Raw genomic sequence first — 72,089 nt, forward strand, 5'->3', positions numbered from 1 at the left:
TTGTATGGCGGGTGTCGTCGTGACCTAGATTTTTATGGCAGGTGTTGTCGTGACCTATATTTGTATGACGGGTGTCGTCGTGACATAGATTTGTATGGCGGGTGTCGTCGTGACCTAGATATGTAAAGCGGGTGTCGTTGTGACCTAGATTTGTATGGTGGGTGCCGTCGTGACCTAGATTTGTATAGCGGATGTCGTCGTGACCTAGATTTGTATATGTTCCTTTATTGTCATTAAAATACTTTTATGTCTGCTCGAAAATCTATTGCTTGTTTCTTTATAGTCCTCGTTTTAACGATTTTAGTTACGATTTTATTTGTATAATGGTGTTGTCTATTTTTTTTGTTTGTTTTGTTTTTTACATAAACCAACAAAACTGCTCAGTTTTTGTTTTTATTGATAGTTGTGTCAGCAGTAATCATAAAACATATATAGCACATAGATAAAAATAAACATTTTTTGGGGATTATCTCCCCTTATTTAAGGCACTATATGAGAACACTGAAATGAGTTATCTCCCTTGCCATGTTATCTGGCAGTCAGGTCACTATATGAACATTTTATATATAAATAATACATAACAGTATGATAAAACCACCACATATAATGATATGTAATACGACATCGAGTGACGTCATCACATACATGCGCACATCATTATAACCTTAGTAACGAATGAGTTTTCGTACAAAAATAATCCATCATTATTGCTATGTAGAATTCTTATCTCGAACAATTTTATAATAACAGAGAAAAAAAACCCATCGAATTACAAATATTTACACGTTTCTCATAGCTTTTTGCCTTAAGAATGATATACATAGAGTTAAAAAAATCAATTTGTATCACAATAACAACATCTTATAATTTCGAGACCAGTATGTGCGCTTTAATTAGTCTCATCGTAGAATTTCAAAAGCATGATTACACAACTTTAAATGAATCAAATTATATTGCATATAGATATACAATGTAGTTGTAAGTTTTAGCAGCTACTGAACACAGCTAGGTATTCCAGGCTCAAAATAAAAACTGTTAATGCACCGAATGAATATCATTTCTATATCTTAACTATAAGTCTAAAAATCAAGGTTGGAAAATATAATCATCCTTTCTCTTAATAACGAAAATTGAAAGTGTCCACAACGGCAAATTTTACATAAAAATGCATTTAAAAACTCGTCAAAATAAATTGAGGGCAGAGATTTACGGTATAGGCCCTTGCTTCGCTTTATTTCACATCTATTTCACATAAGAAGAAATCAGCTCTTAGTAAGTATAAGATTTAGAGTTATTGACGCTTTAATCGAAAAGAATCAGTTCAAGGAAAGTACGGCATCGCAGAAAATTATGCAACATGACTGTATTAACACATGGCTTATTAATCTTTGGAAAACAATTTAAGCACTTTCAATATATAGAAATCTATAAAGAAAACAAAATCAATAAATATCTACAGTGTCAAATTGGCAAGTTAAAACATGCCAGCGTACTGATTACCTCCCTTAGTATACATATATGTTATATAATCCCGATGGATTACCTCCCCTAGTATATCTATTATCCGGATGGATTACCTCCCCTAGTATATCTTTAATCTGGATGGATTACCTCCCCTCGTATATTTATAATCCGGATGGATTACCTCCCCTAGTATATCTATAATCTGGATGGATTACCTCCCTAGTATATCTTTAATCTGGATAGATTACCTCCCCCTTGTATATCTATAATCTGGATGGATTACCTCCACTAGTATATCTATAATCCGGATGGATTACTTCCCCTAGTATATCTTTGATACGGATGGATTACTTACCCTAGTATATCTATAATCTGGATGGATGACCTCCACTAGTATATCTTTAATCTGGATAGATTACCTCCCCTAGTATATCTATAATCCCGATGGATTACCTCCCCTAGTATATCTATTATCCCGATGGATTACCTCCCCTTGTATATCTATAATCTGGATGGATTACCTCCACTAGTATATCTATAATCCGGATGGATTACTTCCCCTAGTATATCTTTGATACGGATGGATTACCTCCCCTTGTATATCTATAATCTGGATGGATGACCTCCACTAGTATATCTTTAATCTGGATAGATTACCTCCCCCTAGTATATCTATAATCCGGATGGATTACCTCCCCTAGTATATCTATAATCCGGATGGATTACCTCCCCTAGTATATCTTTAATCTGGATAGATTACCTCCCCTAGTATATCTATAATCCGGATGGATTAACTCCCCTAGTATATCTATAATCCGGATGGATTACATGTACCTCGCTTGTACAAAGATGATCCGGATGGATTACCTCCCCTGATAAATCTATATCTTGTAAAATTGGACATTATTATATTTAGTAGTTTTTGAAAACTCGAAAAAACATAATTATTTAAAGGAGGCGTGGCTGTGTTACGTCACAGGAAGGCGTAGTTTAGAACAATGCTCAGAATGCCGTCTGCTTACTATCATCAAGCATGCGCCGATAGGTCTGGTAAATCTTCATAAAATTGTCACGTTCCATGCCATTCATCTCCCTGAAACAGATGAGAGGATAGTGTTAGCTGGATAGACAGGAAAGATCGTACAAATATCACATATATAAATAACGACTTTTGATATCAATTATGTCATCAAACAGCTGTTTCGATATTTCAGCACTCTTCAATGATACAAGTAGCCAAAAGTGTAGTAAATCGGGGTAGGATGTTTGGAAAAGCAAAATAGGCCGAAAAATGTTTATAATTTTCAGCAAAATAATTTGGATACATCTCTTTATACGTTTCATATGATATTACTGTCAATGGTCAGACTAAATTTATGAATCGTGAATTTCGGTTTTAACTCATTCACCCCTGAAGACACATTTGAACTCTTCCAATTCAAACATTGGAATAGTTCATTATGACACTTCAGGGGTGAATGAGTTAAATGATGAGTAGCTTTTGTTTGCTGCTGTATGGTATATCTTGATAACTGTAGTAAGTAATTTCATTATAGGTGGATGTAAATATACCCGTGCTTTTTGGATAAGTGCATTTAGGGTATTTTAAGTCAGAGTTCTGTGTGGTTTGAGCCTGAATTGTGGGTACCAGTAACCGGAGTCCGAATTTTAAGTAATTCAAGTTTGAATTCTGGGTATTTTCAAAGAAACAAGTACCGGTTCAGATTTGTTATGAATACTTGTATATACAGTAGACAACAAGGCCGTGTTCCGGAAATATTAAAGTAAAATCATATATGTACAAAGGCAGGGAAACAACTAATACATACACTGCCATGCCCTATACTTACTGACGAAACTCCCGCTCATAGATGTACTCCTGTTCCGGAAGTTCTGATGCCGCAATATTGATCTGACGAGTTGTCTCCCATTCCAACACCTGTCCACCATCCCGACCGGAAGTAGATGTGGAATAAATATGGCCGTTCCCGCCGCCAGTTCCGTAACCCCCGCCGCCAGTTCCGTAACCCCCGCCGCCAGTTCCGTAACCACCTGACGACTCCATGGTCATATTCCTTTCCAAAGTCTGCATGTCTCGTCCCTCGTCATATCCGCCGTGACGACCTTCACTACTCCTATGCATATCAGTTCCCTGCCAATTCGTGGCTTCTAGTTCCTGCAGGCGGCCATCAATTTGATCATCTGGGACGCTGGGGAGGCAAACAGGCATATTTATCACATCGCTAACATCAAGGGAGGTAATTACTACAAAATATAACAGAAAATTGTAAAAAGGTCCAGTGTAACATTATATATATATATTCATGGTGTGATATTTGCATAAGAAAATTTCTTGAAATTTTAAGTTAGTACGATCATTTGTCAAAATAGAACTGTATATGAAGCATTGACGAACAGTAATCAGCCATATATTTCGCGCATGCGCAGACACTCGATACTCACCCCCTCAACGTCTCCAGCCAGACACGTGGTAATTTCATATCCCTAAAACGATAATGGAAAAGGGCAAATAAACCAACCTTTATGTTTGATGTCATATTGACTAAGTATTAGTTCCACTCACCAAGTGTTGTGTCGTGATCAAATCCACAATTTCAAAACCATTAAAACAATTATCATAATAATTATGGTAAACCACAAATGTAAACTGTCTCACAAAGCCATTCTGATCACAGGGACCTGAGAATTTGTTACAGTCTACGTAAAGTCTCAGGTCCCTGTGTTACACACTAGGGGAGGTCCAAATACACGGAAACAACTATAACAAATTCTCAGGTTCCTGTGATATCGATAGGTTATAATGCTATTTTTGTATGATACATTATTGACAGGAAAATAATCTTCCAGTCACGCCCATACATCAACAAACTTATCTAATTCTTATAATAATATGTATGCTTATTTACAAAATATATTTACTTTACAACAATTGCGAAACTAATTGATAACCTTATTCGCTCTTGTTGGCCCGGATGAAAGCGCGCGAGGAGTCTTGCTGTCGATGGAAACAACAGTACGTGGGGAAAACCCAGGTGGACGGGCAGGTGACCCAATCCCGTTTCATGTCCGATTCGGGAATCGAACCCCGGTCGCCTAGGTTAAAGGCGAGAGTGCTACCACTACACCATCCGACCAACCTCATGACTAATTCTGGGATATGTTGTCATGGTTACGAGGTATTAGTTTACTTATATATACATACACTTCATACAAGTTGTCGTAATCCACTTTGTCCAGTTTGTCCCAATTCTTGTCAAATGACCGGAAACTCATGATGGACTCCACATCAGTACTTCGTCCACTACAATAGGAAAACGGTATTTCATAATATTCCAACAATGCAGATAATGTTTAGAAACATTTACCTCACAAAGACTTCAATTTACTTTGTTACATGTTTAAAAGAAAACAAAGAATGCAACGTTTTTACAATGGTCATACAATTTAATGGCACCTTTTATATAATTTTATAATTTTGAAATTCAATCGATGGTTCATGGAAATTAAAATGGGTCTACACATATATATTGAAATAAAGATAGGGATGGGCCATGAACCTAGGATTATTAAAAAACAGCATCAATGACATATCTAGATTTGGATTTAATATTTCTGGGGTTTCACTTAGCCATGTAACACCATTTTTGACAATCAAACAATTTTGGCACGTTCCTTACAATGATCACGATGCCATTGCGTTCCCTTAAGACCACAAGGATTCGATCCTATGCCCCTCCAATCCCCCCACCAACCACCCTACCCCCTCCCCCTCAACCCCCCACCCCCTCACCTAGGATTTACTCAAATCGAGGTGATCATATACCGTATATTGTTTTTTTTTGTACATCATGGCTGAATATACGAACCGAACATTTCGAACCAGTGTGAAAGAACAAGGGGAAAATACATTCATGCCGAGTGTCCCGACAGGAATCGAACCCGGATCTCCGACGTGATAATCCGTGGCCCTACCTCCTGAGCGAGAGAACGTAATTAACTACGTATATACAAATGTAGAAACCAAACCAACCCGTTTCTTTTACACAGTAGATGGAAAAAAGGAAAATAACGTTGCACTATACAGCATACATGATGTCGTTATAATTTCATTCTTAATCAGTTCCATGTTAGATAGTAAGCCTACCTTATGCCATCATGCATGTGTTTCTCCTTCCGCTTGGTGGCGCCACCAGCAGCTGCCGCCATGGCTTTGCTACTTTTCCCACCAGCTCCTCCGCAGCAAAGACAAGGGAAGGGACAAAGGCAACAGAGAATAGGGATGGCCAGAAAGAGAAAGGTGGCCAGACCTGTGAGGACTCCAGCCAAAATGGCAGTGTCCTGGTGACTAAGACCCGGAAGGACGCCCATTCCTGCCCCGTAAAAAAGCGGGCTTTTGACAATGCTAGTTACCTCCCCTGAAAAAAAAGAACCCCCCATCTTGGATTAAGAATTTGCAACAGTACAGAATGCTGTAAAGTTTGTTCAGATGAGACGTGATCTCTAGAAATGGTGTTGCTGTTGATATAACTGGAATCAATTCCATGAGATGGGATTTAACTCGTCCTGAATCCACGTCGGTTTGTGATTCTCGAGAAGCTGAGAAATGGGTTGTAATGATTGTTTTGAGAATAATGCAGAATATTTTGACCTTGTGTGGATGATGTGAATAATTTTGTCACTGTTTGTGGAATATTTTGTCATTTTCTATGAATTATTTTTTGATTGAGTATGGATGATGTGGATTACTTTGTCATTGTTGATGATGTGGATTATTTTGTCATTGTTGATGATGTGGATTATTTTGTCATTGTTTGCGGATTATTTTTTGATTGAGTATGGATAATGTGGATTACTTTGTCAGTGTTGCTGATGTGGATCATTTTGTCTTTACTTGTCGTTGTTACAGATTATTTTGTAATTGTGTGTGGATGCCGTAGTCGACTTTATCTTCGCATGAGTTATTTTTCTATAAAATGATACTGTGGTATATTTTCATGCTCATTTTACATTTCCTTAACCTGGATATGATATACAAATGTAAAAGATATATAAGAAATAACCTGTAACTAAAACGATTTGGGTTTAAACTAAGATATGCACTGTATGGATGTATATATTTCACATCAAAGTAATATAAGTTGGTACAATCCAAAAGTGTGGCGAATTAACTTCCTGGTAGTAATATAGAGTTTGTAAAACCCAATAATGGGACGAAATGACTTCGTGATATAGGGTGACTTCCAGGTCTCCTCGGCCTGGTCTACTTACCAAATCCCCCCTCACAGACGCAGTTTGGGTCAGCTGACATGCTCTGCCACGCGCCAATACCTGATAAAACAATACGTGATTAGTATCAAAACATATTCAATCAATAGGTGGTCATACACCGAGGCGACTAGGGTTCGATTCCTGGATCCTTCATACAACTTTAATCGAATTTAATGACGTAGTATGATATAAGTTACGCTGAGGCAAAAATAACACAATCTTTTTAGTTAATGATGCTAGATTAAGTGCGCATGTCTAAGTTAGGTGACGTCATATAATCAAACGGATATGTGCATACATAGAATTTGAAAGTTGAAAAAGCAGTAGCATTTAATGCATTAAGCTAACGTATACAGATGGATAAGACGTACGTCTTTATCCAAGAAAGGCAGGATCCTATCAAAAATGAAAAAAAGGACTATATATTATAATTTTGCATTATATCGGGGTTTTAAAGAAACTTTCGTTAATTTATTTCACCAGCAGTTTTACATTATAGCCACCAGCATTAAAATTAGTTTTTGTTTACTGTAAAATATAAATGCATATATTTTATGTATGCTTTATCTATTTATACGTGACACTTTGATAAAAATATATGTATCTGCATAACATGCTAACTTGTAGTTAAATTCGTGGTTTTGTCCCAGATTTGGAAATACAGAAAAATGTGTGATCAGTATACGTAGTATCCAATCAGATTTGACGTTACAAAAACAGGTATCGATATCAATATCACTTTGATTCTGCCTGAAGCGGAGTTATGACTGTAGTGGTCATATAAGTTTTCATTCGGATCATCCTCGGGTTAGTTGCTCCTGTGTGTGTTTTGAATAGAAAGCACCCGAGGAGTTCCGGATGATAGTTTAATCACTGTCTTGATAGTTATGTCCCCGGGACGACACTCGTATGATCAAATCTCGGTGTTTGATTTGTCTGTCTGAGAGGGTGTGTGTGTCCATCTGTCTGTGATGTTTGTCCGTGCGTCTGTTTGTACGTCTGTCCGTGTATCTGTCTATATGTGATGTCTGTAAGTCTATGTGTCTGTCTATACGTCTGTCTGAGGTATTTGTCCGTCCTCACTACGATATACTTGTGGGGTGAATAAACGAATATTTTCGTCTCCTATAGAAAATGAAATTTAATGTATTTTTTGTTTGTTATCCCATAATTCATCATTTAACCTCACAGCGCATGCGCTTTTTAGCGACGGAATGAACGGAAAATAAATGTGATGTCCATAGCTCATTAAAGCTTGTGCGTTGCACCCCACAAGTTCACAGACAAAAGACTGCACCCCACAAATCAATATTGTCTGTACGTCCGTCTGTCTGCGGCGTTTGTCCGTGTGTCTGTGTGTTGTTTAGCGTAGCCCTTTAGACGAAATCTGATGATCACGTTTCTCTGGTAATATTTCAATATTTCTTCTCCTTCATTCTCTCATTCTCTGGGATAAAAATAAATAAAACGCCAGGTTTATCAGTTAGGTTCCGAGTGACTGAAGCATGTGATATCAACGATGATTTTACTGTGACGCCATCTTGTTTTCGTATGACAACATATCTATTTACCTTTTATTATAACACCACGGTTCGATGCTTCTCGCTGCACATGATTAACTTCATAAAAACAAAAACATCACTTTCATACGACGCTGACCATAAATTATAAAATATTGTATTCTGTGATACACCATCAGTCAGTCAAGGGGTAAGGCCATGTCTAAATGTTGTTTTTTCTCTATTTTTATTTCATTTTTCTTTTTGATCATTTTTGTCCTTTCTTGTTCTTTGTTGTTGTTGTTTTCATTTTTGTTATTTCTGTTGTTGTTGTTTTGGATAAAAGCTGAATAATAATAATAGGTCATTTTGTAAGATTTGATTTTTATTGGTATGGTTCAAGATATCATTTACGGGCTTTGTAAGATAGTTTTTCGCACCTCTTCCAGCCAATCAAAAACGTCGTTACTTTTCTTATGTTTCTAGCTGATATATAGTTTCGCATTTGATGTAAATAAATAAATCTTATTTTCATTCTAATGACGTCATGTGTATCCCTATCCCCGTTCTGATCTATGATATATAATATGTATCTATATATATACATTCATTATACTGGTATGTTCATCTAAACACGCGCATTTTCTTATGTACATAAAATGCTGTTGTTAATTGATATATCATCGGTCAATACACCCTACTGTTGTATATTTCTACATTCTATTGTGTCAGAGTGTAATAAACATCTTGAATCTACATGTTCAATAATACCTCAGTAATATTGTCTAAAGCATGTTTCCATATCGTGTGACAGAACGCAGTTTGATGCATACCTGTACAGGTACGTATATATATATATACCATACATGTACTTCTGGTTATAAAGACGGCCGTATACAGATACTACACCGTAAAACAATGTCAGTTTACCTGTATAAGTTACCTGTATATGTTACCTGTGTATGTTACCTGTGGTGTAACTGTACGTACAGGGACCTATCACCTGTCTGTGATGTGCTGTAACGCTTCCGGACGGACCTAACGGGCCAGAGAAATATGTCGTTAACGCATGTAACCCCGGGGGACAGGCGCGGGGCTCTCTACCGGGATCTACCTCGCGCAGTTAAATAATTATTTATAGATATATTTTACAGTTACTCTAAATTACTAAGTTTGTGTATTCGAAATTGCGGTTAAGTAGCAGGGGTCTCTCAAACTTATGGTGAATATTAATAATTCTTTGTTTAATGCATACTTACTAAGTGTGCTGTAGTGTCTGACTTTAATAAGTCACCATATTGTGATGTAATATCAAGAATTAATTATGTTTTCCTTCGTGAATAATTAACATTCTTCCCTTTCATTTTATGGAAGGTTTGACACAATTTGATTTGTGTTAATAACCTTTTTTTTATAGATTTAATTATTAAATGAATGCATTTATGAAAAACTGATACATAAAATCCTAAAACTAGGTAAGTATTAAACAAATAAAAATTTCATTTTAATCAACTTTTGTAATTCATGTATAACTAGTATGTCAATGAAATGTTTTGAGACAAGTTTACATTGGAATATATTTCACACGCCAACGGTATATTCATCCCTTCTTCCTTCAAACATCTCTGTCTTTAATTTTAGCTCTGAAGGACTTCTTTTTCAACGATACCTCAAATGGCTGGTGTAAACAAACTGCACGTGCGAATTGTGATGTCACAAAAATCGTTTGCCAAATATTGTAATAAATTCAATGATTCCCCCCTAATACGGTTAAGAAGAAGCAGATTGGTCAATCCATTCATTTAAATATAGTTATTAAAATGCACTAGACATTAACAGTCCCTTTCCCAGCATTGCGATATAAAAATACTATAATTTATGGATATAAACTTTACGGATTTGACAAAAAGTGCAATACAAGTTATATCAAATTTATGAATCACTTGTGTTTGCCTAGATGGAAGCGTTTGAGCGGCGTGCTAGTATGGGAGGAGGCTGGCCGTACCCAGAGAAACCCACGTAGTCGGACAGGTGACCTGTACCTTTTTGACAGGTTATAGAACTCATGAAGGCTTGAACAAATATGCACTATTTGCTATAAATTCAATTTAAATTTAGGAAGGAAGGAAGGAATCTTTTTCACTAGCTGCCTATAAACGTATTTCAATCTTTAAGTTTTTTTTATTTCGGATGTATGTACAGTAGGAAGTGCTATTGGTTTGTAGGTGAAGCGGTTTAAGAAGGGCAGAGGACCCGGGTTCGATCCTTAGCGGATGCTTTGAAATAAATATAATCTATCATGGTAAATACTACTAGCAATATACGGCTCGTCGAGGGAGAAATATCTAAACTCAATCGGTTCAGCACAGTCAAAATAAACCCTTGACAACCATTTTAATCCGTGCCAAACGGACTGAAAGATATCTGTTGACAACATTTAAAGCGGCTATAACTGTACACATAAGTGTTGGAAATATTATCATGCGTAATATCTTTTTAAAATGCATCATTGGACTAAGACTTTCCATTAATTAGGTAAATGAAAAATGTCTGCAACAGTGTTTTGTAAATACTTAAAACAGTGCAAAACATTAGTACTAAAATTCGGTAAACTTCGGTAAACTTCGGTAAAATTCGGTTAACTTCAGTGAAATTCGGTAGGTCCTACAAGAAGCCAGGACTCGTCACTCGCACCCACGTGACAACTTTCGGCTTTCTCTTGTATCATTGTTTACAAACATCAACGGAGATAAACTGTGTTTTAAAACAAAATATATTTACATAACATTTCTACGGTATAGACTCGCGTATTACCATAGATTAAACCTATTTAACTATTCTAGAAAAAATCGCAGATTAATGAGTATGGACTCCAGAGCTACATTGTTACTCAAAGTTTTCACGTTGGTGGAACAGAGGATGATGCCTGATAAATCAGAGTCTAAAAAACTGTGATGTCCATGTTCATTCTCTTTAGTCGTGTTTATTACTAACGCTGATGTGACCGAGTTATTTTGTTTTCAAGGTTCTAAGCAAAATATTTCAGGGAAAAACGAAGCGAGGGCATTGGTAGCTATAGTAGACTCCGGAGAAACAGTTTTCGTGCACGTGGGATTAAAAAATAAAGTTTCAAGTCGAGTACCACAACGAGTGAAAATGAATTATTACAGGTTAATGAAGAAGAGCAACCACTTCATTGAAGATTAAACAAGTCATTCATTCAGTTCATTTAACCGGCTGTCGACCTTAATTGGTCACAATACGAATGATTGAAATGCTTGATTGGTTTTGTTGACAAAATTTTTTCTGATTGGTTGGCTTGAATTTTCTTTATTTCTAATAAGATTGGTGGACTTGTATAACAATCATTTTCAATTGGTTGACTGGAATATACATAATATCTAACTGTTTTTCTTAAATTTCGTCATTTCTGATTGGCCCTCTTGAACATTTATTATTAGTTTATTATTATAACTTTAATATTCCTCAATTCTAATAAAAGCAAACTTATTACACAGCGCCAATATTACTGTTACATATATTTTAAATTATACCGCACAAAAAAGGTTAAATATGAAAATGAAGCTTCTTTGTCCTTGGGTACGATTGGGAGATTTCGTGATTAGATTTCACCTCGCGTAATATCGGGATATTTCGTAAGTTTGTGTGCACCTCGGGTAAGATCGGGAAATTTCGTGATTTTAGTTCACCTCGGATAGGATCGGGAGATTTCGTGATTTTAGGAGATTTTCACTTTTATTTTAAATTTCAAATTCAGGGAGTAAATTATTCATTAAGATGTGGAGTCATTGAGGTGGTGACTTCAAATATATTTGGATAATTATGACCTAAAAGAATAAGGGTACCTCTGAACCAAACATAAAACTCTGTGACAACAGTTATTGAAATAGGTTACCTTATCTTATTGTAAAGTTAATATTCGTTGCTGCTAAATTATCATCAGTCAAAGGGACAAGACATGGTCTCTTTTTAGAAACAATTGGCGGCCATCTTGTTTTCTATTAACTTGCCCTTTTAACCTCGATGGTCGTTTCATTTTCAGATCGATCACCTTACCGTCATGGTAGATATATATCAAATCTCTCAAAAGTTCAGTTTTCAATTTCTAGATGTATGGATGTCTACCAGTTGTAGTATATCCCCCCTCAGGGGCCCCGCACTCTCTCACAGGGAGATACACATCTTCAGATCTGGGTGCGACAAAACCTTGATAGCCGCGAGCGGTCAGCGTGACGGACAATCAGAGTCATAACAAAGCTTAACGGTGAATCACAAAAAAAACCCTATACATCCCAAGTTACACAAACACACGATTTATTAATCACCGAAATCTCGTGTACATGTAACTGGTAAATAACAAAAATATCCAGATTTGTTTTGTCTTCAATGTTATAGGATTTATCATAAATAAAGGTTATTTATAAGTCATTTCCTAGATGGACCACATGTATGTAAACATTCTAGCAGATTTTTGAAACAGTTGTAAGTTTTTTATTGCAGGAGAAATTTTAACGTTAAGATTTCTTTTGTTCCCAAAACGTTCGGCATCAATTGTGATCACTGTCGATCACGTGACTTTTTCATAGCCGTAGATTTTGTAAAGTTTCTCAATGTTCGGTGAAATGTTAAATTGTTTAATTATTTATCATCACACAGCGTTATAGCTAAAGAGTTTTTTAATCCTCATAATCACTCAACATTTTATCAGCGTTCTAAAATGTTTTATAAAAGTTTACAATTTTAGTCAATCGGCGTTTTAAAAGCGTATGTGTACATCAAAAACACTACCTGTAGGCAGATACCAAAATAGTAATATACAATTGTCTCGGTTAAAGGCAAATTAAAATTGGAATACTTTTGACATGCTTAGAATTTACTTATGTTGATGGTCTAGATTTGCAACTATGTGGCAAATAATCAAAGGACAAGCAGAAAGCGATTCCGGAATTTCGGACGATCTTAGTTTGTCCTTTTTAGCCCGTTTCCTGACCATTGGTGACATTAACTGTTTGTGAGAATAAAACGCGACCCTGGGACATAATGTGGCGTTCAATAGGTCCATTTTTTTTAATCCAATTTGACCAGAACTTTATGTCCGTAATATTTATATTTTGTACTTACCCCCAGTGGCCATGTTGGTATATTATCCGATAGAGTCCAATCTGGACGCGAAATTCTCACACACAATCTACAGCGAGTTTAAACAATGGCGGACAGAGATTCGTGACAGACGTAGATCGCCTCTGGTCATCTGGCGCGCAGAGATATGATTGGCTGATGTGACAGTCAATATTTCTCCGTGACGTCACCAGGTGAAGGGATAGCCGCCCGTGCCCGGGGATGCTGTGGATGTTCTGGGGTCAAAGGTTACGGTGTGATGCCATAGGGAAACAGAAAGATTCATATATTGGAGCTACCTGTAACGTTAATTTATGCAAACGCACGTGAGGTAAAGTTGGCGAAGGATCTGGTGTCAAGGGCGACGAGATCAAAGGCAACCTTATAGGTATAGGTATATATATATATATACTGTACATCTCTTTCTTACATGATGACGAGCTCGAGAAAAAAAAACAGTTTTCACGTCGTTTATACACAAGTTTCCTGCCAAAAACGAACCCTGAGTAATCTGGGAAAATAAATCGTAAAAATCTACGTCAGGTTTGAAAGGGTCAAACACATTATTATGGATTATTTGTGTAATTAAAGAGTCTATTATATTATAGTCCTTCATAAACTTGCCAGAAAATACAACTACATGTATATTCAAGCATCAAAACGGTCAACAATCGTAACTCCTCGGGTTTTATAGGCGTCTGGATATGTAAGTCATTCAAACATTTTATTAAAAATGAAATTATGTACTCCCGACAGTTGTGGAATATTTCCAAAGTAAGTAGATTTTAAAGCTGCTACAAGACCCAAGTACATGTTTCATCGTCCGTTATCGAAGAAACAATGTTTTGAAAAGTAGTTGCCCGGTAACAAAATTGAAAGATCATGAATGACTGTGTCAATGGAAGCAGACATTTTCAAAACACGCGTCTTGGTCATCCAGTTTAATATCATTCCGTTCAGAACAAATCAATTTTTTCTTTGAGAATTTTTAGGAATCAAGTTATTCAGAAGTTCCCGAATATGTTTAATGAAGTTATTATTGTAGAAAAATATTAATTAATGGATACGGGTTCCTTCTCTATAATCAAAAGGGACAACGATAGAATTTTTAAACAAATATTTCAAAATTAAAGTTCTATCGTTTTGCATATTTTTTTTTGTCTACAACAAAGTTACAGTTGTTAAGCATTTCTCTGATTACGATTTGTATTTGCGCATGCGTAAAAATGTCTCTGTTTTAGAATGCATTTCTAAAAAGATTCGATCTATATGGCAGGAAGTGAATAAACTCTGTAACATTCTCAACGATAACATCTTCTAGGATCTTCTAGAGCGGTAAATTTTTCGAGTCTTTCCGCCATATCTTCGGAATTGACGGAAAGGCCCGAGTGTTTTGTTTCAATTGCGATTTTCTATCGATATAAAAAAAAACCTTTTCATTTTGTTGCTGTATACATGCATGTACATGGCTGATTTGTGCAATTTCGTTATTTCGACTTATCGCCCCGAAAATACGCAAATTAAATATTTTAATTCTCGTCCTCAAATTTCGTCTTTTCGCCCCGAAAAAACGAAAATTAACAAAACTTATTTTCATCTTTTCGCCCGATAAGACAAAATTAACAAAACTCAAATTTTGTCTTTTCAGCCTGAAAGGACGAAACTGAAAAACCTTAAATTTCGTCTTGAGACGAAAATTAGTAGGTTTAATTTTCGTCTTTTCGGGACGAAATATCGAAATAACGAAATAGCACAAATCAGCCATCGTAGCTATATAATTGGTCATACTGACACGGACTGTAGCTATCCAAATATATCAGGGACTCTAGATTTCCTGAAATAGCAGCCAGTATGTTCTTCAATTTTTTTGCGGGGCAACCAATTCACAACGTAATTTCTTTATATCGAATGCATGCCATTTTGGTTTAGTTTCGTATCATGTTAGTTTCGTATTCGATCATTTCCTTCAAAAGAAACTTTGTCTCCCTCTCTCTCTTTGCCGAATTGTGTTTTGCTTACATGAGACTGATTTCAATGAAAAGGGTATGACATGTTAAAGAGACCTTACAAAATACTCCAATTTCATTTTTCTGTATGATGCGTTGTCTTTTTAAGATACCAAAATATCTGGCGATCGGAAATTTAGGGCACAAAATATACAAACTCTCCAATATCAGCCGTCTTTCTCGATCTTTACCCAGCATGATAAGCATGACACTACTACACCTGCGTCCCAAACATAAGGTGTTAATATGTCCCAGGTAATTTGAATATACATTTCTTGTTCCGAATATCACAATTCTCGTAATTGATATAGACTTTGAAAAAAAAGTAAAATATGAATTTTGGACACGCAGACAATTTATAGCCGAAATCATGATGTCATTACCCTACACAAGTTAAACGTCCCTTGAAATGTCTTGTGGTCCAGTTAATAAGTTAAACGTCCGTTGGGATGTCTCGTGGGTCCAATAATAAGTTTAAAGTCCGTTGGAATGACTAGTGGTCCCTTTAATACCACCCCTGTTATCATATTGAGGCCGTGACATCAGCTACGTTTTACTGGTATAGGTCGCTTATGAAGCAGAGTACGCTTTCCCTTCCCGAACACCAGGGTCAGTATTCATGGAATTATTTTTATGTTCGAGTACAAAGTCTGTGCTCAATCCAAATTCTTTTTAACACGTTTAGATCATGAGAATCGTTTAAAAGAAAACCCCAACGACAAAAACAATATCAAAATTAATTAATATAATTAAAAAAAATATTAATGAAGATATCAGATTTTTCACCCAAAATATTGGAATATTGATAAAAATTGTGTATATGTATTTAAGCAAGAGCACGTCCTCATTTATAGCAATAGCAGTTAACGGCCTTTTATAAGCGTATATTCTCTTCTTGGCCTCCTGTTTAAGGTCAATGAAATTAATTTCAGCGCATGCGCTCCTTGGTATTATCTTATTGTTTTAACATATTTAAATTTTCTATGAATAATATATACACAGAATGGGTCAAGCAGGTACTATTATCGTTTCATTTCTCATGGATATTGTGTTTTTTGTTGTTGTTGGTATTTTGCCTTCATTTTGTTAATTTTCAGAATTACCGAGTTGCTTACACGTCGGTTATCTCTTTTTTTTTTGAGTTAAACATTTGTTTCGTATTTGCCTGAAAAATGATGATTTAACGGCCGTTTTGTATCATCAAACAGATAATCCGGGAACTAATATATAAATCGAACACTTCCCATGTCATAATTCAAACGAAAAAAAATCTTTCCACGTGTAGTTTAGGGTAGTCTCCCTTCCCTTAGCACAGCGACGCTTGACAATCTGCTTATACTACCGAAAACACATATAAAACGTTTATTTTGATTATCACGATATACATGTACCTCTCATTATGTTTGCTACTGAATATATTTAAATTGAATCTTATTTACGAAACGTTTTGTAAAAATTAATTGAACAAGTCAATAAAGAGTTGCTTTATAACGCAGAATTATAAACATGTTCATATTTTACATGAAGAGCTTTAAGAAATCATAATCATCTAAATGATTGACGGAAAGCTATAATGTGTGTTAACTGAGGCGGTGTGCAAAGCGTCGACGTAACGTACATTTGTAGGTAAACATGGCGCCTAATGTCGTCATGTGACCACAAGGTATCCATACTTCTGTGATTATAAACTAAGAATTTATTTAAGTATTGAGAATACTTATTTTTCTGTTTTCTTTCTTTCTTTCCTTCTTTTGTTTTTTTTTACTTCGTCGTCCTATGATTATCATAGGATCATAAGGTATCCGTACTTCTGTGAATACAAAAGACTTTGTTTTTCATCCCCCCCCCCCCCCCCCCCTTCGTCTTCGTTACTACAATATTAGTATGTTGCGTGACAAATTTTGTATACACCCTTGTTACAGAAAGGACGTAAGTAAGTTGTATACTTTTTGACCAATCAATTTGCTTTTATCTGCAATACAATTGTTTTAAACTAAACTTTACCTTTTTTCCCCCTTTATTTTTTATTTTTATTTTTTTTTTGTCTTTTTTTGTCCTTCGTCTTCCTGTGATTAAAAATTATCGGTTAAGAATAGATTTAATGGGAGACAGGAATTATACCTGTGACATACATCAACTGGTGACTTGTATCAAAAACAACTTTATTACAGACAAACATGTCAAATATTTTATTATAAAACAAGGCGTATAATGACATTACTACGACATAAACAGATATTATGGTGACACCCATATAGCGACGATTAGAAATTCTGGTAAAGACCCGGGGTAAGTATAATGCTATATTCCCATTACCAGAATTGATATAATTTATAACAATGTACAAACAACTGATAATGGATTACCTATGTCAACATATATATACAGTATCTTAAACGAGGTTTAGTTGCGTATACGATTTTTTATTTATTTATTTTTCACAAAAAGAGTCTTGGATGTGTTTTTTCCCATTTTTGTAATATTTTGTCTTGTTTCCGTTTTTAAATTTTAATTTTTTTTGTTTGCGAGATTTGGTGAGCAAAAATGAAAACGTTAAGACAAGTTTCATAAGCCTCATAAAACTAAGACCAAATTTAAGATGTTTTTTTTATCACATAACTCATAAAACTTGTACATTTTGACAGATTTAAAATTCAAAATGTGCAGGACATAATCAAAAGAAGCAGCCACTTTTTTGCACCATTTCAATTCATGACGTATTATGAGGTCATCATCGATTTTTGACTGCCGTAGCCAATGACAACCACTCCATGATATATTACACAGACGAAGTCAGTGGAGAACAGGATGATTGTGTGATTAAAAGAACTTCGTATCAATGACGCTACTTTAGCTAATGCAATTCTTTATAAAAGACTTTCTTTGACGCATTCCAAGAAATACCATGTCTCCATTTAAGAGACGGCTGTGCTGTAGCTATGACAACGAGTACCATCGTCTTATACAAGTGACAGATATCTGTCTTCATCCACGATACTTCCGCTCCCGACCCCTGGAATACGCCCATCCTTGATACTCCAGGGGTTACGTTCTATTTCTCTCTCTGTACCCCTGGAATACGCCCATCCTTGATACTCCAGGGGTTACGTTCTATTTCTCTCTCTGTACCCCTGAAATATGTCCATCCTTGATACTCCATGGGTTACATTCACTTTCGCTATCTGTACCCCTGGGGTATGTCCATCCTCGATACTCCATGGGTTACATTCACTTTCGCTCTCTGTACCCCTGGAATATGTCCATTCTCGATACTCCATGGGTTACATTCACTTTCGCTCTCTGTACCCCAGGGGTATGTCCATCCTCGATACTCCATGGGTTACATTCACTTTCGCTATCTGTACCCCTGGGGTATGTCCATCCTCGATACTCCATGGGTTACATTCACTTTCGCTCTCTGTACCCCTGGGGTATGTCCATCCTCGATACTCCATGGGTTACATTCACTTTCGCTATCTGTACCCCTGGGGTATGTCCATCCTCGATACTCCATGGGTTACATTCACTTTCGCTATCTGTACCCCTGGGGTATGTCCATCCTCGATACTCCATGGGTTACATTCACTTTCGCTATCTGTACCCCTGGGGTATGTCCATCCTCGATACTCCATGGGTTACATTCACTTTCGCTATCTGTACCCCTGGGGTATGTCCATCCTCGATACTCCATGGGTTACATTCACTTTCGCTATCTGTACCCCTGGGGTATGTCCATCCTCGATACTCCATGGGTTACATTCACTTTCGCTATCTGTACCCCTGGGGTATGTCCATCCTCGATACTCCATGGGTTACACTCACTTTCGCTATCTGTACCCCTGGGGTATGTCTATCCTCGATACTCCATGGGTTACATTCACTTTCGCTATCTGTACCCCTGGGGTATGTCCATCCTCGATACTCCATGGGTTACATTCACTTTCGCTATCTGTACCCCTGGGGTATGTCCATCCTCGATACTCCAGGGGTTACATTCACTTTCGCGTCTATCGTTATAGCACTTTCTATAACACCAAATCTTACAGATTAAGCAATTTACATGACAGTTGTAACAAAAAAAGAAAACAAACAGAAGAAAAAATCAAATACCTATATATGTGAGAAATGGAAAGAAAGCAGAAACGAAGCATAGAAAGGAGGGAAGGAGAAAACGAAGGAATCCCCCCCCCAAATACTCCAGCTTTAAACATTTTACTCTCTACAATGAAAGTGTTGACACACTGAAAACTAATACAGTTTTATAACCTTTTATCAAATTGAACACTTGAGTCGAGTACAACATGATTATTATAAAAATGAAATGTGTCGTTACATTTATGACGTGATGGAATGTAGAAATATCATATAAACCAATGAAATGTGTCGTTACATTTATGACGTGATGGAATGTAGAATCATCATATAAACCAATGAAATGTGTCGTTACATCTATGACGTTATGGAATGTAGAAATATCATATAAACCAATAAAATGTGTCGTTACATCTATGACGTGATGGAATGTAGAGTCATCATATAAACCAATGAAATGTGTCGTTACATCTATGACGTGATAAAATATGAACACATCATATAAACCAATGGAATTTGTTGTTACAGCTATGACGTGATGGAATGTCGAAATATTATATAACGAAATACAAATAATATGTGTAACAAATATATGCACTATCCGCTGGTCTGAGTATATCGTAAAATACCATTATGCTTCTAATACATCTCAACAACACTATACGTCACGTTGCCATAGCAATAACTCTTAATTAACGTAAAGCAAAACATATGACGTAAAGCTCCTTCCTATAAGAGAATCATTCAAAATACCACTAATACTCCAACAAGTATAAGATAAATCTGTTACCACACATCTAGATGGCTCCTTCAGAAATCTCACGAAATGATCAAACTTTTCGTTGGCTTCCTCATATTGACCAAGTCGTAAATTTACGAATCGCTCTGAAATTTCACCAAAAAACAGCAGCACTAAAACGAATATCAGTATTCATTTACTAAGCGTCGGCGTCCAAATGTTGGTTACCGTTTGGGGACAACCTGTTTAACGGAACAGCTTCTGGGGAATTGTCTTTACTTCCGGTTGTCCCTCTTGTCATTATATCTAACAATCCCCCACCAGCTTCCTTTTCCGCTTTTTCTTTGGCCCGGATCTTTTTGTTGTGGTCCTCCTCCAGCGCAAACTGGACATGTTTGTAGTACATGATAAAGTTATTGACGAGAACTGGTACCGAAAACCCTATCATGAGAAGACCCGACAGGGCACAAAATGACCCTACCAGATAACCCATGTTTGTAGTTGGATACATATCACCATAACCCACTGTCGTCATGGTTACGATCGCCCACCAGAAGGCGTGTGGGATTGAGGTAAAAGTTTCCCGATCATCCACGAAGTATATTAATGAGGAGAAAACCAGCATGCCAACCATAAGAAAGGCCGACATCAACAACAGCTCCTTGAAGGACGCCCGTAGTGTGTAGATGAGAATCCACAATCCTGGCACGTGACGAATGAGTCGGAATATCCTCAACACCCTGAAAATAGAGTAACATCCCTTTATATAACGTGCATCATGTGTATTATTTTAAAAGCCTCAGCGCGCGAAGCGCGCTCGGCAAAGATCGGCCGGAGGCCGGTCTTTGTCGAGAGGCTTTTAATCTGTTTTTGCCCCTCTAAAACGGAAGTAACTGTAAACCGGAAAATAAACTGATTTCAAGAGCTAAAATCGAGATAATTCCCATACAATAGATATTTTATTATAAAAGTAAATGCGTAGTTGAAGTTCTATAGTATTTTAGTAGAAATATCTGTCGGACAGTTGGAGTTGGTTCGAGATTAGGCCGGAAATCGACAAGGTGTCATGGTTGACAAGTGGAAGCAGACGCTCGACGATAGAGAGGAGAGAGTTTGTTTTGCAACAATTTGAAAGGTAAGTTCGTTTATTAGTGTTTATATCAGCTAATTTTGGTCTTCTCATGCAACTTTCATCTTTAAATAATGATATAATGGACTATTCAGGTAAGATAGAAGACTTTGTGCTGACTTAAACGTTCATTGATAAAGTTTATTGAATGAAGCGATACTGAACCGATCATATTTATGTTTACATACACTGTTCGGAAGGCTCAGTTGCGGTAATTTGAATTAGAATATCAATTGAAATAATAACTGGAAGTCTAGCAAGAAAGTGCAGAGAAAATATTCACCCAGACTCTTTGTTATTCTTTGTTAGATACAATTATTGCTTAAAATTTCTAAAACTGACAATTCTTTTTACATTGAAAATTGTCATGTGTGGATCACAGAATATTACTACTGGAGTCAACAGACGACAGTTTCGTTGTTCCAGAAGTTCTTGACTGTAGTTTTTGTTGCGTTTTGGTGTATTGGAGAATGGATATCTAAATTGGGTATATTCTAGAGCAAATAACTTCGCTTTTAGACGAGAAATCTTATCCCCGAAAGATTGCAAAATTTGCTATAATCATTTCATTTTGGACCCCCCCCCCCCCCCCCCCCCCCCCAATTCCTAGATCCGCGCCTGCAGAAGATTTGAATATTGGGTTTATAATACGTAGGGTTGCATCAATTGAAGTACAAAAGTACAAAAGTTGACTAATGTAATTATAAACTCACATAGTATTTTTGTAAAGTTTGCTGCAGGCATCAACAATTGTTTACATAAATATCCAGCTGTTTCTAATAGAGATTTGCTTTAATCCATTCTGTAAATAGTTATGATGGATTATACGAATACAGTAAATATACCGTATACGCTTGTTTTGCCAGTGGGTGTACATGTAGCTATTTGGACTTGATTTCTCTATGCAGATAGTGATAGTACCTTATCAAATGGATTTGTGCATAATATGCTGTTAAGGGATATGTAATATTGATAAATACTGTTGCTAATGAATATTTGCCTTTATATTAGTCCATTCTTAAATATATAGTTTTGACGGATGGTTATAAATTTAGCTAGTGAAAGTTTTATGATTGTCAAAATGAATTTTCGATAGTTTTAATTAAATGGATTGATTCAATGGCTTAATGGTTGTGCTGATGAAATTAGTTTGAGCAAAGTTAAAAAATTTTAAAACTTGTATTTTGCAGATTCAACAAAAAAGAAAAGTAACTGTTATTACAGGATAAACATGCACTTAAAGCCACATACCCACAAAGAAACATATATATCAATGTTTACATTTTGAGCTTTTTACAGTTTTCGGACTTGATGCATACCTAACAGATTGATGTGAATCAGAAACTGAAAGAAAATTTTTATTTATGAAAGTATACGAGGAATTCCCAAAAATAATAACTGGCTGCTGGACCAAATTTCTCTGAAAATTAGCCCCACAATGCAACGGCGGGTTTTACAGTCCATACAAAATGGCGGAACGCCGCAAGCGTGGAACTGCAAAAACGCAGACAGATTCTGCCAAAAAAAGACACAAAAGTGTGTGGAATCGGCAAAACCCAAGTATTAGAAAGGAAATGATTGATTGGAACCTAATGAGAGAAGAAAACGGAATAGACTCGAATTCCGATTTTTCTGGACGTCTATTTGATTGCTGGTTAGCTTTTGAACATTGTCAACTTTACCGATCTAAGATTTTATCAATGTGTTGTATGCATTTTGCTACATTATAGAATAAAGGATTTAAATGTTAACTATGTTTGTTTATTTTGTTTTGATTTATTGATTTAAACATATTTTATTTGTATCAATATATACAAGAGGATTGGGCACAAGTTTTCAAACTTATATGAAGCCCTTTCCCAATTATCATGATTGTTTACAATTTTTATACAAGATGACATGACATTTGAAATATTAACAATTTTATTTGGGGAGAGAGAGAGAGAGAGAGAGAGGGAGAGACTGAGAGAGAGAGAGAGAGAGAGAGAGAGAAACAGAGAGACAGAGAGTCAGGGAGAGAGGTATTACGATTCGAATTTATTCAAATATTCAATTGATAAATTTAGTTTAATTTTTTACTAAGCAAACAAAACAAATCCGATTTCGATAGCAGAAGATTAAACTATTCGCTGCACAAAAACACACTGCTATTTCTAATGTAATTTTGTTCAGTTACCTGTGTATTACGCGAATATTCTGTTAATATGTTTAAATGAAAGCATTATTAGGCTATTTTACACACTGATGTCTCAAGGACTCCCTCGGTCAAGCGTCCAGGCCAGTAGTCATTTTAATGTTAGGAGAGCGTGAATGAGCATCTTGGATTGCCATTAATGCATGTGTGCAACTAGAATTTTAGGTTGTTCGGGAGTATGTGGCTTTAAAGACGTCCGAGTATACGTAGGACACTAACATTGTGAATGGTAAATATCTCTTGAGATTAGTCATTAGTGATACATAAAACAACTACATGATTTACATGTCTTTGAAGATTTTTTTTAATGAATATATCCAGCAGCTTTGCTGCATTTTCTTGTTTTTACAAAATTTCCATTTAAAAATAGAGTGATCTCCCTTGACATTATGTGCATTACATGCATTCGTTTATATGATTTTTTAATAATTTTTCTTTAATTTATCTTATCGTTTGTTTATATGTTATGGTAATTACAGTAATCAAAATTTATTTAGACGCTACGTTGAGAAAAAACAACTCTGATCGTAGACAGCTCAGGTGTATTTTCACATGTTTTACTGATAGAGTTACGCCCCTTTCGTATGTATCAAAATTATCTGACACCAAACCCGTCAACCTTGACTATTCCTTGTTAAAACCCTTACAGCTCTTTTTTCATCGAATATCATTAGCTTCTAAAATATACATGATCTATTTGTTGGGCAAAGCTTCAGTTAAACAACACAAATAAAATGTTAATATTAATTGATAATTTACTTTAAAATTTTGACTTTCACCTTAATTTGAAAATAAATCAATGGAAGGTTGATTAATGAACTAAATTTGACTTAAACTAGATCTGTCGTGCCCTATCGGTAACCAAGATGAAGTTTAGAGTTTCTAACTGTGTTAGAATGTGCGTTCATGACTTTTCAGAATAAGAACAGTGTGGAAATATATACTGGAACAATGTAGAGAAAAATCTTTTCATTTTTTTTTTAAATTCTGGTTGGGCAAGGCTGTATTTTTGGTAATTGTGTGTGTGTGGAGATTTAGATCGAAATTAGAAATATTCTTGAATACTTGACTCATTCAAACTCTCCGATGATTCCCGAGGTGTTCTGATTGGGCATGTATTAGTCAAACGGACATCTTCGGGATTTTCCGGCAAGCTTGCCTTCCGAGATATCCCGACGAGTTCCGAAGATTGCCTGCCGTAGTTTTAATTTCTTCTCTCAATCTAGTAGAGGGAAACTGTACCAGGGCAGGCATTCCAGTCAAATATCAACGAGCGCTACCTAGCGGAGTAAAATGATGATAAGGCAGGCAATCCAATATAATTGTTTACAATTTGGTACATGTAATTACTTACCTTGTAATCCGAAGTACGGAAATGAAATTCACGGATCCATCATACTGGAGTTCTGGACTGACGCTGTAGACGATAAGTTCGACGTAATCAGGGATGAGTGCCAGGAGATCGATGACCCCCATTAACGAGGTCAAATATTGCAACTTCCGTTTTGCTAAAGTGACTCGTATTATAAGCTCTACTGTGAAAAAGGCTAGACAAACGAGATCAATTACATTTAATACTGGATGTGTCACAGAATACGACTGTCTGACCACGCCACCAGTTGTTGAGTTCAGTGTCACTGGGACAGCAGTAGTTTGATTGACGTCATCATTTTGTGTGTAGTTCGTCACATTAGGTAATACCTGAACATCTCTATACTGTGTGTGGCCGAACGTCGGGTGGGTTTCCGCCATGAAACTGAAGATAGAAACCGCCACTACAACCAACGACACCCATCCGTATACCTGAAAATGACGTATTTAATCTGAATAACAGGTCAATAATCACACTATGGATTAAAAGGAAGACCAAACAATATGTCGATTCCATGTAGGTATAGTCAAACAGTAATGACCTGTCGCGTTGACCTTTTCATGGAATGCACAGGTGTGTTAACAAACCATATTGATTAGGAATGCTACTGTGTCAAGCAGGGCGCTGTTTTGGACCATTCGTTTTTGTTACAATTTTATATTGACAACAGAGGGATTGTATCATTTATTGTGATGCATGGTTTACACACATTCCAGGAACTATGTGATCAATTTTTCACATATTAACAGTTGTGTTGCCAAATCTAGACGCATCTAATGTTGAGGTTTGTTACATTATAAACAACTAACAGATATACATGTATATACAAAGCACCTATTTCCCCTAAACGGCTATAAACTGTTATATAATCAATATGCTAATCAAAGTTCAACACGACAGGTCATTCTAGTCGGACTCTATATATTATGTACTTATATATTTACTTATTTTTCGGCATAGCCGTCTAATTTTGTTTTGGCCCGGGATATGACGCGACAGGTGGCGTTACTGGTCAAGATGAAGTATGTGATTGGTCAATGTAGCGGTCAATGCAAAATGCAGATATGCAGTTAAAAACGAAACAAGTTAAGATTGAATGCAAGCTAAATAACTGGATGTATCTTTTCAAATGACACATTAATAAAATCATATTCCTGATTCAAATGCAGTCTTATTATTACCAAAAATGATTCAAACTGATCCCAATTTTGTTATCCATGCTGAAACGCATTGGTTCGTTGATTTATTTCAACAGCAGTATTACATTTTAACCACCAGCATTAAAACTATGCCGTTTATCTTTTTTTAAGGATATTTCTTGTTACTTATATACCGCTTAGTTTTATTTTGTTTTCGAAGCAACTTCTTGTTTCTATGGTGTTTTGTAAAGTTTTGTAAAGTTGAACTCTGTTATCTCGAAGTCAGTGCGAGTAATGCCAAAAAAAACTTCGAGATATCCAGAGTATTGATTTGTTTTACTTCGAATTTTCGTAAGTGTCTTCGAATTAACATAGGTCGAGATAGCGAGGTTTGGCTGTGATATAACATATAAAATTCTGCGTGGTAGATCCTTTTAAAACTAACGTTCTTTTTATGGTTTTAGATGAAAATGTCATTTTTGCGATAGAAATGTACGTTACTATCACATAAAATGTTTCGATATTTATCGCGATGTCAAACGTTCAATCGAAAGACGGACACAATTCGGCTTTTCAAGTTCAAATACGCGATGTTTTCGACAACAGCTGAAAGAAACGTAAACTGAACCATAAGAAACTTTTTCGCCGACGTTTAATGTAAACAAAAATTTGAAAAAAAAAAAATAATAAAAAAAACAAACCTAGTATCAATATTCTCACTACACTGGCCCGGATGGTTGCACGTGACACACATCTCTATATAAACTTTTCAATGATAAACGTTTACATCATTTTCCAATCTTGGGAGTTTAAATCTCGATTCACGTCAGAAACTACCCCTAATCCCCCGGAGAAGTTTACGTCATCGATAAAAATGCCAACAATATAATAAATACAAAACCACTGCATCGGGTAAATAAAAATCTATTTAAGATTTAGCTTGTGCTGTGGATAATGAACAGATATAAAAATGAGATTTCGGAAACCAAACTTGAATGGATATAAAATGATTAAGGGGAGCAAATTGAAAAACTTATCATACAAGTCACGTATTTCTTTAACCTCTAAATTCAATTCTACACCAACCAATGTTAATTATTTCCGGGCAGTTACCGCCCGTAAACAGGCACAGAGCATGGCGTCACTTCAATATACATTTACATAAATTATGTAACACTATATTCTATATACGTACATTTAACTATCTCCGTAACACTAGGGGAAACTTTCCTGTCGTAATAATCGTCATTTAGAACAAATTCCCGTCAGACGTAGAACGTCCTTCAGAACAATTTCAAATGGTACCATACTGAATATCTAAGAGAACAATTTCCCGCCATAATGAATGTCTTAAAGAACAATTTTCAGCAAAAGTGAATATCTTAGAGAACAATTTCCCGCCATAATGAATGTCTTAGAGAACAACTTTCCGCCATATTGAATATCTTAGGAAACAATTTCCCGCCATATTGAATGTCTTAAAGAACAATTTCCCGCCACAGTGAATACCTTAGAGAACAATTTCCGGCCACAGTGAATATATTAGAAAACAATTTCCCGCCATATTGAATGTCTTAAAAAACAATTTCCCGCCACTGTGAATACCTTAAAGAACGATTTCCCGCCATAGTGAATATCTTAGAAAACAATTTCCCGCCATAGTAGATATCTAAGTAAACAATTTCCCTGTCATAGTGAACATCTTAGAAATCGATTTCCCGTCATACTGAACGTACTTGTGAACAATTAAGATATGTCCCCGCCATATTAAACGTGTTCTACGACAATTAGATATACTGAAGTCTTTGACGACAATTCCTCGTGATGCTTTACGTCTTAGAGAACAATTCCCCGGCATACTGAACGTCTTAGAGAACAATTCCCCGTCATACTGAACGTCTTAGAGAACAATTCCCCGTCATACTGAACGTCTTAGAGAACAATTCCCCGTCATACTGAACGTCTTAGAGAACGATTCCCCGTCATACTGAACGTCTTGGAGAACAATTCCTCGTCATACTGAACGTCTTAAAGAACAATTCCCCGTCATTCTGAACGTCTTAGAGAACAATTCCCCGTCATACTGAACGTCTTAGAGAACAATTTCCCGTCATACTGAACGTCTTAAAGAACAATTCCCCGTCATATTGAACGTCTTAGAGAACAATTCCCCGTCATACTGAACGTCTTAGAGAACAATTCCCCGTCATACTGAACGTCTTAAAGAACAATTCCCCGTCATACTGAACGTCTTAGAGAACAATTCCCCGTCATACTGAACGTCTTAGAGAACAATTCCCCGTCATACTGAACGTCTTAGAGAACAATTCCCCGTCATACTGAACGTCTTAGAGAACAATTCCCCGTCATACTGAACGTCTTAGAGAACAATTCCCCGTCATACTGAACGTCTTAGAGAACAATTCCCCGTCATACTGAACGTCTTAGAGAACAATTCCCCGTCATACTGAATGTCTTAGAGAACAATTCCCTGTCATACTGAACGTCTTAGAGAACAATTCCCCGTCATACTGAACGTCTTAGAGAACAATTTCCCGTCATATTGAACGTCTTAGAGAACAATTCCCCGTCATACTGAACGTCTTAGAGAACAATTCCCCGTCATACTGAACGTCTTAGAGAACAATTTCCCGTCATATTGAACGTCTTAGAGAACAATTCCCCGTCATACTGAACGTCTTAGAGAACAATTTCCCGTCATACTGAACGTCTTAGAGAACAATTCCCCGTCATACTGAACTTCTTAGAGAACCATTACCCGTCATACTGAACGTCTTAGAGAACAATTCCCCGTCATACTGAACGTCTTGGTGAACAATTCCCCGTCATACTGAACGTCTTAGAGAACAATTCCCCGTCATACTGAACGTCTTAGAGAACAATTCCCCGTCATACTGAACGTCTTAGAGAACAATTCCCCGTCATACTGAACGTCTTAGAGAACAACTCCCCGTCATACTGAACGTCTTGGAGAACTGTCTTAGTGAACTTTATTTGAAAATGTATCACCACAAAGAGTTTTACATGTTTCGTGTTTTGAGTAGAACAAAAACTCGTTATAATGTTTTGTTGACAAACAATATGGAAGGTGTAGGCGGGCTATCTGAAGGAGTCTTTACTAAGACGGTAACACTATATGTTACAACCTGTGTGGAATTTACATTTTAATAGAATTGTACGTAGTTGATTACATAAACCTGTTCAGTCGTTTACAGCATAATGCGTGGTATTTATAGCACGTGCTAATGACGTATCGAGGATCTTGTGACACCTTGATCGACCACACGAAGAACGCTGACTTCACAGTTTCTTTAACTTTACAAAAATAATCAAAGTCCACGCTAGTTTGAGGTTGCATGAATAAATATTTAACCTTTTTTCTCATCATAAACTTTATTTATTTCAAAAATTAAATATATGAAACTGTATAACTCCTGTAGTTCCAAATTATGAATTATTTTTCTATAGAGATGCTAAATAAAAAAAAAAAAACAGCGGATCGTCCTCTTCATTTAATTATCATTGATAAGAACTGTCGTACGATACGGTATGTGAACTACTTTACCTTCGCTATTCGTGACGATTCGGGGTCGTTCAACATCACCCATAATCGTGGCCGCCATTTTGTCCATGAGCTTATTCCTGCTTCTTCCGACTCTATGGAGTCTAGTAGCGACCCCTTGCGGTCGTGCTCGAGTTGATTAAGGGCGGCAAGTGTGGAGTTCCAGGAGTTGTAATCAGTCCAGCAACATCTCTCGATCATATCATCTGGAATCTGCCAAAATGCTAATTCTGCCTTGGCCGCCGGTCCGCATATATTGGAAGGAAGGTGGAGCTCTCCTGTGCGGAGGTAATTAAGTATACACTGAAAAAGAAAGTAGAAACATTATAATTTCACTACTCGTATTTAATTTCCCACACTGATACTATTTGCTACAGTCTTCGTTTTGTTACGTATATCCTAAGAGTTATAACATTTTCGGAATAAAATTATATTGAATTGAATGGAACATACATATTTGGTCCTTACAAGGACAATTGCTATTGTAGAAGCATAAATGAAGTTCGGTCTACATGTACCAATGGCTAATGTTAGCGTAATGAATTAGAACGTCATAGATTAAGGCGAAATATTGTTCTATAGCGAAACATTTGAAATCGAGGATATTCTTCTTTTAAAATATTTAAAGAAACTTGAACTGTCCTCATTTCCCCTTATATTCTGTCGTAATTTTTCCACATGATGACGTCAGTTTTTCTCTCTTTCCATATGATAATTAACTAGACCCTATATAAGGTATGGTCCAAAAAATCTTGTTAAAATCTAGAAGGCCATTCACACTACCTTATATCAACATCTAACGACATCGCAAAAGGGGTCACGTCAGGGTGACCTTTTGGATTACCCAATCAAATTACTACTTACAGAATCTTGGAAGTGAATTTCGTATGTCCGAAATAGCATGACTAGAGTACATAGCTTGCATAATCTGTCAATCTGTTTCAAGATCTTTTGTCCAACTAAGCATATAGCATGCATATATACATGCTGTACCGAAATGATTAATTTCAGATGCATATTGTGACGAAATTGACAATTCGACCTGAAAGTGAAATATTGAGATAGCAAAGGTCACCAGAACGTGACCCGTTATGCGATGTCGTTAGATGTGCATGTAACGTAGTGAGAATGACCATCTATATTTTAATTAGATTGTGGTCCAATTTTCCTCGATTCTCATTACCTAAAGTATGGTCACGTGATGGTTAATATTTTGCAATATTAATATGATGTTTCTTTTTTTTTAGAAACACTGAGTTAATATTGCCCTTTTGACGTCATAATCACAGTGACATCGCAATTAATGCCCCAAGGTAATTTTCCTCATGATAAATATAATGAAATTCCAGCCTTGTGCATAAAAGTTTTATATCTAATATACAAATTAAGGACCATAGATTCGGTTAATATGATGGTATACTGACCTGGTAAAATCTAAAATATTGACCAAGGGCGATGCAAGTTGGAATAATAGCATATTGACCTTATCGAATGTTCATAATATTGATGAATAATTATTTATTAATCGGTAATCAATTATAAATCATCACGCCGTTGATGTCGTTGATTGAGTTATATTGTTGTTTATTACCATTATTTGTTGTTGTTTGTTTGTCTGTTTGTTGTTGCTATCTTTCGAAGATCAATTGAAACCAGTTTACTTTCAATGTTTAATTAAATTAAGTTTCATCACCACGTTGTACAATAGACAAACAGTTTCAAGATACCAGCAAAGTATAGCGAAGCTTGATTCCTGATAGGTCAATAACATATATTTATATATACATATATACTTACATACTTATTGTAATATACATGTATAACACATTCTAATAGCAAAAAAAAAAAAATGAATTAAACTTATCATTATGCATTATAGCGGAAACTAAAATCATTTTAAAGTTTTTATGTCAAAAACGTCTCGTTTTAAGTTGTTCGTGTATAAGGAAACGCGCAGGGTTCACACCTGTCTATAGTTGTGGTCAAGGACTGACCTAGATAACGCCGGACAGCAGTCAGAAAGGTCCCTGTTTTGTATGATATGTCGAGATAACCTCTCCTTAACACTAGTGACAAGTTACGATGATGTCTTCTCACAACTACGGTGCTATTATATACGGAAGAGTATCGCTGTCGATTGTTTTTTTTTTTGTTATTCAAAATTCCAACTTAATAACTCGAATTCGAGATGTCAATAACTTTCGAGTACTAACTACTCGATATTTACAAAATCTGTCTCGAAATAATTACTCGAAATTTTAAGATAAGATAAAATATCGAAAAATTAGCTTCAAATTTCAAGATACATACTTATAATTGGAACTCTATCTATTCATTTTCAGATACTCGAAATTTCGAGATAATGATTCGAAATTTGGATTTTTTGTTGTTGCAAATTTCGAGAAACTAATTCGAAATTTTGAAATAACATCTCGATGTTTTAAGATACTCAAATTTTGAAATACAATCTCGACATTTTCTACCATGCACATGCGTAATGGAGATTTTGAAATAGTAATTCGACATTTTGAGATATTAGGTCAACATTTCTATTTGCTTACTCGAAATTTTGAGATTGAGATATTCGGCATTTTGAAACACTGGCTTGAATTTTGCTTGACAAAATATCGAAATTTTGAAGGTAAAGTAGCTGATTTGGCAACAACAGGCTTTCCTAAATTAATATTGTAGTAAAATTGGTCCAGACAATATCTGGGTTATTCCGATACATCATATATTTCTTGTAGCTTGACCTCTGACCTTTGACCATATTTTACTTATACATGAAATAAGAAATAATGCACGTGCCAGTAATGTCCTTAAGGAATGTATAGTTATTTGAAGTACAATGGACAAGAAATTATATATCAACATTTGAGTAGGCCAACCCCTCTCACTGATCGACGATGATAAAATTGTATCAATATCTGAAAGCGACGACAGGTGTTGGAAAGTGGGCCAATCCTGTACATAGAGCGACATGAGGCCAAACTCATGGCTTTGTATTTGTTTTGTTTATAAAAGGTCAAACTTTTGTTCTCGCAACAGCCATGGTCACGTGAAGGCAGGTGTCATGGAGACACCGTCAGCCATAGTCACGTGAGGGCAGGTATGATGGAGACATCGTCAGACTCAGTCACGTGAGGCAGGTGTCATGGAGACATCGTCAGTCATAGTCACGTGATGGCAAGTGTCATCGTCAGCCATGGTCACGTGAGGACAGGTGTCATGGAGACATAGTCAGCCATAGTCACGTGAGGGCAGGTGTCATGGAGACACCGTCAGCCATGGTGACGTGAGGCAGGTGTGAAGGACACACCAACTGCCAGGGCCACAATAGAAAGGGGTTATCTAGACACTAGAAACTAGGGTTACATAATCCCTGGACTATGTCCATCCTTGATACTTCAGGGTTTACGTTCACTTTCGCTTCCTCTATCCCAGGAAAATGCCAATCATCGATATACCGGCGACTATGTTTATTTTCGCTCTCTGAATCCCCTATCAATTTTTCAGATCAAACAAAAAGATAAATTGTTAATGTTTTTGTGTGTGTGTATAAAATAAATCTCGAGGTCGTCACACCGTTAAATCAAATAGTTATGAACTTGGCAGATGCTCTCTTATAATCTTCAAAAGAAATGCGTCAGTTTACATCAACTAAACAGCCATTGGTCAGGGTTTGTATTTTACATATTTAAATCAAATAGCTAGTGGTCAGCCCAGGATTTGTCCATAGTGACGTAACGTCTTTGATATCGATGATGGATGTATATGAATGAAAATGGACGTACATGAAATCCTAAACAAAAATGAGCAATTTGTGGGTAACGTTAGGTTACGTACATAGAGATTTCTGATATCTAAATTCTGCCTTCACACAACTGATACCTGCTCTTACTTCAATAACTTATTTCCAAACAATCCCAAATCACATTTCGTTTTATTTATTACTGTTTGACCAATGTTTTGAAAGTCACTCTAATCGGCTTTGCTGAAAGTCTAACTCCTAATCCCTTAAGTCTCGAGCTGTTCAGATAATCGGATCCGTTTCCGACCAAATCTATCTGAAGTCATGAAAATTAAGTGCCTGCTGTTCTCTGCTTAACCTTCAGTTTTAAATTATATGGTGGTAAGGAAGGGCTGGTCGGTATTATATGATCGGTTATAGGTTATATATATGGTGTTTCTGTGATACCATATAATTCCTGGACGTCACCTTTCATGTGACCAAAACTACTGAGAGGACGTCAAGCTAAAAAAAAAACAAAAAAAAAAACAAAGATGACAACTAACGACAACCGACGACGACGACGACGACGACGATAACAACAAACAACAACAACAAACAACAACAAACAACAACAACAAACAACAACAACAACAACAACAACAAACAACAACAAACTACAACAACAAACAACAAGAACAACAACAAACAACAACAAACAAGCAGCAGACAAACGAAAAATGCTCTACGATATACATCGAGACACATCTAAATGGTAACTGTCAAACGTAAAAGCACGTCCGTTTTATAATAACACGCACGTGCTCAGGTGAGTTACGACCGTGGCCCCGGGGATACAAACACAATGTAGAATATATAGGTGACACACGAAACATTTCATTGTTTATTATTGTACATCGTCACACCGTGTAATAGTGAGATTTAACTCATGCGTGGCGATGCGTTGACTTATTCATACGATTCGAGGTATGATATTTACATCCTTAACTTAGATCTATTCTAGATTTCCATGGTACAGCCCTAGGTAACAACTTACAGTATCCTCAACCAATAACGACAAGTTATCGATAACTTATCTATACCCTGACGGTAAAATGTATCTTTGTAGGGCGTAGATATAGGTTTGTGAATATATAAACCTCCAAGCTTGAGTTTTGTTACATTGACGCAAAACGCAAAATTTGACTGAAATATTAATATATCTCGTTTTTACTGCACATGAAAATGAAATACGACAGTAAAAGATAAATGAAATATGAAAATGAAATATTTGTGTAATGTGAGAGTAAAAGATAAATGTAATAATAGCTCATTTGTATCACATATGTTGCACAAAACAGCCATGCCGGAATGCCCCCAAGTGCCTATAGCACACCATACATGTAGGAGCATTGGTTTGACCGGATTTTACTTGATGTAAGTGTAAATACCGATTATATTTAGACCTTGCAAATTGTGGTTGTGAATAATATCACACTAATTAGGGGATAGTATGTTGTTTTGAGTGGCTATACTGGCGATTAGAACATGAAATTTGGTTTGAACTCGAGACCGATAGGTCGAGAGTTTAAACCAAATTTCATGTTCTAATCGCCAGTATAGCCACGAAAAACAACGTACTATCCCCATTCTAACACGTTTACTATCGCATATATTTAGATACATTGTTTTACATCGCTACAAGTACGCTGTTAAGTACTCTGTGACCTCCGCTAGTTACGTGTCATACTGTGGCGGATTGACCAATCAGAGAGAAGCTTTCAAAGTCGGTCAATTGGCCACGCCCATACTGGCGAGAGTTCGATCTGTATGTTGACGAAGCGGTGTTTTTGGATTGTTGTGAAAGTCCTGTTACAGAAGATTTAACGATATATTTGGATTTATGCAGTATGCATAACGACATGGGCGTTTTGACAAAGTCAGAGTTGATGTGTTTCTATAGGCTCAATCGTTATGTGAAAGTTATGTGCACTTGTTCCATTTCATTTCGGATTTTACTTGACCTTAGATGCTTACACACGGACGAAATGAACGTTTCAATCAATAAATGACGGTAAGAATGAAGTTAACGATTTTTGTTAAATTTATTAAGTTAGTTCATTCTATTCGATTTCTTCACTTTCGATTCCAATATCACGGGTCATCAATCATAAATGGTGCAGAGTGTTGAATTTCGCTACGAGTCGAACTTGACGCCATATTGTTTTGATTAGAAACGGGGCGTGGCTTAACACGATATGTCATGGTTCTATCGCAGATTAGAAGTCGGTCCGCAACCAATCAAAACACGCGTTGCAAACGAATCGTGTTAGAATTTGGCTTATAATGAGGCTTTCAGACATTAAAGATGCTTTTATTAAACATCGTTAAGAACTATGAACATGGCAACAAGGCTGTTTTTATGATTAATTCTTCAACCGTTTGAGGTAACGACGAAATATCGTCATTTTTTCTATGACCAGGTGTGTTAATATTATCAAATGGGGTGTTTTAATTGGCTGAAATAACCCCCTATATGCCTTATTAGTGTAATTTTATTCTCAGTCGCCATTTGCATTTCAAGGTCAAAACTCAATAAGTATTTATACGTATCTTAAGTCAAATTCGGTCAAACAGATGCTCCTATTTTGTGCTATAGACACTTGTGAGTATAACAGCATGGTTATTTTCCAGGTGTGATCATTATTGCGACTTGTAATTATTCAATGCGGTATTTTACCAAAAAGTAACTCCACAAAAGAAACTATCGGCGCACTACATCAAATAATTAATGATTTGAGAATCTGTATATCCAGACCGACATGTTGGTATACTACATGACTAGTTTTGTATTTTGCTGGCATTTATTCGCTTTTAAAATTCAACATTATTCCACTTTAAAGATGACCTTTAAAATTTAATGCGATGATTTTGAGAAGGCTTAAATGTAGCTAAATGAGATGCGAGATGTTTCTCTACACAGGTCGTGAGTGTGTTGTGTCTGCACATATAGCAACACAATTGACGAAGGAAGACAACTTTTTGACTCGTGCCCTGACCGGGCCTCGAACTCATGATCTACGGCACCCAATCGCCTAGCCAGAAAAACCGCAGCTTATACCGCTGCGCCACATCGGCGTTCTTAAAACGTTTCTATGGCGCAGTGATAGTCGGCCCGATACCCTGACATGATCATTGTGGAAGTCGTCTATAAGATGATATGAATACCTGGATCGCAATGTATTTGCATACATGGATACGAATTGTACACATATTACAATATTCATCGAGTATGGATGGATTATTGCATGTCAATTCAGTTCTGTAAATCTAAATGACGATCGTCAAATATTACAACTTATGGCTGTATGAGATACCGAGAAAAAACTACAATGTGACTTTTCTACACGGACTAGAGCTTGCTCCTAAAACCAAGGGTATTTTATAGGCAAGAAATAGGCTATGCAAGCCGTAAATTTACGATGGCCAGGTATGAAGCTTTTATCTTGTAAATGTCTCCAAATTTTAAGTGTCAATTTATCTGTAGTTTGTGTGAGAAATATATACTGTATCTTTTAGTAAGTATTTTATGTACACTTATTTAGCAATAAATAAACCCACAGTCGTTTTTTCCCAATAGACTACAGGCCGGTGGGAAATTACAGAGGTATTCTGTTCAACCGACAAACATTTGGAAATGTTCATACGTTGTTGTACAGGGGAAGCTCGGGTTCAAGTTAACTTGGGGCGAAATGTTTTTGATAAAGCAATAATTACCTCTTTATTGTTATCTGAAACAACAATTTCAAATTATTTTATCGTCAAGGAAGATCAACAAATATCGGTAGCGGAAAATTGGAATGTTACTGATGAATAATATACAGTTGTTTAATGTTTTATCAGTCAACAGTCAAAACTTGTCCCTCGAGGTGTTGGGACCAACCCGGCCAACTGTTACCCGAGGGCGCAGCTTTGAATGCTGACCAGCTTGTTACGATTTTCTTTCAAATTTTCCTGTGAAACAGTTGAAAATACTTATTCATATTTAAATAGACAGTTAGGTAACATTTTTATTTGTTGAGCGTCTTAAAGTTGCACTGTATTAAAAAAAACCCAAAAAAACCAAAAACAAACGATATACATGTATGAGATCATAGACAATATTTGATCACGTGACTGTGACGTTATCGATTTCATTGTGACATCACTGACCTTGCTGTACCAAGAACTTCACAAATTCACGTCCGACAAACGTCATAAAATATAAACATAGGACTTCATACCCTATCAAATGTCAATTTAACTGATGAATGTTATATATATATACTGTTGTTATGAACGTATAACTCATACTGCTTACAAGGTGGCATGACCCACGACCAGGCCTAACTAGCAATTCGTGTTATAGGACCATAACTGCAATTGCTCAAAATTATTTAATGCTTAATAATAAGTAAACCATATACACATGATGAAGCTGAATACTTTTGAAGTAGCTAAAGGCAAACATCTTACCACTAGACCAAAGGGAAATTATCGCCAAGCTGACATATTAAGGTGACCTATACTCTCTACTTTTACACATCCAATGCCAAGTGAAGACACGACGATAGTTTGTAGGTAAGATTTGCGATGAATTTGACGAAATAATTACCAGAACTTCAAGTAACATAATTAGTCCAGAAAACATTTACCAGAATTCAAAGAATTGTTGTCAAGTTGATAAAAGCTTTTCCAAATAGTGACCTACATTTAATTTAGTGTTTTAGTAGGTAATGCATTCCAGTTGATGAAAGTTTTTCCAAAAGTGTATAATCTATTTTTGACAGGAATTGCGGCCTAGTTGGTGACAATACAGTTAAACAATAAAGTCGATGTATTTTTGTATTGTGACAGTTCACACACGGATGAACCGTAACCTGAATAAGACAGTTCACACGGTGATGAACTGCAGCCTAGATAATGCTTTAAACATCTCTGACGGAGTAAAATAATGCTGTTGTTGTATACAGCACACACTACCCGCTCTATTTAACAACTTCCCAGGTGTTAAGCTTTTATATCCAGATATTTTTACAACATTAAATTGGAAAGTGTTCCAATAAATCAACATGAAAGAAATAGGGTGATATTATAACCACTTTGTCAGAAGTTATGAAGTCATATTTACAATATGTGAACTTCATTGTATATGCAGATGTTGGGTCTACATCTTTTTATTCGGAAACGTGTCTGATTCTGAGAGAATAAAATAAATGAACTTTGATTTACAACACGAGTGACAAATTTAAAACGCCTCTCTACTTATCACTACATACCTAAACATATTTTGAGGACCACGCGCATTTTCGTTCATTCCCTCTACTTTCCTTACAACAAATGTTGAATGACCTGCATGATGTGTTGCTTGTAAGGATTTGAGTCCTTGAAAAGGTCAAGGTTTTATGAGCACGGACACTAGAGGTCAAGGTCATATGAGGACGAATGTCTATGGGGACACCACAATAAGGGCGATATGAGGACGGGTGTCTAGGGGACACCAACAGTCAGGGTTATATGAGGACGTGTGTCTAGGGGGACACCAACAGTCAAGGTTATATGAGGACAGGTGTCTAGGGGGACACCAACAGTCATGGTCATATGAGGACGGGTGTCTAGAGGGACACCAACAGTCAAGGTCATATGATGACGTGTGTCTAGGGGGACACCAACAGTCAGGGTCATATGAGGACGGGTGTCTAGGGGGACACCAACAGTCATGGTCATATGAGGACGGGTGTCTAGGGGGAAACCAACAGTCAGGGTAATATGTGGACGGGTGTCTAGGGGGACACCAACAGTCAGGGTCATATGACGATGGGTGTCTAGTGGGACACCAACAGTCAGGGTCATATGACGATGTGTGTCTAGGGGGACACCAACAGTCAGGGTCATATGACGATGGGTGTCTAGTGGGACACCAACAGTCATGGTCATATGACGATGGGTGTCTAGTGGGACACCAACAGTCAGGGTCATATGACGATGTGTGTCTAGGGGGACACCAACAGTCAGGGTCATATGAGGACGGGTGTCTAGGGAGACACCAACAGTCAGGGTTATATGAGGACGGGTGTCTAGTGGGACACCAACAGTCAGGGTCATATGAGGACGGGTGTCTAGGGGGACACCAACAGTCAGGGTCATATGAGGACGGGTGTCTAGTGAGACACCAACAGTCAGGGTCATATGACGATGTGTGTCTAGGGAGACACCAACAGCCAGGGTCATATGAGGACGGGTGTGTAGGGGGACACCAACAGTCATGGTCATATGAGGACGGATGTCTAGGGGGACACCAACAGTCAGGGACATATGAGGACGTGTGTCTAGGGGGACACCAACAGTCAGGGTCATATGACGATGGGTGTCTAGTGGGACACCAACAGTCAGGGTCATATGACGATGGGTGTCTAGTGGGACACCAACAGTCAGGGTCATATGAGGACGGGTGTCTAGGGGGACACCAACAGTTGGGGTCCTATGAAGACGGGTGTCTAGGGGGACACGTACAGTTAGGGTCATATGAGGACGGGTGTCTAGGGGGACACCAACAGTCATGGTCATATGAGGACGGGTGTCTAGGGGGACACCAACAGTCATGGTCATATGAGGACGGGTGTCTAGAGGGACACCAACAGTCAAGGTCATATGATGACGGGTGTCTAGGGGGACACCAACAGTCATGGTCATATGAGGACGGGTGTCTTGGGGGACACCAACAGTCATGGTCATATGAGGACGGGTGTCTAGGGGGACACCAACAGTCATGGTCATATGAGGACGGGTGTCTTGGGGGACACCAACAGTCATGGTCATATGAGGACGGGTGTCTAGGGAGACACCAACAGTCAGGGTCATATGAGGACGGGTGTCTTGGGGGACACCAACAGTCAGGGTCATATGAGGACGGGTGTCTAGGGGGACACCAACAGTCAGGGTAATATGAGGAAGGGTGTCTAGGGGGACACCAACAGTCAGGGTCATATGACGATGGGTGTCTAGGGGGACACCAACAGTCAGAGTCATATGAGGATGGGTGTCTAGGGGGACACCAACAGTCAGGGTCATATGAGGACGGGTGTCTAGGGGGACACCAACAGTCAGGGTCATATGAGGACGGGTGTCTAGGGGGACACCAACAGTCAGGGTCATATGAGGACGGGTGTCTTGGGGGACACCAACAGTCAGGGTCATATGAGGACGGGTGTCTAGGGGACACCAACAGTCAGGGTCATATGAGGACGGGGTCTAGGGGGACACCAACAGTCATGGTCATATGAGGATGGGTGTCTAGGGGGACACCAACAGTCAGGGTCATATGAGGACGGGTGTCTAGGGGGACACCAACAGTCAGGGTAATATGAGGAAGGGTGTCTAGGGGGACACCAACAGTCAGGGTCATATGACGATGGGTGTCTAGGGGGACACCAACAGTCAGGGTCATATGACGATGGGTGTCTAGGGGGACACCAACAGTCAGGGTCATATGACGATGGGTGTCTAGGGGGACACCAACAGTTAGGGTCATATGAGGACGGGTGTCTAGGGGGACACCAACAGTCATGGTCATATGAGGACGGGTGTCTAGGGGACACCAACAGTCATGGTCATATGAGGATGGGTGTCTAGGGGGACACCAACAGTCATGGTCATATGAGGACGTGTGTCTAGGGGACACCAACAGTCAGGGTCATATGAGGACGGGGTCTAGGGGGACACCAACAGTCAGGGTCATATGAGGACGGGTGTCTAGGGGGACATCAACAGTCAGGGTCATATGAGGACGGGTCTAGGGAGACATCAACTTAAAACCCGCCTCCTAACGCCAGAACACAATATGATACAGGAGCTTTTGATGCTTGGAGTATCGCTGGAGCTTAAACCGACGCATTCTGACCCTACTCATGCCAAGGGTGCGAACTTGTTGAGACGATCGTGTATATATAAAAAGTAAAATTATATTTTTATTTTATTATTGTACAGACAAAGAGAAATATATATTACTCACGAAATTTAAACCACTGATTTCCCCTTAAATTATTATTTTTCCAGTTAACCTTACGATCAATGCGAGAATGCTTTTAATTTCATTTAAGGACAAAACGTACGTGGCCAGTTTAGGATCTTAACCGTGGAGATTTTTTTTTTTTTTTTTTGTACATTTTGATCATGTTGTGAACAATTATATATAGCTAATGCAAATTCTCCCTCGTGCATCATAGTGTCAGTCCTGCATATTTAATGATGTCTGCGTCAGTGCATTGCGTCTTAGCGATTACAATAATGACGTACAGCACTAAATAGGCAACAATAAATTATGTCATTTTCTTTTCTCATTTTAATGCAATACAATATGTTTGACTTGCTAAACAACAATTAGAATCTTAAAGCTGACTTTCTCCTGACGTTAATGAGATACGGATAAAATATTAACCCTCTCGAAAATAAAATCCAGTCGAACGTCAGACCTACGTTGTGTACAGCGTATCCATGGTGATACCGCTCTCCAATTACATGTAACAAACCATACTATTGACAATCTCTCCCACATTGCAATCCCCACCAGCACTTTCGGAATCGGACACCTTCGGCACTTTCCGTAATCGAGAAAATACTTCGGGGTGTATTTCGCGTTTACGGAAAGTGTCGAAGCTTCCCGATTGCACCCTAATAGGAACCCGCCGAGATATTTTGATAAATTGTACGATTTTAGGAATGCTGGACATAATCCTGTTACATTTTTCGCCTGATTTGTCTTCTATTTCTAATGAAGAAGTATCTGTTTCAATCCATCAAAAGAGTAAAAAGTCCGAACTGGAAAGGAGACATGAGTAATAATTCCCTTGACCGGACTTACAAGTACGTAGACCATTCGGTCACACAATGTTAGCTCACGAAACACAGAAATATTTGCATAGGGCGGTCAAGAGCACGATATGCGATGAGATTTCAATTTCTCGGTTACTTTAGAAGGAGCAGAGGAAGAGTGGGAAAGGGAAAAATGGTTTTGAAGTTACCTATACGCATGAGCTGGGAGGGGTTTACGAAGCTTTAGAATCACAGTCCCCCACCAAAAACCGTACCCCGCCCCGGACCAATCAAGAGAGTAGTTATAACATATACCTATATCAACATACTATCAAAGTACTATTGTTAAACAAGAGCCCGATGGACCTGTAACGCCTATCATGTACCAATTATAAAACCTCTGGATTTTGATTTAGTGATATTTAAGCTAGCACATGACGTTTAAATGATATGATTGGCCGTCAACCCGCTTTATAACAACCCCAATATCTTAACTCTGGGCCTATTGGTAAGAAGTTATTCAAATAGTTCACATATTTGACCCCTGTGACTTTGAAAGCAGGTCAAGGTCGTTCATTTAAACAAACTTGGAAGCTTTTCATCTCAGGATGCTAATGACGCAATATTGTGACCCCAGGCACTTTTGTTATTGCGAAAAAAGTCTTTTAAAGATTTTCAAAATATATTACCTTAAAAGATATCATTTATTTATAAATTTGGTAAAGTTTTTCCTCATCCCAAAAACTTCCAAACCAATATCATGGCTCGTTGACCCTTGGTTATTTAAAGAAGGTCCTGGAAATTTTAACACACACAGTACATGACCATCGTGACCTAGAAATCGGGCCAGGGTCATTCGTGTGACCAAACTAGATAGCACTTCATCTCAGAATGAATCCGTTTGGCATTCGAAAAGGACAGCGATAAGCTAAAATCCACACACAGTTTGTGTATTACATGTTGAAGATAGTCGCTATTGTCCGAGTCCCTAGTAAAGCTGGGCTCATTAGCCGTAACGATGACAAACCATTCTTTTAAAGGACAATGGCTCCTGTCCATACAGTCTAAATGTTTTACATTATAAACGGCACGACACCAGGTTAATATACTCTTATCATCACAGGGAGAAAACAAACTGACAAAATTCTTTGGGAATTAGGTAAATCACTAGAATTTTACAAGCTGTATAATATATGTGAGTAAAGCCCACACAGAAAGCAGAGACAATATACCGATCATCAGACAACCCTATTCTGAAAAGTGATAACATGTTTTAGTTTATATATCAATAATGATAACCCATGTTTTAGTTTATATATCAATACTTATATCCCATGTTTAAGTTTATATACCAATACTGATATAACCCATGTTTTAGTTTATATATCAATACTGATAACCCATGTTTTAGTTTATATATCAATATTGATATAACCTATGTTTTAGTTTATATACCAATACTGATAACCCATGTTTTAGTTTATATACCAATACTGATATAACCCATGTTTTAGTTTATATATCAATACTTATATCCCATGTTTTAGTTTATATATCAATACTGATAACCTATGTTTTAGTTTATATATCAAAACTGATAACCCATGTTTTAGTTTATATACCAATACTGATAACCCATGTTTTAGTTTATATATCAATACTGATAACCCATGTTTTAGTTTATATATCAATACTGATATAAACTATGTTTACGTTTATATATCAATACTGATAACCCATGATTTAGTTTATATACCAATACTGATATAACCCATGTTTTAGTTTATATACCAATACTGATATAACCCATGTTTTAGTTTATATACCAATACTGATATAACCCATGTTTTAGTTTATATATCAATACTTATATCCCATGTTTTAGTTTATATATCAATACTGATAACCCATGATTTAGTTTATATATCAAAACTGATAACCCATGTTTTAGTTTATATATCAATACTTATATCCCATGTTTTAGTTTATATATCAATACTGATAACCCATGTTTTAGTTTATATACCAATACTGATATAACCCATGTTTTAGTTTATATACCAATACTGATATAACCCATGTTTTAGTTTATATACCAATACTGATATAACCCATGTTTTAGTTTATATACCAATACTGATATAACCCATGTTTTAGTTTATATACCAATACTGATATAACCCATGTTTTAGTTTATATACCAATACTGATAACCCATGTTTTAGTTTATATACCAATACTGATATAACCCATGTTTTAGTTTATATATCAATACTTATATCCCATGTTTTAGTTTATATATCAATACTGATAACCTATGTTTTAGTTTATATATCAAAACTGATAACCCATGTTTTAGTTTATATACCAATACTGATAACCCATGTTTTAGTTTATATATCAATACTGATAACCCATGTTTTAGTTTATATATCAATACTGATATAAACTATGTTTTAGTTTATATATCAATACTGATAACCCATGTTTTAGTTTATATACCAATACTGATATAACCCATATTTTAGTTTATATATCAATACTGATAACCCATGTTTTAGTTTATATATCAATACTGATATAACCCATGTTTTAGTTTATATATCAATACTTATATCCAATGTTTTAGTTTATATACCAACACTGATAACCCATGATTTAGTTTATATACCAATACTGATATAACCTATGTTTTAGTTTATATATCAATACTGATATAACCCATGTTTTAGTTTATATATCAATACTGATATAACCCATGTTTTAGTTTATATACCAATACTGATAGAACCCATGTTTTAGTTTATATACCAATACTGATAACCCATGTTTTAGTTTATATATCAATACTGATAACCCATGTTTTAGTTTATATACCAATACTGATATAACCCATGTTTTAGTTTATATACCAATACTGATATAACCCATGTTTTAGTTTATATACCAATACTGATAACCCATGTTTTAGTTTATATATCAATACTGATATTCCATGTTTTAGTTTATATACCAATACTGATAACCCATGTTTTAGTTTATATATCAATACTGATAACCCATGTTTTAGTTTATATACCAATACTGATAACACATGTTTTAGTTTATATACCAATACTGATATAACCCATGATTTAGTTTATATATCAATACTGATAACCCATGTTTTAGTTTATATACCAACACTGATATAACCCATGTTTTAGTTCCTGAACTAAATCTGACGTCATATGTTAAAGTTTCTCTACTTTTTCTGATAACTGAATTTCTGATAACCCATGTTTTAGTTCCTGAACTAATTCTGACGGCATATGTTATAGCTTCTGGACTATTTATGGTAGTTGAAATTCTGATAACCCATATGTTAGAGTTTCTAGACTAATTCTAATACCCCATGTTAGAGTTTCTAGACTAATTCTGATAGCCCATATTTTATCTTATATATTTCAATACTGATAGCCCATATTTAAGTTACTGGACTAATTCTAATCAATGTTTTGGTGTCTAGACTAAATTCTGATAACTCATTTTATAGTTAATGGAATAGTTCTAATAACTCATGACTAATTCTGATAACCAATGTTTTAGTTTATATACCATTACTGATAACCCATTTTATAGTTAATGGACTATTTATGATAAATAAAATTCTGATAGCCGATGTTTTGGTTTCTTGTATCATTTTGATAACCTATATTATAGTTACTTAACTAATTCTAATAACCCATGTTTTAGTTTCTGGACTAATTCTGATAACCCGTGTTTTAGTTTCTGGACTAATTCTGATAACCCATGTTTTAGTTTCTGGACTAATTCTGCTAACCCGTGTTTTAGTTTCTGGACTAATTCTGATAACCCGTGTTTTAGTTTCTGGACTAATTCTGATAACCCGTGTTTTAGTTTCTGGACTAATTCTGATAACCCGTGTTTTAGTTTCTGGACTAATTCTGATAACCCGTGTTTTAGTTTCTGGACTAATTCTGATAACCCGTGTTTTAGTTTCTGGACTAATTCTGATAACCCGTGTTTTAGTTTCTGGACTAATTCTGATAACCCATGTTTTAGTTTCTGGACTAATTCTGATAACCCATGTTTTAGTTTCTGGACTAATTCTGATAACCCGTGTTTTAGTTTCTGGACTAATTCTGATAACCCGTGTTTTAGTTTCTGGACTAATTCTGATAACCCGTGTTTTAGTTCTTTTTACTGATGATACCCAGTTTACAGTTTGGACCGTTCTATATATATAGTACAATGTGAATATGTATGGATTTAATAGTATAGCGATATTCAGTATACGTAAGCCTCTATTTGATCAGTCGAGACCAACATCAAGGTTATGTTACTTGTTTACATAACACTTGTAAAAACGACTTGTCATATAACCAGTTATTTTAAAATCGTAAAATAACTAAACAAACATCAATATTGAGACACATGTTTAAAATTCTTTTCTAAACGTGGGAATCAATTCCATCATGTATACACATCAGAAAGATTGGGTCAACATCCATAGCGCTGATTCATGCAAACACAATGTATGTACAATAAATGAGATTTAGCTATAAATCTGAGAGAGAATGATTAAGTGTACAAATAGAATTCGAAAATGTATTAGTATATATATAAAGAATTTAAAAAATGCAATAACACGTGACATTTGTACTTCCGGCCAAAATACATACTTTTTACAATTTCTATCATCAATTAGTGATAGTATTCCGGAATGTTTCTGAGATTCGATTTATTGATTTTCTGTTTAGTAACTTATAGCAACAAGTGATAAATTCCCGGGTAGCAACATGGCGTTAGTACCCGGATGTAAAATACATTGTTAGAGGTAGTAACAGGCTATTAGTACCCGGATGTGAATATAATGTAAGTGGTAGCAACAGGCTTTTAGCGCCCGGATGTAAATACATAGCTAGTGGAAGGAAAGGGTTCGAGTGCCCGGACGTTTACACTGTTAGTGCTGGCAACAGGCTGTTCATGCCCGGATGTAAATACAGTGTTATTGCTAGCAACAAGCTGTTAGTGCCCGGATGTGAAAACATAAGCAGTAGCAACAGGCTGTCATAGTGCCCGGATATAAGGTATGTCAAAGTATACTGCTGGATACCTAGGGGTCAGAGTAATGTTAGTGCTGAAAGCAAGTTACAAGTCCGAATGGAAATGTTAGTACGACTTTCTTACACATAACACTCACTTTGAACATATCCGGATCGCGATCAAAAAAGTAATCCCCAGCATCCTTCCGGAAGTGCTTCCGTAGAAAATTTTCATCCGCCAATGCAAATTCAGGCTGGCTGTTAAGTGTTGTTTTGTAGGTTTCGAACTTCGTACCACCGACATTGAAGACCACAGTCTCGCGAGTAGTTCCGACATTCACTACAACTTTCCCTCCTGACTGGATTTTCGCACCTGGCAAAAGAGCCAGAATGCTGTGATTTTTCCCTTCGTCTCTCCCCTTGATCGGCATGGCCAAATTGTCAGCCGTCTCACTGGAGGCATTGCCTCCTAATTGTATCATTTTGACAGTCACGTGACCAAGCGAACTAGACAACTTCTCGTCAAAATAACATCTAATAGATAGATAATGGCGAGCAATGGCGTGGAAAGCGGTACCATTCAGTACGCGGTTAAAATTGAATGTTTGTATTTACATTTCAATGCAGGTATCACCTGGTCGTAAATCTTAGCGTGTACTCGATTTGCAATCACCCATGGCAAACCAGCTTGGTGGATGATGGTGTGATAAGTACGATTGTGTGTAAGTACGGTTTGACAACGGAGGTGGGGTTTTACAACTCAGGCGCTTTTTAATTTGTACTTGAAACTTTGAAAACTTTAGGGCTGTGACAACAAGTGAGCGACATTGAAAGAGCTGTATAGGTTCAGGAATGTGATGATAATATACAAAACAAATGACTATCTGCCGTCCATCTACTTGTAAATGTTTGTGTTACACATGGTATAAATACCTGTCAGCTGAAATGTCAGTCCTCACATGCACTATATACCTTACAATAGAATTTCTCCTCGAGCGCTACATATATTCGGCCTGTCCAGACTTTTCCTTACTGACTCGTCTGTCTGGTGTCCCGAAGGCTCATTGCTCCATTCATTACGATTTCTCACGTAAAATAAATATACACTGTCTGTAAACCGAGACCAATGGACGTAATACATGTGATATGTAAACTGGAGGCAAAAATATCCGGAAAAAGCTCCTTGATACTCCTTAGTGAAAAGTCACATGACTTTAACCTGGAACAGTCTTCAATTGTCCAGCTATAGATTTAGGATCCGGCTTAAGTCCCAATGTCCGGTCCAAGCCCTGGATTCGGACAGTAAGCCTAGTGCGCGGTTGTAGTCCGAGTATCCTGCTACAGTCCTAATGCTTGACTGTAATTCGGTCGTCCGAGTGTCCGGCTGATGTCCGAGTGTCCGGCTGATGTCCGAGTGTCCGGCTGTAGTCCAAGTGCCCGATTGTGGTCCAAGTGTCCGACTGTAGTCCAAGTGTCCGGTTGTAGTCCAAGTGTCCGGCTGTAGTCCAAGTGTTCGGTTGTAGTCCAAGTGTCCGGCTGTAGTCCAAGTGACCAGTTGTAGTCCGAGTGACCAGTTGTAGTCCGAGTGACCAGTTGTAGTTCGAATGTCCAGTTGTAGTCCAAGCGCCCGACTGTAGTTCGAGAGTCCGGCTGTGGTCCAAGTGTCCGGCTGTAGTCCAAGTGTCCGGGTGTAGTCCAAGTGTCCGGGTGTAGTCCAAGTGACCAGTTGTAGTCCGAGTGACCAGTTGTAGTCCGACTGACCAGTTGTAGTCCGAGTGACCAGTTGTAGTCCAAGTGTCCGGTTGTAGTCCAAGTGTCCGGTTGTGGTCCGAGTGTCTGGTTGTAGTCCAAGTGTCCGGTTGTAGTCCAAATGTCCGTGTGTAGTTTTAGCGCCAGGCTGTTGTCCAACTGTCCGACTGTAGGTCTAGTGCCAAGCTGTAAGGCTACTTTCCTGTTGTAGTTTTAGTGTCGGAATACTTCTGCACTCTATATCCGCCAGAGCCAGTTTACCAGTCCGTGTCCTGTAATAAAGATAGTCCATAATTACCATATCCCCGCCGGGATATTAACATTTCCTTATGACAATGAGGTAGATACCGAATTTCAATGAGAAATAAGCTATTTTTGTAGCTGTGCCTAAAGATATCAAGTCTCTACGTTGTCGTGGTTTTCTGTGTTGGTTTTTTATCACGCGATGTATGTTGTATGATATCTAAGAGACTAGGAACACAATTATGTAATATAATGCTTCTCCGAGATATAATGGCGCGAGGTTACTGGATCAGTCAAGGCGACGCTATCCGCTCTACTGTATTTGGTCTAGTAAAGTGTTACAATTATAGAATTTTATTAATTATAAAAAGACATCCTTTTCATAAAACATAATGAAATATTTAGTGTTTAATCCATTCACAATAATAATATCAAATCTGAGGTCGCGCAAAATACTTGAGCGCTGTGACGTCACTACAAGTGACCACTCACCTGTTAGGCTCGTCAATCCGGAGGTGTTAGACGGACAGCGAGAGCGCATGCGTCACCCGTGAAGATTTGAAGAGGTCCGGAGTGGACTGATGTTGACGAGGAATTCATCCACTTTATAATATACAGAGTCATGCAGTTAAAATGTACCCCTTTATTTCCAGGGCTGAGTCTTCTGGTCCAGCAAAATCGTACACGTTACCGGAAGCTAAAGTGTCAATTTAGACAAATAAGAATTTGGAAATCGCGAATGCACAGAAAATATATCATCGCTATTGACAGTTAACATAGTTGTCAAAAGATCAGTTGTAAGTCATATCTGCTATGAACAGTCTTACTTCATATTGAAGTCGGCGATTTCTAGAGCTACACCCAAAATAGCTCAACACCTGGGTCCCAATCTGATTAAACCTTTAATTCCAATCTGATACTTTACGTTTTGAGAGTGGTATTAAAGATCAGGCTATAATCAGATTGTCCGACCCGAAATCGTGAAGACACAGGGGTTTGTTTTCATGCGTATAAAAAAATATAACTCTTGTCACGATTTTTTTTCATGATTTCTTTTAAATAAAATAATTTTCAGGGGTCATGATAGGTCAGTCGGTTACACACTCGGAACACCTCGGCCGATTCTCTATGACTGTAGAGAATCGGCCGAGGTGTTCCGAGTGTCGGTTAGAGCATCGGACACGTGACCTCAAGTGCAGGTCCGAGGTACGTGGTTCGACGCTCTCTACCCACGACAGTTTGTTTTTCTCGGAAAGGTGAGACGAGGTTCGGGTCTGTGCTGTCATGGTTGTTTCATTGGGTAAGACACTTTGACCTAATTGCTCTTAGTGGCATGCGACGGCTCTTCAGTATGTTCTTCAGTGAGGTAGTCACCTGCTATTACAAGGAAACCCAACCTGGCTGTTCAAGGGGCGGTAATCTCACCAAACAAACAAGGGACAGGTTAACGGTAAACCGGGACTCCCAGTAAGAATTTGGAAATAATTATAACCTATTTATATCCAAAATAAAGCAGTCATTTATCCTGATGGCTGAGAAAAAAACAACATAACACTGACACATTTTGATATACTGATATTAATTATTCATACGGCATATGTGACTAATTCTAGATTTATCAGCTTTCATAAAAATGCCATTGTGGTAAACGAAAGTGTTGAAGGAACAATCCAGAGACATCCCGGAAGCGGAAGTCTTCCCTTTGGCTTTAGCCTAGCTCTCAGACAATATTAACCCTTACATTCTTCCCTGCTTGTGTCAATCACTTTCAAATCACCATCGCAAACAAGGTAATGTTTGTATCCTCTCCATTTGTTCAAGTTAACGATAGTTTGATGTCCCCACAACAACCAAGGGCACGTGAGTACGGTATCTACGGATGACGGGGTCACTGACGGACACGTTTACAGTGTTATCACACTGAAATGACATACATGTATCTGGATAAGGTAGCATGACATCCAATCATATCTTATGATACTGACATTTAAATATTCCGTGCTTACTGTCAACTTTAATCTTAAAGGCGACCATTGTACAGTAAGAAGCCAATTCAATTCTATTATTTGACTCGATCAGCGGACTTACCGCTTAAACCTCCAACGCCTGGGTGGAGTTCGACACCTCTAGGCCAATAGAGGGGCGTAGATAGTGGCATTAGGGGAAAAAAGACAGCATATTTATTTTTGTCGTTTTTGTGTCCTCTATCAAGAGTCGCGAAACAAATCTCATTATTCGCCTTCTATGAGTAATAGTACATTACGGTTGTGTTCGAATTCTTTACTTAAATGGTCTAATATGCTTCCTTGTTCGTTTCTTGGAAGCAAACTCATGTTAAGTTTTATCGTTGATAATGGTTTGACAAAATCTGATATTTCTATTCTTGTCAATGTAGCTGTATTTACCGGGATTGATACAATCGCCTCTACCATGTAAAAGTAGGGCTCCCAGTTTGTGGACAATTGACGTCATCGAGCGTCGGTACATGAGAAAGGGGCGACTCGGTTCACTGCATCAACGTCTAAAATTAGCGCGCAGGTCATAATTGTTCGCTGTTGTGAGCTGCTTGTTTTGTCTGCAAACGTCTACTCCAAATAAAACGCGATGTGACTTTTATACACCTTTGCAGCATGTTGTCTCGTTATCTCCGTTTACGGCGCGGCTGGATCAGATTTCACACTTCACGGGACATCCTATACTGTTGGAAACTCAATGAAAATAAATCAGAAATTGTCATTTGAAGATTCGTGCTCTCTCGCAAACAGTGAAGGCCGTCCTTCATAGATACTGACCTTGTAAATAAATTAACTGAAAGGTATAGGTATTTTTGGCTATTTAAGAAAATAAAATAAAAGCCTAATCATGCCCCTGTGTTCCATGCAACGTAGCTGCAGAAAATTTACATGTTTAAAAAAAAATCCGACTGGGTGGTCTTCAGGGATCTGTGTTAAGGCCATTCTGATTCAGTTTTTTTTTCCGTTTCACTTCGCCCAGTGTGTTGTGACAGGAAACATATGTAACCACGAGTTATCCCCCTTTACAACTCGGCTTTTCCCAGGATTTGTGTAATAGGAGGGGAAACGAAAAGTAACCTGCCCGCACCCGGGGCTCGAACTAACGACCTTTCGCTTACAAGGCAAACATCCAACCACCAGGCTAAAGGGAAATTCCCACAAGCCTGTGTTAGTAAGGTGACAAATATATGTTTGCATTTGTCCAATTAAAACAATTTGTTGGCCTGAGTATATGTAGTCGTGGGGCGGGTCATACTCGGGAGAGGCTAATTTTTCGTCGACAATTATTTTTGTGACGTAGTTGCGCACCTACTCCCCCTGTGGGTATAAGCGCCCGAAGGGTCTTACTGTGGGAGGAGATAGCACTCGGAGAAAACCACGTGATCGGGCAGGGCACCCCGTATTTTTTTTTATGTCAGACCTAGAAAACCAAGGGTGTATCACTGTATCACCAACTAGTTTATATAGCATTTATGGGGGAACAGAAGAAAATAAATATTGGTTCATTCTAGCCCTCTCGGTCACTCACACACATATAGAATTGTGTGTGTGGTAAATAAAGTTAGTTTACTTCGAGATAATGATAGTTTTTTGATTATCTGATGTATTGATACTCCAGGTGATATTTCTTTAACAAATAGACTTTGTGTTTTATGCATGCATCCACCCTTTACAGATCTATGTTGGCTTCTTGGTAAAATGTTAATTTGTAATAAGACGCAAAAACAAAAGAATTTAATCAACTTGAGATGACAGATTTAAAATCAAATCTTTGAATTAGTATACATGTATAGCCTTGGGCTGGGGTTGATAAATAGATTTATCAACCAAAGAAAAGACAATATTAACCGAGGATGTAGTCTTATTATCTTATTATAAATCCGGCAATGTAATTACATTCATTAACTCGTCGTGCTGTTGACTTGATGGTAGGTAATCGAACTATTGTAAAGGTCTCCAAATTGACCATTGGTCATACTGACACGTTTATAAGACACTTGTTTATATATTCAATGTATATGTGTGGATAATTGACGTCACCGATACAAAATATTTCAAATCACAGTTATCTAAAGTTGTTTTAGAAATATTTAACGATGATTCGTGTATTGTTGCAGGATATACAACGAGGAAGAGGATATTTTGCAATTAAATTAATAACGAAGGTCAATAATACACGGTTTTAAACCAATCAAAACTGGCGTTGCATAGCAAACATGGTAGAATTACAAATAAATGAACCTGTTGAAACATAATTTTGGATGGAAGATGACGTCATACCCTATGGTGGGTATTTACATGTAGATCATGTATAAACTTTATCCATTTTAAAACAATTCCGAAACAAATGATATCAGACTTGCCAATAACCCCTGTTACCCAGAATAGATCGCGCGTGGATTATAGCGATAATTCTGGAATTTGACCTTTCTATAACGAATACATATTTAGGACCCAGTAAATGTACAATATCGTATCATACTCACAGGCGCTTGCACAGAAAATGTAATTTTCATTTTTTCGTTTTTTTTTTTGTTTTTTTGTTTTGTTTTTTTGTTTGTTTTTGTTTGTTTGTTGATATAACAGTGCAAGTACTTAACAGATTACACATACCACTGTTATAAATAAAAAAAATAATGAAAATCACATTTTCTATGCAAGCGCCTGTGATCATACTCTGGACACCAGTCGGAAGGGGCGGACCCTTAAGTTGACAAACGCGTGATCTTGTAACTTTATATATCATCCTGAAAGTTGACCCCCTCCTCCTTTTAACCCTTTCTATAATATCCGACCCCAGTTTTTCTCCAACCATGTTCTGCACTTCCATGAGAAGAGCGTTTGCATCGTTGCTATGCCATTATCGATTTATTGTCGTGACGTAATCATTTGTCCATTTATTTAAGGTTGGACGAGATAACTAATTTGAATAGATCCGATCGCGAAATGCATACGAAGCGGTTTGTGAAAAGAGAAGCGGTTTGAGTAAAAAAAAATAATTAAAAATTGAGTAATGACTGCACTTCTAGATCTGTTTTCGATTTTTGTATCGATAGAGTATTGCATTTCTTGGTCGACATTTTATTACGAAATATCGTTAACGATCGCTTGCAAAATCGACAAATAGTAGTCGTTAGTACATGATGTCATCATAATGTGCGCTTCACTTTTTCTGTCGATAAGTTTATAGACACAGACTACCTGACTGACACAATGTATTGCAACCCGAATGAAATAATTTGTTGTAAAATGAATACTTTTTTTTGTAATATTCTAAAATAGATATGAAAAAAATTTAATTCCGACCACGACGAGACTCGAACTCGCAATCTTCCGATTCGAAGTCGGACGCCTTATCCATTAGGCCACGCGGTCTGTTAACGAATTCATGCTAAAACGCTCACGACACAGGGGCTCGGTTTCAGGTTTCAGGTTTTGAATAACAATCAAGAAATATCTTTAAAAAAGATAAACGGCATAGTTTTAATACTGGTGGTTATAATGTAAAACTGCTGGTAAAATAAATCAACGAACTAATGTGTTTCAGCACGGATAACAAAGTTATATCAGTTTTGGACGGTGATATATAATAAGACTGCATTTGAATCAGGAATATAATTTTATTAATGTGTCATTTAAAAAGATACATCAGCTTGCATTCAATCTTAACTTTGTTCTGTTTTTAATTGCACATACTTCATCTTGACCAGTAACACCACCTGTCGCGTCATATCCGGGGCCAAAAGAACATTATACGGCTGTAACGGTTGCGTGCCTACAGTCCGTTACCAAGTTCCATCTTGGACCCAATATATATCTAACTGTTGTAAGAAAACATAAACATTGCCGACAATATATACAAAACAATGGCTAGTCTACCTGACTTCAATATATATGTAACAATTACCTAATTTACGCCTGGTAAATATCTAACACTATGATAGCCTGAATACAACCTATTACCTAGATAAACCAACTGTATCACAATGTACCTACACCCGTACACCCTGTACCGCAACACTAGGTGATCACGACAACTTGACCGCGACACACGTACACCGTGACTGCGTACACCCTATACCGCAACACTATGTGATCACGACAACTTGACCGCGACACACGTACACCGTGACTGCGTACCTTTACCGAGACACCCTTTGACCAAGTCACCCGTTTACCAAAACACGGCAAACACTTGTCTCGGTACCTGTCACAGTCACCGTAACACAGTACGTCGCCCTGTACTGTGATACCCTGTAACGATATGTGATACTGGTACAACAGTGCAACCCTAACTTATGCAGCTAGGCCCAAACTTATTCAGCTCGGTCACTGTTTACCTTTATTTACCTTTTTGTAACGCTGAGTTTTCCTTCATCCGAGCAAGCTGGAGAACAACCGAACAACTGAACTTGCCCGTCTGATGGAGCCTCTATTTATACCCTCGGCCAGGATGGAATCAACCAATCAGAATCGCTCTTACAAACACATACATATTCAAGGACTTGAGCAAGACTATACAGCTACAGATCGTTTATTAATCACAATATTTACATTCATTCGTTTCATTACCCACGCCTCTGATTCAATGCGTCCCGCATTGCACATTAATCAAAACATCAATTTTTTTTTTTTTTTTTTTTTTTTCATATACTTCAAATGTAAACATCAGAAACAAAAATAGTTTATGTACTGTCTTAATCGAACCATTCCTCTTCTTCAACTCTCACCACCGACTTCCCATTCTCCATATACGTGGATGTTGTCTTTACGGTTCGTCTGTGACTGAAAAGGTTCGTTTGTACGGCCGCGTCCACAAAAGTTTTAATGTTACCCAACTGGGTCCCGAACTCCCTGGTCTGCACCTCCTGCTCCCGTGCACTACCTGTGACGGATGTAGCAGCACTATCTGAGACACGTTCAGAGTTCTTATGAATGCTTGGCTGTCTTGGTGTATATACCGGCTGTGGGCGGCACGGCTTTCTGATAGTGACCATCTCACCTTGCTTTGATATCTTGGATGGAGGTTCAGGTTCATCTTCAGACACATACCCCAGTATGTCTAGCACACTCCCTGGATCCTGTTCATCCAGTTCATTGCATATTGGATGTTTCCTTTCCACATGTCTTTTCAGACATACATTCTTCTCTGTGACAAAGTTGCATTGGTCGCATTCAAACTTTTTCTTATCTCTTGCATTTGTACCGCACTTCACTAAATGAGCTGTCCATTCCTCATTAGAAGGGAGTCTCTCCGAGCACAGTGGACACACTAAACCTGGCTTCCTAGGAGTTGTCTTAACTTGAGGCATCTTCCTGCAACACATAAATGAACATAATCATTTTCTTTATGTTAAAGCACATAGTCAGTCATCCAGACTGGTCTTCTCCTGACACGACCTTTCGTGCTTTCTGGAAGATCTGGAATATAATCAACATCCAACTCTACTGTGTTACCGTCAGCTTCGATAACATCTGGAGTCTCACTTTCACCCTTCAGAATCTGTGCTTGACATCTGCGCATTCTATCAACGTGTATGACATGTTCCTTCTTAGTTTCATCACTGATAACTTTGTAGATAACATCAGACACCTTATCAATTATCCTGAATGGACCCTGCCAAAAACTCATCAACTTTGGCGTCCTACCAACTTTCCTTTGAGGGAAAAACACATAAACCAACTCTCCTTTCTCATAATGATCCCATTTCAGTTTCAGGTCATGATAGTGTTTTTGCCTTAACATTGCCCCTTCTAGGTTTTCTCTAGCCACCCTATGAGCGGTTACTAGTCTATCTCTAAGTTCCCAAGCCCATTGACTATGGAAGACTGGTTTGGATTCACTAGGGACATCATAAAACAAATCTACACGAGTTGAAACCTCTCTGCCTAGCATAAGCATATTTGGCGTAAACCCTGTGCTTTCCTGCTCAGTAGACCGGTATGCCATCATTACGTATGGCAAATGCTCATCCCAGTCATCCTGGCAGTCATGGACATACGCGCTAAGCATGCTTGCAAGAGTACGGTTGAATCTCTCGACCATACCATCCGATTTCGGGTGATATGGAGTAGTTCTTGTTTTCTTGATGCCAAGTAGCAGACACATTTCATGGAAGAGTCTGCTTTCATATTGTCGGCCCTGGTCAGAGTGAATAGTGTTTGGTACACCAAAACGGACAATAACCTCCTCCACGATCAGCTCAGCAACTGTAGAAGCTTCCATATTTGGCATGGCAAATGCTTCGGTCCACTTAGAGAAGTAGTCACTGACCACTAAAATGTATCTGTTACCGTTTCTTGATTCCGGTAAGGGTCCGAGTATGTCGGTAGCTAGTCTCTCCATAGGATATGCGGTAGGCTCTATTTGCATAGGTGCTCGCCGTTTCGCACATTCCTTCCTGCATGTACAATGTTTGCATCCTGCAATGTATTGACGTACGTCTCTTTGTAAGCCAGGCCAATAGAACCTCTGTCTCACACGGCTTAGAGTTTTGTGTACTCCCAAATGTCCACTAGTCCTCGAATCGTGACACATCTCCAGGATGTTTCGTCTCTCTCCGTATGGTATGACTACTTGACACTTTTTCTGCTTGGACTGGTTTACCCAACGCCTGCATAACAATCCATTCTCAATAGTTAATTGATCCCATTGGGCGACAAGTGACCTCACCACGGTGCTTCGACGCCTCACGGAATCCGAATTGGGCTTGATCCCATTTTTCACCCAATCGGCAACGAGTTTCACGTCACTATCAGCCAATTGCTGTTTCTGCAGTGCGTTTGTTTCATCCTCTTGTTTGTCAACCGCAATATTTGGTTTGTCATCTTTCTGGGCTGTTCGCACGAGAACTTGTTTTCCCTCCTGGTCGCGTTCCCAATCTTCATAGAATCCGCATTGGTGACACGGAATTCGGCTCATAGCGTCAGCGTTTTGATGTAGCTTTCCAGCTCTGTGCTGAATATCTAAGTCATATGTTGAAATGACCTCGAGCCAACGTGCTAATTGTCCTTCTGGCTCTTTAAATCTCATCAGCCACTTCAGCGCACTATGATCCGTTCGTACTAGGCACTTGTGTTTGTACAGGTATGGACGGTACTGATTAATACAGTATACCATTGCTAATAACTCCTTCCGTGTCACGCAGTATTTCCTCTCACTCTTGCTAAGTGCCCTACTACTGTAAGCTATAACATGTTCTTTACCATCAATGCACTGTGACAACACTCCACCAACAGCAAACTGACTTGCGTCTGTGTCCAAGATGAATGGTTTTGTGAAATCTGGATACGCTAGGATTGGTGCTGTGGTCAAGCATTTCTTAAGTCTGTCGAATGCATCTTGACACCCTTCTGTCCATGTGAAAGCTGTCCCTTTTTCCGTCAGCTGGTGTAAGGGTTTGGCTATCTCAGCAAACTTGTGAATGAAACGCCTATAATAACTACAGAGTCCTAGAAATGATCTGACATCCGTTTGTGTCACAGGAAGTGGCCAATCCCTTACTGCTTTTACCTTCTCTGGGTCTGTTGATATACCATCTGCTGAAACAATGTAACCGAGAAATAACACTTGTTTACGAAATAAATGGCATTTCTTCGCCTTGAGTTTCAATCCTGCCTTGGTCAATCTGTTGAAAACCTTTTCTAAATTAGCGATTGCTTCACCAAACGTTTTCCCTAGGACAATGACGTCATCAATGTACACCAAGCATATCTCCCAATTCAGCTGGGCCAGCACTGTCTCCATCAGCCGTTCAAATGTTGCCGGACTATTACAAAGCCCGAAAGGCATAACATTGAAATGGTAAAATCCGCTTCTGGTGACAAATGCCGTCTTTTGCTTATCAGTCTCGTCCATCTCCACTTGCCAGTATCCCGAAAACAAATCCAATGTCGAGAACCACTTTGCTCCCGACAGTCTGTCCAATGATTCACCAATTCGGGGCAAAGGGTACGCATCCTTGACTGTCACTTTATTTAAGGCACGGTAGTCCACACAGAACCTAAGACTTCCGTCCTTTTTCTGCACCAACACAACACCCGATGCCCATGGACTAGACGATGGCTCTATTATTCCTCTGTCGAGCATACTTTGCACTTGTTGATCCACTTCCTCTGCTGCGTGGTGGGGAAACCGTCGTGGAGGTTGTTTAATAGGCTTCGCATTCTGAGTATCTATTTTATGCTTGACCATGTCCGTTCGTCCCAAATCATCATCAGATTTAGCAAATAGATCCTGTGTCCTCAACAAAAGCTGTCTGACCTGTTTTGCCTGTTCCGGTGTAAGCTCCTCTTTAGCTTCTTCATAAAGCTGTACGAGATGGTCCGGTAACTCTTGATACTTTTGTCCAATTTCAGACTCATCATTGTCCAGTACCTTATCAACTGGGCTAATTCGTCCGACATGTGTATGACGGTACACTTTCACCGTTTGATCCGATGGGTTGAGTAGCCGTAAAGGAACCGTTTCACCTGCATTGACAATGGTCCTTGCAACCAGAGCCTGTCCTTTCTTCATGAACCTCTCACTTGACTCCATGATAAATGTGTCGTCTGGGAGTTGTTCGCTGTCTGGAACTTGTACAATTCCTTCACAAATTACCTCTGATCTCGGAGCTATACTTAGTGTTTCTTTCATGCTAACCCGGTAACATCCCAGTGTTCCCTGCCAAGTCAATGTGCTGTCCTTCTGACCAATCCTCATTTTCCCTTGAGCACAGTCGATAACACTTCTGCTTTCCTTCAGGAAGTCTAAGCCTATAATTCCATCTAGCTTCATATCAACTACTACTGCCATACACTCACAGCTGTAAGAGTCTATAGTTATCTGGAAGCGTCCTTTACCCACTGTAGCCATGGGCAAGTCATTGGCTCCAAGTATATCTCGTGTCATGGGCTGAAGCTTTACTTTCTGTTTACTATCAATGTCCCGGAATATCTGTTTTGACACCAATGACACAGTAGCGCCTGTATCTATCAGAAACTTCGCCTGGACTCCATTGATATCCAAGTGTACAAAAAGCCCCGACTCAGCACCACTGTATTCCTGTACACATTTTAAGTGTCTGGCGTTTGAGGTGTCATCGTTCGAATTCTTAGCCAAAGTTGCTAGATATTTGCGACATTTCCTCTTCATATGACCAAATTCCTTACAAAAGTAACACTGTACATTGTACCTTCCCTTTTGTGAGTCATCGGGAGTGCCGTCCGATTCCTTTGTTTGCTTCCTCGTTGTGTCTGTTTTACATGCTTTTAAGTCATGCATATCTTTCTCTAGTTTCTTGATAGATTTCTGTAACGACCCAAGCATACTAGTAAGGTTCTCTATAGCCTCATCTCCGTGATTGGGATTATGATCAGGGTCTACACCCGAGGCAGATCTAACATATTTCATTTCATCCCGTCTATCCCTTTCCACCTTACAGAACGACTCTATCTCGACAGCTAAACCAACAGCCTCATTCAGTGACTTTGGTCTGGACTGTTTTATTCTCAGTCGCATATCGCCATCGGGTAGGGCATCAATGAAATTATCCTTAGCCATCATCTCTACTACATCTCGAGAAACCGTAGGGTAAGCCAGATATGTCAGTCTTTTAATTCCTTCACCTAGTTCAGGAATTGTCTCTGATGGTCCCAATCTCTTCTGTTTCAACATCGAACGATATAGCTCTGTTTGGTTTTTCGGAGCAAATCGCGCCTCCAGTGCTGATGTTAACGAGGTATATTGACACGGTTTGTCTTTTGACATGTTACCTAATACAGTCTGTGCGTGACCCCTTAATGACGCTGCGAGATATAACCCTTTTTGTGACTCCGTCCAGTGGTTGATACTGCTACAAGCTTCAAAATGTGCCTGATAATCCAACCAAGAACCCGTTCCATCGTATGTCGCTGGCTTCATGTAATTAGTCATGGGTTTCGGTCTAATCTCAGCTTCGTCACGTATTTCCTTTTCATGGTCAATTGTTTTCCGTCTCCGTATGGTAACACCGTCGTCGATATTATTTCTGTCCGTGCGAGGGTTATCATGTGTGGACCCCTGTTGACTGGAGTACGAATCCCCGTAGTCCTCGTATTTTGTACTCCGTGACCCCAGTCCAACGTCATCATGGGCGCGTGTGTTACTGGTATCATCATCAAACCTAACCGAAGGCCGCGGACCCATATACATAGTATCCCTAGTGTTTTTGTAACCAACACTTTTACCAGACGGCCACGTAGAATCCAAACCAGAATCCCTAGGTCCACTACCTTTCACCTGCTTATGTTTACTAGACAGAGGAGTTGACTGTAACTTTAACCTAATGCTAGTGTCCTTTAATGCAGCTATCCTCGCATCTAAATCGGCGATCTCTCCGGTTAAATCAATGTTATCCATTTTGAGATATATAAATGAAATATCGCTACCACAATAAACAGATTATACCTACGTACTTGTACTGAATAACGTAACTAACTTACTACGAAAACTATACCAAACATGTAGAAATTAAAATAACACAAAACAATATTCTGACAACAGTGACTGGATCCCACTACGCTGCCACCAATTTATGTAACGGTTGCGTGCCTACAGTCCGTTACCAAGTTCCATCTTGGACCCAATATATATCTAACTGTTGTAAGAAAACATAAACATTGCCGACAATATATACAAAACAATGGCTAGTCTACCTGACTTCAATATATATGTAACAATTACCTAATTTACGCCTGGTAAATATCTAACACTATGATAGCCTGAATACAACCTATTACCTAGATAAACCAACTGTATCACAATGTACCTACACCCGTACACCCTGTACCGCAACACTAGGTGATCACGACAACTTGACCGCGACACACGTACACCGTGACTGCGTACACCCTATACCGCAACACTATGTGATCACGACAACTTGACCGCGACACACGTACACCGTGACTGCGTACCTTTACCGAGACACCCTTTGACCAAGTCACCCGTTTACCAAAACACGGCAAACACTTGTCTCGGTACCTGTCACAGTCACCGTAACACAGTACGTCGCCCTGTACTGTGATACCCTGTAACGATATGTGATACTGGTACAACAGTGCAACCCTAACTTATGCAGCTAGGCCCAAACTTATTCAGCTCGGTCACTGTTTACCTTTATTTACCTTTTTGTAACGCTGAGTTTTCCTTCATCCGAGCAAGCTGGAGAACAACCGAACAACTGAACTTGCCCGTCTGATGGAGCCTCTATTTATACCCTCGGCCAGGATGGAATCAACCAATCAGAATCGCTCTTACAAACACATACATATTCAAGGACTTGAGCAAGACTATACAGCTACAGATCGTTTATTAATCACAATATTTACATTCATTCGTTTCACGGCTATGCCGAAAACCATCAGTTAACAACCACAAACAATTCAGTATTCATATATATTCTGAAACCTTAGTAAAAATCGGGGTTATCAATGTATAAAACCCCGCTTTTTATAATGTTTCAGAATTTATATGAACACTGAATTTATAGTATTGTGATGGTGAAGTGAAAATGTCAAATGTTATTCTAAATCTCGAAACCGTGCCCCTGTGGCTCAACACCCAAGGACCAGTACCGAAATGCTGACCTGGACATAATAGATAGCTGTGTAACCATGATCATTCCGAAATAACGTAGTTGCTTTGTTTCTATTGTTCAGAATGTAGTTTTTTATAAAAAATAAAAACAGTCAAAAAGAATAAAGAATATAACATCTCAACGTAGAGATGCTTCTTCCTACCAGGGCCCATCAGTGATACGGAGATACATGTATATGCTGAGGAGATATGCTGAGGAGATGTGCTGAGGAGATATGCTGAGGAGATATGCTGAGGAGATGTGCTGAGGAGATATGCTGAGGATATATGCTGAGGAGATGTGCTGAGGAGATATGCTGAGGAGATATGCTGAGGAGATGTGCTGAGGAGATGTGCTGAGGAGATATGCTGAGGAGATGTGCTGAGGAGATGTGCCCTGTTGAGATAGGCTTGAGAGACATTCTGGATAGAGATAGAGGTTACACAACGAGTGGTTGTTGGATATGGAATTTATTTCACACGAGTAAGTTATTTTTTAAAAGTTACAAAAGACACGAGCTTTAGCGAGTGTTTTTTGCAACTTTTAAAAAATAACTTACGAGTGTGAAATAAATTCCATATCCAACAATTTCGAGTCGTGTGACCTGTTTCTACCACAATAATATCGGTTTGAATCAAAGGGAAACGTGGCCAAGTATAATTTCGCGTATGCAAATAAATTGTACCGGTGACGTCCGGGACCCGGTGATGTGACGTCATTAGATTATTGATGACGTCAATAACAATTGCAGCTTGGGTCAAAGTTCACCGTGTTAGCCAATCGAAATGCGTATAGAGTTTATACCACGTGTGGTATAAACAGATTGTTAATCAACAGCTGTAATGATTAACTGATGGTCTGAGGGTTGAATAACACGGGGTATTGTGGTAGAAATATGCTTAGGAGATATTCTAGAGAGATATGCTTGATTAACATGCTAAGGAGATATGATATGGAGAGAGATATGATGGGGAGATTGGTTTGTTTTTGTTTAACGTCCTATCAACAGCCATGGTTATTTAAGGACGTGCCAGGTTTTGGAGGCGGAGGAGAGCCGGAGTGCCCGGAGAAGAACCACTGGTTTACGGTCAGTACCTGGCAACTGCCCCACGTAGGTTTCGAACTCGCAACCCAGAGGTGGAGGGCTAGTGTTAAAGTGTCGGTACACCTTCAGTAACCACTCGGCCACCGCGGCCCTGATGGGGAGATATGTGCTGGTGAGATATTCCAGGGAGATAAAATCTGGAGAGAGATATGCTGGGGAGGGATGTTCTGGAAAGATATGACGGGATCACAAGTGAGAAAGTCTGGAATGGAAGTCATGAATGTCGAAATAGACTGAAAAATCACTGCATTAACCGCATGTTCAATCAATTTCGTAAGATATTGACATTGAGATAGAATATTGACATTGATATAAGATATTGACATTGAGATACTATATTGACACTGATATAAGACATTGACATTGAGAAAAGATATTGACATTTAGATAATATATTGACATTGAGATAAAATATTGACATTTAGAAAAGATATTGACATTGAGAAAAGATATTGACATTGAGATAAGACATTGACATTGAGTAATATATTGACATTGAGAAAAGATATTGACATCGAGAAAAGATATTGACATTGGAGTAAGATATTGACATTGAGATAAAATATTGACATTGGAGTAGGATATTGACATTGAGAAAAGATATTGACATTGAGAAAAGATATTGACATTGAGAAAAGATATTGACATTGAGATAAGACATTGACATTGAGATAAGACATTGACATTGTATTAAGATATTGACATTGAGAAAAGATATTGACATTGAGAAAAGATATTGAGATTGAAATAAGATATTGACATTGAGAAAAGATATTGAGATTGAAATAAGATATTGACATTGAGATAAGACATTGACATTGAGAAAAGATATTGACATCGAGAAAAGATATTGACATAGAGAAAAGATATTGACATTGGAGTAATATATTGACATTGGAGTAATATATTAACATTGATATAAGATAATGACATTGATATAAGATATTAACATTGTGGTAAGATATTGACATTGAAAAAAGATATTGACATTGAGATAATATATTGACATTGAGAAAAGATATTAACATTGATATAAGATATTAACATTGATATAAGATATTGATATTGATATAAGATATTAAAATTGATATAATATATTTCCATTCGTTCCCCTGCGAATGTTTATATTTCACGTGTTTTAGAGTCGTGAGATAGAAAATATTGCTTTATGTTGTAGTTTAAATATTTTATAAGATTAGATTTTTTATCATTTCGCTAAAATTTTATTCAAATTAATATCCCTAAACATGAGTGCGGGTACATGGAAACACGAGACAATGACCAGTAATACCATAACAATACAAAATCGCTAACAATAAAAATAGCAATGAACTCACTCAACCATAAACATAATGGATGATTTTCTGCTGAATTTTAATTTCATCTCATTTACATACCAACAACATTATGCAAATGAATGAATTAAGGTGATATTTCAAGCTCACAAGCTGAATTAATTCAAAACTATTTATAGAACACATGCAGATGCGCTTGGTCTTAAGTTGATATTGTTTTATAAACAAAAACAGATGACGTAACAATTCTAAATCTATTTTACTTTTGTCATCTCTAAAAGCCACAACTGCAGTTAAAATCCCATGACATTTAAACTTCTCCATGAGTGGTTCAAGGGAGACAACCAATGTAGACACTATTTCTCAACACAATCTCCGTAAAACTGAAATTTATACCTTGCCAAACAACAGACTATAATAAGGAAGTGGAACACACAGCCTTCAGATATCAACTTGCCATTACTGTGTATATTCACCAATGTTAATTTGTAGGGAAAGGGCTTTGAATAAGTTTGGTGTTGTTATTGCATAAAATGTATTTCAAACATTGTTTTTATTTCAAAAAAGTTTTCCAACAACAAACATTTTTGAAAAGCATAAATGGAAGATTGTATAATAAGCTGAAAGCTTCTATTAATCCCCCCCCCCCCCCCCCCCCCGAGTGATATTTCAAGCTCACAAGCTGACATTTTGCCGAAAACACTAGAATGTTTCAAAAAACATACATGCAAATAGAAAATAGAAATAGTGACAGGCAATATATTGTTTTGGAGGATTAGATAAATAAATGAATAAATTAATTAATAAAATGTTGTTGTTAAAGAAGTATCTATGTAAATGTGTTTATATCTCGTTATCAAACAAAATGTTGATTGATAAGATATTGGACGATTTGATGATTATTTAGCACTCTCTTGAATAAATTAGATAAAAAGTAAATTAAGATTTACAATGACGGATGTAGAAATAGGAACAATACAAAGTGTACATACAAAGTGTACATACAAAGTGTACATAAAAAAGATCTTACAGTTTACTTCGCTATTCAATAAAAAATAACTATAGATCACAGTTAGCGGAAGTTTTACACTATATCTCGTTAACCTCGAGGACTCCGGTGAACTGAAGAAGAAGAAGAAGAAGAAGAAGAAGAAGAAGGAGGAGGAGGAGGAGGAGGAGGAGGAGGAGGAGGAGGAGGAGAAGGAGGAGGAGGAGGAGGAGGAGGAGGAGGAAGGAGGAGGAGGAGGAGGAGGAGGAGTCTTCTTCGGTCTTGTCTCTTTGAGTTGCTTCTTCTTCTTGTCTCGCATCCTCTTATCCTCTCCTCCTTCTCTCGTTCTCTTCTCTTTTCTTCTTCTTCTTCTTCTCTTCTTTCTTCTTCCTCCTCCTCACTCCCCTCTCCTCCCCTCCTCCTCCTCCTCCTCCCTTCTCTTCTTCTTCTTGTTCTTCTTTCTTCTTCTTCTTCTTCTCCTCCCCTCCTCCTCGCCTCCTTCTTCATTCTTCTTCTTCTTCTTCTCCTCTCCGCCTCCTTCCATCCTCCTCCTCCCCTCCTCACTCCGCATCCCCCACTAAAGGGTATTAACGTTATTGTGTGATAGTTGTGGTATATATTTCTATATTAAAGTAACCAATCCAAAACTTACTCGCACAAATGTACACTGTTTGTTACCTTATGAAACTCAGACTACAAAATCATTAAATATCTGTTAAAAAAAACCTTGAAAGAGATATTTTAATCCCCTACTAACACAAGTCCGACCGGACTGGGATAGTTTTTCAGCCCTTTTATAACGACGGAAAGCCCGGCGTATGAAAACCACAGAGAACAGACATTCTCTTTGTTACAAAACACGTCAGCTCATGCGCAAATCCTACCACAGACATATACAATGGTAATTGAATTCAGTGGTGAATGAAATCTAAAGATACGCACTTGAAGTGAAAAGCGGATTTTCGGATTTTTTAACACTTAATTCAGTAGTACGTCACATCACCAGCTAAATTGAACGGTGTTGTAAAATTAAAAGGCTGACACATTGTGAACATTTCATTTAAATCATTGTCACTCATCTCTTCCTCTATCTATCTTTATCTTGGCTTTATTCATCCCCATTCTCTATCTATATTCTGTTTTTTTTTACATGTAGAAAACTGAATTTGATGGAAGTGTAAAAGATTGATTTTAAAATGCACGTGTCATTTTTGTGAGAAGGCGTTTTAAAGCTGTGATAATTTGTGCCTAATCTCATTTGTTTGATTGAACATATGAAACAATGTAGAATTAAAATGAAATAGCTATAGTCCGAGTTTCCTTTGGTCCTAGCCCCAGACTAAGACATAATAAAAAGATTTATGCTTGGTGTAGCAACTATCTGACAGCATGTCTATGTCTGGTGTCAGGCTCAGAGGAAACTCCGGCTACCATGACTAGCGTAACTGTATCAAGATTACCCCAAAAGGTAAATAATACAATTGAAGACAATTCTTAGTCGGTAGTTCCATCCTTCAGCGTAACTTTTAAAGTTATAATTTCAAAAAATATTTTGAGTTTTCAAATCGGTTCACAACATATATTAGTTAATGCTTGTTTTCCTATAGTTAGCTACTATACTGGGTTTATTGACCCGTGGACAGCCAATGTCATTTTGAGTCGGGATTTACTTGTAGTAGCTGGTGACTACCTCACTGTACAACATGCGGGAGGTCCGTCGGACGTCATTCGGAACATTTTGGGTAAAGTATCATGCTTATTTATAAGTATACGGCCATGACAACACGGACCGAGTCAAGTATCGGACCAAGGATATCACTAAGACAGCACAGACCGGCCCGATTCTCAGCTTCCCGAGAACAACCTCGACACTGGTAGGGATCGTCGAACCACACACCTACGGTTTTAACACGAGAATGAGATCGGCGCTCTTACCGATGGTTTGGTTTGTTTAACGTCCTATTAACATCCAGGGTCATTTAAGGACGTGCCAGGTGTTGGAGGTGGAGGAAAGCCGGAGTACCCGGAGAAAAACCACCGGCCTACAGTTAGTACATGTACCTGGCAACTGTCCCCACGTACATAATGTAGTTTCGAACTCGGAACCCAGAGGTGGAGGGCCAGTGATAAAGTGTCGGAACCTCTTAACCACTCGGCCACCGACTGGACTATCGCGACTTGTTTTCGAGATACTGACAAACACACAATTGTAATTATATAATTAACATGTCTTTATCATCAAGACAATTTCATTTTCAGACAGACACTCGGTCTAAGGACGTCTCGCACGAGTTAAGTATCTTACGTGTACACAGCTGTACAAATTACATTCAGATATAATTAACCAACCAGATTTTCTTCCGGTGAGAACTGCATGATAAACAAAAAATTATTCTTACGCATCTGGGATAAAGACAATGACATCAAAGTACGTAACAGAAAACAATAGAAACTTAAAATTCAAGATACTAAGTAGATAAGCTTTCAGAATAATGAACAATAGCACGTCAATCGCAACACCGGAGAAAATTTCCGGAATATGCGGACATTATATGTCTATACGGCAAGCACTATAATGATTTAAACATATTTTATTGTCATGAAAGTTACACTTAGAGATGGGGCACATGTTGTGACAGCGTACTAACGCCCTCTCAATAATGTACATATACATGTTATACATGTACCGTATACACACATGTACATATACATGTTATACATGTACCGTATACACTACCGTATACACACATGTACGTTTTTATTTCTAAATCAGAGTCATCAATGGATTTTTATAATACATATGTACATGATACCAAGGACGTTGATACATGCATGTCACTGGTAATATGTTATGTTCAAAACCACATGCATTTGAACTGCTATTTCGAGTAGCCCAATTGATTATTTTTTTATTTTTATTTATATTTTTTATGAAAATATATTTCAAATACGGAGTTACATGTAGTTTCAGGCCAGGGATGGTGTGTAGACATATTTATGGAACCATTATTTTTGTAAATTAAAATATTATCTGGACGCGTTTCAATGGCACTTGTTAACAATATACGCAGCCCGCTTGAAAAAAAATAAAATTTTATACATGTATATTTATTTGTTAACTGCCCATTGAAACAATTAAGTCAGATTTGAGAAGAGTTATTTCACAACACAGACTAATGTCTGGAGCTTCAAGCTTGTATTGTACAACTGATTCTTAAATAAATATTGTTTAAACTATAAATGTCTCGATCTCATATTACATTTATTATGATATTCGGACTTGTGTAAGACTATCAAATCCCCCAATTCTTGTAACCACGTGACAATTTTTATGGTCACATGATCAAACAGTGAAAATGGCGGATGCTGGAGGCCGGCGTGCACGGGTACTACTACTGGGAGGTGAGTGATGGACAGACACAAATGTCTGATGCTGTTTTTATGTCACGGACAGAAATGTACACGTGTGTCCGTGTTCTAGTCGTCCGTGTAACAAACACATGACAAATGTCAGTCGTTAATTTATGCTGGGTTTAGTCATAAAACAGCATATAATAATGTCCGTCTTACGTCACGTCGCTGAATGCACTACTGTACGAGACCATTGTTATCGTGATACCATTGTTATCGCAGTAATGATATGGCTGGTGTCTTATTTACTAATTATGCATGTTTAAAATAGTGTTATTCTTTAGTAAACGAGCTTTATATCTCTTGTTAAGTTGTGACGAGAGTCGGCAGTGCATCACTTTCACCGTGTAGGCACACTACAGTACAGTAAACAATAAAATCGTGTGTACAGTTTGTACATGTTCAGTGGATTTATTTTTAGAATGTACTCACTTATATTTTTCCTGACATAAGAGTCACATTTTATATATATACATGAATTGCTGTGATATACTGATTCTAATAATAAGGATGTTTCAACTCTGTCGGTTGAGCTACATGTACATAAATAAAATGTATATACAGACATTTGTATCTGGTAATTAACATCCATGGTTAAAATCCATTATCCTCGATATGTCCATATACTATACACAGAGATCATTGGGTGTTAATTACCTGATACAATTGCCTATGGTAGAGCATTGGACCAATGCTATTATAGATCTCGCATGACGATTTGAGGTGTATGTATTGATCCCTACAGCCTCTATAATACTGTATACCGGTGATAGTTTGTGTTCCTAAGAAGCTGATGTCACATATCATCCTGAACCGTTGTGGTTGCGCAATATACTTATACTATAATTAACAATCTAACAAGCGTTTAATTGTTATATTTACATTAAGATACGTTAAAATTCACTTTCTCTTTGCTAAATCTGGGGTTTAAGTTCAGCTATTCCCCTGTTTGTTCAATTGAAAGAACGGCACATGTGAAATCGAGTTCATTGATTGTAGTGCTTGGTTTGCATTGAAATTGATGTGTAATACAAAGCCTCAGGGGGACTATGATCAAGAAAGCACCAAAATGTTGTCATAATTACGCGATTGTTCTAAGTCGAAATCCTAGCTGGGTTTGATTCACCCGCAACTCATTGCCAAACATTTTTTGACGCTGTCGGAAGTGACGTCATGTGATCTGGGCTGCATTTATACGGTGATCAATACCATCTGGTTTATCACAGGAGTAATGGGAGACTGTCACACAGAATGTAAATATTAGTGTATACGTACATTGTAATTACTCTGAATGAAAAGGGCCTTCCATGTACTGTCCATGGGCTTGAGTCCTGAGGAATGAGAGAGATGTAGCAGAACTGGACTGGCCATGGGCTGAATGCTATGGTCAGTAGCTGAAATGGTTAGAGTGTCTGTCCAGAGATCAGAGGTTGTTGGTCCGAGTCCAAGTCTGGTTGTTGCATATTCCTCTTCTATTTAACTTCTATATATAGAAACTCTTCTTCAAAACAACCATTTACTCTCATGGATTTTCCTACAATAGGAACAGGGTCCGTTAAAAGGACCCATTTCCCTAAAAAAGTCTTCCCAATTTGCCACTAAAAAGTTCCCAACTTTGAAGTCACTTTTGAATGATTAAGTATGTTTTATATACAAACATCTTTATTAAAGCAATTTTGAAAAATAAAAAAACAGCTACAGATAACAAAATGAAATAAAAAATAATATAAAGGTACATATTCATCAAAGAAAAACTGAACTTTGTATGAATTTCACTAATTTTTGGGTTTCCTTGTAATGCCACATTTTGTCACATAGAAATTCCCAATTCATTGGACCCTGGACCAAGTTGATAAATTGTAGGAAAATCCCTGACTCTGATCATGTGAGTGACAGATCTAAATTCACTATACTTCTACTTCTATAAACTGTTAGATGTTGGCAAGGTGAGAAGACAGGTTGCTGATTTCTTGTCATGAAAAACACCATATTTAAAGATTTTTGGTATTTTTTTTATTGGCAAAGATTAAAAATGTGAACAATTGGGAATGGGGCCTAGATGTGGACACAAAAAGATAGACATGAAAAACATGGACACTGACTTCATATACATTCCACTATAATCAACATTATGATTTATTATTATTAGTTATATATGATATACATGATGTTTGTACACTTACAGGTACTGGGTTTATTGGTCGTCACTTGGTAACACACCTCATCAAACATGACCTGGTCAGTAAGGTGAGTACTTCTGTTATAATTCCCCACTCCCTCCTACCAAATACCCTCTAATACCGTCCTACCAAATACCCTCCTATCAAATACCCTCTGATACCTTCCTACCAAATAATGTCCTACCAAATACCCTCCTACCAAATACCCTCTGATACCTTCCTACCAAATA

At 37.7% G+C, this 72,089-nt stretch overlaps 3 protein-coding genes and 1 non-coding gene across 6 annotated transcripts in view; 1 reads left to right on the forward strand and 3 right to left on the reverse strand.

Annotated features, from left to right (window-relative positions):
- Window positions 1-379: 379 nt before the first annotated feature.
- Window positions 380-13,517, reverse strand: LOC117315548. Of its 2 annotated transcripts, XR_004529715.1 has the most exons (8): window positions 13,395-13,517; window positions 6,754-6,813; window positions 5,630-5,900; window positions 4,688-4,786; window positions 3,928-3,969; window positions 3,315-3,674; window positions 1,578-2,557; window positions 380-1,543 (listed from the first exon to the last, which is right to left on the reverse strand). XR_004529715.1 is itself a non-coding variant. In XM_033869789.1 (7 exons), the coding sequence occupies exons 1-7, from the start codon at window positions 13,405-13,407 to the stop codon at window positions 2,467-2,469; spliced, it is 936 nt and encodes a 311-aa protein (XP_033725680.1). In that variant the 5' UTR covers window positions 13,408-13,517; the 3' UTR covers window positions 380-2,466. The 2 variants fall into 2 exon arrangements, 1 of the variants encoding a protein (XP_033725680.1); XM_033869789.1 differs by having other exon boundaries at window positions 380-2,557.
- A 4,054-nt stretch (window positions 13,518-17,571) lies between these two features.
- Window positions 17,572-47,778, reverse strand: LOC117315437 (potassium voltage-gated channel protein Shaw-like). The gene is made up of 4 exons (XM_033869624.1): window positions 47,432-47,778; window positions 29,649-29,948; window positions 24,906-25,354; window positions 17,572-20,968 (listed from the first exon to the last, which is right to left on the reverse strand). Exons 1-4 carry the CDS (start codon window positions 47,753-47,755, stop codon window positions 20,428-20,430), a joined length of 1,614 nt encoding a protein of 537 aa, XP_033725515.1. The 5' UTR covers window positions 47,756-47,778; the 3' UTR covers window positions 17,572-20,427.
- Window positions 47,779-54,582: 6,804 nt separating this feature from the next.
- Trnar-ucg lies at window positions 54,583-54,655 on the reverse strand. The gene has a single exon. It is a non-coding gene; the product is annotated as a tRNA-Arg (tRNA).
- A 14,963-nt stretch (window positions 54,656-69,618) lies between these two features.
- The window catches only part of LOC117315975, a 20,154-nt gene continuing 17,683 nt past the window's right edge, over window positions 69,619-72,089 (forward strand). For both annotated transcript variants that reach the window (XM_033870455.1, XM_033870456.1), the window contains exons 1-2: window positions 69,619-69,670; window positions 71,865-71,926. In XM_033870455.1, coding sequence (XP_033726346.1) covers window positions 69,625-69,670; window positions 71,865-71,926 — 108 coding nt within the window. In that variant the 5' untranslated portion in view covers window positions 69,619-69,624. The remainder of the gene's footprint in view (window positions 69,671-71,864; window positions 71,927-72,089) is intronic.

Source organism: Pecten maximus, chromosome 17 (genome assembly GCF_902652985.1).
Source record: "Pecten maximus chromosome 17, xPecMax1.1, whole genome shotgun sequence".
In the NCBI taxonomy this organism is placed as follows: Eukaryota; Metazoa; Mollusca; class Bivalvia; order Pectinida; family Pectinidae; genus Pecten; species Pecten maximus.

Coding starts and splice junctions, on each gene's coding strand:
- LOC117315437 (XM_033869624.1), bottom strand. CDS start 47,755: ATGATACAATTAGGAGGCAATGCCTCCAGTGAGACGGCTGACAATTTG. Junction 29,949..47,431: donor GCGATCCGGATATGTTCAAA/GTGAGTGTTATG, acceptor TTTCTTTTTCAG/TGTATACTTAATTACCTCCG. Junction 25,355..29,648: donor AATCGTCACGAATAGCGAAG/GTAAAGTAGTTC, acceptor CGTCATTTTCAG/GTATACGGATGGGTGTCGTT.
- LOC117315548 (XM_033869789.1), bottom strand. Junction 4,787..5,629: donor CACATGCATGATGGCATAAG/GTAGGCTTACTA, acceptor TTCCTATTGTAG/TGGACGAAGTACTGATGTGG. Junction 3,675..3,927: donor TGGCTGGAGACGTTGAGGGG/GTGAGTATCGAG, acceptor TTGCCTCCCCAG/CGTCCCAGATGATCAAATTG.